At 35.8% G+C, this 72,089-nt stretch overlaps 2 protein-coding genes across 2 annotated transcripts; both read left to right on the top strand.

The window, feature by feature from the left end:
• The first annotated feature begins 25,996 nt into the window (after positions 1-25,996).
• On the top strand, positions 25,997-34,682 carry LOC115954508 (COP1-interacting protein 7). Its single transcript, XM_031072375.1, has 9 exons — positions 25,997-26,366; positions 26,485-26,661; positions 27,085-27,197; positions 28,042-28,094; positions 28,189-28,241; positions 28,346-28,498; positions 29,527-29,795; positions 30,882-32,662; positions 33,182-34,682. The coding sequence occupies exons 1-9, from the start codon at positions 26,308-26,310 to the stop codon at positions 34,232-34,234; spliced, it is 3,711 nt and encodes a 1,236-aa protein (XP_030928235.1). The 5' UTR covers positions 25,997-26,307; the 3' UTR covers positions 34,235-34,682.
• Positions 34,683-50,542: 15,860 nt separating this feature from the next.
• On the top strand, positions 50,543-53,027 carry LOC115957728. Its single transcript, XM_031076042.1, has 3 exons — positions 50,543-50,908; positions 52,101-52,306; positions 52,522-53,027. The coding sequence occupies exons 1-3, from the start codon at positions 50,819-50,821 to the stop codon at positions 52,778-52,780; spliced, it is 555 nt and encodes a 184-aa protein (XP_030931902.1). The 5' UTR covers positions 50,543-50,818; the 3' UTR covers positions 52,781-53,027.
• Positions 53,028-72,089: the final 19,062 nt, after the last annotated feature.

The raw sequence follows: 72,089 nt of genomic DNA on the forward strand, positions 1-72,089 counted from the left end.
AAACGCAAACACAGACGTGGTTGGATTTCAGCTGTATCCAAACTCACGCTTAATCTTACACCTAATATTACAACTTGCTGATTTATGCAACTATGAGTAGTAAACAATTTGCACTATTGAATATATGGACTCATCACTTTTTGTAAATCACTCACAATCACACAATTTAACAAATTATAAAATTAAGTGTGAAAATAGGTGTGTCCACATAAGTTGACTGCCAATAGGTCACGTTAGCAATTATTTAAAAAAAAAAATAGTTAAGTTTTAATTTCTTATGTCCCTAAACTTAATTATTGTTCAATTTAGGAATGAGGTATATTTTGGTCATCATCCTTTTAAGATCAATTTCATTTTGGTCATATCAACTTTTTTGAGGATTAAATTGATGAAATTAATTAATTAAATTAAAAAATTAGTAATTAAATTAATTCAATTGGTCTTAATTAATTTAACTTGTTAAGAGTCTTATCACTCAATTAGTTGGCACATTTTGATATTTTTAACGAAAATGCTTATGATTCAAATCTCTTTACCCAACTATCAAATAAATAAATAAAGAGAAAGCATATATATAAATATATATATATATATATATATATATATATATTAGGTACACAATCTGTCACTGTAGACTGTAGTTATATATCTGCTCGTGGTTCGTACGCGCTTCAAAATGGTTGTGGCCTTGTGGGTCTTGCACCGTTTTGACTTGCATGCATGAGGGGAAGTAAATTACCTACATGGGACATTATGTGAACGCATAAATATTGACGAGGCCCAAATTTATGGGCTTATGACTCAGTCTACTTTGTTTCGTTTCCCATTCGGCCTTTCCCATCCTACTCAAATACCCAAAGTTATGGGCTTATGACTCAGTCTACTTTGTTTCGTTTCGGTTTCCCATTCGGCCTTTCCCATCCTACTCAAATACCCAAAAATGAAACAGAATTTTAAATTATTTTTTAAATTAATAATAAAAATAATTTAAAAGGCCTTCATGCATCCCAAGCCTCTCATTAATTAGCCTTGCCTTTATGTTAATTTGTCCATCAACAATTGAAGAATGCGAAGAGTTTTAGGACATGGGACATGTTGAGAAAGCCACCACTTTCTTTTATTTTTTATTTTTATAAATTTGATTGCTATAATGGAGAGGATTTAATTCTGAATATTTCAATTAGAAACATCAAGACAAAAGTAACTAAATTTATGAACAGGTGAATCTATAGGACCAAAGGAGAGTCTACGTAAAAAAGCAACAAACTTTTGTTCTCTATAATACTCTCTTTTGAACAAAGTTTCTCTCCAAATTAATTTAGAGAGAAACTTTAAAATTCATTTGAGTGTGAATTTTGAAAATCTAACTGTTGAATTTTATGTTCTTATTATATTCTTCATACTTGCAAATTTTCAAGAAGATCAAAAATCAATTGTTATGTCATCAAACAAATGTTAAAAATTCAAGTTTTTGTGATCTAAAATAATGTATAAAAAAATAATTTTATTGATCAAATAGTAAATAACATCCGGTTTGAACGAAATTTGATATGCCTATTAAGACACATAAGGAACATGAAATTCAATGGTTAAATTTTCAAAATTCATACCAAAAAGAAGATATATATGAAAAGTTTGAAGAATTTCTCTCCAAACTAATTTGTAAAAAAACTTTATTCCTCTCCCTAATCATGTAGTTCCCATTTGTCTTTCGGTTGTTCAGAGATGATTGGGAACAACTAATGCAATTTTCAGAGGTGGCTTACTGACACTATGGTTCAACCTTAGAAAAACCCAGCTACTAAAGCCATAGTTTTAAAAAATCGGATCGGATTGGTTGGTCAAACTGGTTCAACCGGGAACAATGTACCAATTTGGTTTGGTAAAAACTCCTAAACTACCCAAATTGATCAAAAACCAATAAAAACTGAGAACTGGATGCAAAAATGATTCATTGACTATACCAATTTTTAAAACCATGACTAAAGCACCAAAGATTTTATCTCATCCCAGTACATGCTCTAATTTGTTTTGCAAATTTGCCAGAAAAAGACGACTATAATTAATGAGCAGTATTAATAGCCCACCCAACCCATTACCGTGTTAACACTCAGCACTCAGCAGCTAGCCCAACAAAACATGGGTACCTTGGGCTTAACTTTTCATATTGGACTTACAGCATCTCAACTATCCCCTCAATTTTATCTTAGGAAAGCCACTAAGGATAACCAAACGGGTTCAAGCCCACTGAACCCAGCAGGGACAAGTCCTTGCTGTGTCTTTGTAAGAAAGTTGAAATTCTATAATAAGCTTGTTTGGTAGGGTTTTTTTTGTTTTTTTTTTTTGAGGGAGTTTGGTAGGTTTTTTAAGTTGTGTTCTCCACACCTAAGAAACCAAAATCTTGTGGGACCCATTAAAAAAATGCAGTGTTTTTGAAATCTTATCTTAAAAATCATGTCCCTTCTTCCAAAAAAAAAAAAATCATGTCCCAAAACCAATGCGCATATTTTGGTGTTTTCAACATCAATTTTCTATGCTATGGTTTTCCAAAATAAATCAATTTTCTATTCCTTTTTTTTTTTTTTGAAGCCAAATTTTTTTTTTTTTTCTATTCTTTGAATTAGACAAGAAAAAATTTGTAATAAAAGACAGGCGTCTATAACTTTTTTTCCTGTATCAATTTAAGAGGCCCTATTATGATTTATAAGCTCAGAAATTATACTAGCTCAGGATGTCATCTACACATCTTTGGAAGGGTAAAGCAGGAAAAAAAAATCACTAAAATGAAATAAATACTAAGATTTAAAATTAAATTAATAAATAAAAAGATAAAACTAACATCTATTCTTTATTAACAAATATGTCCAATATTCTTCTAACTAAATATCTAAATAGTGTTACAAACTAAAATATTATTGAAGAGACTAGGCAGTTAATGTTATCAATGTTTTGTTGTAGTTTCCATCATGTTAAAAGGAAGGTTAATAAGGTTTTTTTTTAATTTTTTTTTTTTTATATATATAATGTTGGGAGGGGAGGGTAATAAGTTAGCTTATGCCCTTATTAGACGAGCAATTCTATCTACAGATACTGATGTGTGCTTGGAATATATACCTCTAGATTTGGAAGATGTATTCCAAAAATGATTTATTTTAATAAAATTTCTTACCTTCTTCTCAAAAAAACTAAAATATATAGTTGACATAAAACCCATTTTTGTCCCAATATTTTCACGCGATTCTCACTTTGGTCCTTAACTTTTTTTTTCATCGCTTTTAGTCTCTAAAATCAAAAATGTGATCTCATTTTTGTCCCTACCGTCCGTGTCCTAACGGCAAAGTCCTAGGTGGCAGACGGAACACCCTATTAGTTGACGTGGCGCTAATATGACAATTAAAATATTATTTGTCTTTTTTTTTATGCCACGTCAACATTTTAATTTTTTTTTAAAAGCCATGTCAGAAAATTTTAAAAATTAAATTAAATTAAAAAAAAACCTTAAATTTAATTTAATTAAAAATTTTAATTAAAAAAAAATTTCTTAATGTTCTTAGTGTTCTTCAACTTGTTCTTCATTTTACAACTTGTTCTTCATATTCTTCCCAAATCAAATCCAGCAACCAAAAACTCAAATCTATCACAAGATCACAAACCCAGCAGCCTAAGAACTCAAACCCAAATCACTAGGACATAAATGAAAACAAGAAGAAAAAATTAAATTAAATGCTAACAGGAAGAATGAAGAAACCAAGAACTCAAATCTCTAGTAAATCAAGAACTCAAACCCAGCAAATCAAGAACTCCCAAATCAAACCCAGCAACCCAAGAACTCAAACCCAAATCTTCAGCAAATCAAACCCACAAACCCAGTAAACAAACCAATCTCTAACAAACCCATAAACCTATCATCAAACCCAGATCCCAAAACCACCACCACCACTACCACAATCAAACCCAAATCCCAAAACCACCACCAACACCACCGACCAACAGATCCCAAAACCACCACCACCCTGCCGATCAAACCCATTTCCCAAAACAACAAACGCCATGACTCCGCCGAGAGAGAAAGAATCGGAAATGGAAGAAGAATGAGGGATTTTTTGAGACCCAACAGTTCGAGGTAGCGGCAGAGAATGGGTTTGAGTTGGAGGAGCAGTAGCAGCGGAGGAGTTGGCCACGGAGGAGTCGCCAATGTCGATGTCGGTGTCGATGTCGATTTTAATGCCGCCGTGCCACCGCCAATGATGCAAATTGTTATGGACAGAGAGAGAGATAAATAGATCACACTACTTGTGAGTTTGACCTAAGAGGGAGAGAGAGATAAGAAAATGAAATTTTGGTTTTATATATTTTATTTAGGTTTTAATGTTTGTTTTTAATTTATTTTATTTCTGGGTTTGTATTAGATCTGTCTGGGTTTGTGTTTTTAATTTAAGTTTTGTTTTTTAATTTATTTTCTTTTTTGGTTTAAATTTGCTGACATGGCTTTTTATAAATAATTAAAATGCTAACATAGCATTAAAAAAAGCCAAATAATATTTTTTAATAATATTTTAATTGCCACATCAGCGCCACGTCAACTAATAAGGTGTACCGTCTGCCACCTAGGACTTTGCCATTAGGGCATTGACGATAGGGACAAAAACGAGATCGCATTTTTTATTTTAGAGACTAAAAGCGGTGAAAAAAAAAGTTAGGGACCAAAGTGGAAATCGCGTGAAAATGTAGGGACGAAAATGGGTTTTACGCCTATATAATTTCTAAAAAGAAAAGTAAAATATATATACTCTAAAAATAGATATATATATATATATATATATATATATATATATATATATAAAAGAAATACACACATACACGGTTATATTAGCACTTTGTTGAAAGACTAAAGCTACTTAGGCTCAGCATTAAATTTTTAATTAACTAAAATATTGAGAGAGAGAGAGAGAGAGAGAGAGAGAGAGATTTTTTTAATACATCAATAAAATTGGAAAAATTATTAAGTACTCCCGGAATACCATAAATGTGTACTCCCTCCTCTCACATGAATGGTAGGTCCCACCATGAATTTAATTAGTGGGATCCACCATTCATGTGAGACGAGGGAGTATACATTTATGGTACTCCGGGAGTACACAATAATTTTCCCAATATTTGGGTGTAGAGATATTTGAACCATAAATGTCTTTATCAAAAACGCCAATAGATATCAATTACGCTATAAAAATATGTTGTTCCAAGAATCTTAGTTATATTAGCTTCCAAACTTTGGATCCCAAACAGTCACAAACATCATTAGTCAATTATAAATTAATGAGAGAGAAATAGAGACTAAGAGAATTCATGAAAGCGGAGTTGCATGTGACCCATAAAAAAGGGCTGAAGGGCGGTTGGGAGTCCTTATAAGGGTCTGTTGTGGATGAGATAGCTAGAGATGGTAATTATAACACTATGATTCGATGCTATGCGATTACAACGCCCATGTGAGATATATATATATATATATATATATATATATATATATATATATATCTCACATAGGTGTGGTAATTGCATAGTGCAATAACCTAACAATTGTGCGGGATCTCAATCAACATTACTTGAGCTTTTTAGGGATTTGTTAAAATTATAAAATAAAAAAATTATTGAGGGTTTGTCTTTTAACTCTTTTCCAATTATTAGTTTTAGACTTTTAGGTAGGAACTAACTGGGCCATTTTATATTTTTGATCTGTTCTTGTTAACTTTCAAATTTCAATTCTCGGGAGTCAAATATATTTTGATTGATCCAAACTTTAAACTCTTTGACATATAATTTAAAATGTTCTCAAATGTGGGGGATCCTTGGCCCGTGGTCTAAATGTGTTACAAATTATAGGCAGAATTCATATTCTTTTTTTCTTTTTCATTTTTTTTCCTTTTGAAAGAGCAGAACTATTATTTATTCATTATTTATCATCATGACACCATAAATGCTGAGTGTCGTAAGAAGTCACAAGTTTTTTTTTTTTTTTTTAAGGTAAGATTTTATTTTATTTTATTAGATCATGTTTGTTAAATCTTTTTTAACATTAAAATCTAAGTGCAAACAAATATTAAGGAACAGATGAACAACCATCTTCTATGTATTTGCGTATGTAGTAATGAGTCATTGATAAATATGTGTGTGTGATGATGCCGAAAAATCAATAATAAATCACACGGTCCTCATGTGCTCGAAACCATACCTGCATAAGACAAAAAGAGAAGACCTAACAAAGAGCACCGGTGTGGTGCTGGCCAAATACCCTCCGAAAGTCAAGTTAGAACTTCTCACAACTCTAGAGTGCCAGAGTTTGGGATGAATTATGCGTACCTTGGTTAGTGAGGGTTTTGAGGCTTTTATAGTAGTAGAGGGTTGACATCTCTTCCTTAATTTAGAAGTCTTTTCCTTATAAGAGTTCTCATGAGCGTATTTTGCGAAATCCTTTCCTTGTAGGAGTCTTTTTGATTAACATTGAGCGTGGGGCACAAGATATTTCCTTATACACGCATGCGTGGAGGCCAAGTTAAGGTCATGTCAGAACCATCAATCTTGTGCATCCCCTTCAACTTAGTGGCATCAGCTTTCCATCTTCGCCCCAAGCTGACCCCGTCAGCTTAGAGCTGTAAACTCCCTATTGTTGTCACTTGTCAATGGACACAAGTAAGACCGACGGGTTTGTTTGGAACGTCACTCTATGCCTTTCCATCAGTGAGTGTTCATATTTACAATTTTATCCTTATCAGCTGCCCCTTACTCCATAGCTTCGTCAGCCTAAGTTGACGAGTTATGGAGTTGAACTTTATTATTAATTTTCTTTTGCTCAGGAGAGAGGGAAAATCATTTATGGATGATTCCTCAAGCATCCTTTATTTAATGCTTGGACACATGGCACAACTCAATTGGCTCCGCTTCTAGACGAGGGCGTTGCTTCGTCTTCTGTGCATATCCTCCCTTATATATACCTTGCCTCCCTCCTCATTTTCCTCTATTTTACTACTGTTGATTATCAGAGCAAACCCATCACTTCGAGAAATTTTCCCACGTCATCTTGCTTTAGCTAAGACTATTATCTTTCAAGAGTCCATCAGTTTTACTTGGTAAGTCACCCTTGCTCTTATTACCTCCTGTTTTTTAATTTTATCCTTTTCTTTTGATTGTGAAAATATATATTTTTTAGAAAGGTCGTCAACTCAGGTTGTTAGAATACCTCCATCACTTGTACGTAGTCAGATGTCTAAAGAAGCGACGAGGGAACAGTCGTCAGTCCGCAAGAGAACGAGCTACAACGAGGTCTTCCCATTAGGTCATGAGCCCGAGAAGGGCTACTCCTAGTCGTCAGAGAGGGAAACATTAGCCTAATCTTCTGATGAGGAAGTGGAAAGTTGTGGAGGAGAAGATGAGGTAATAAATGAGGGTGAAGATGAGGATGATGATGGAGAAGGGGCGAGAGAGAGTGACGAGGATGAAAATATTAGTGAGGAGGAGGTCTTAGAGAGTACTTCAAGTAGTCCAGGAGACGACCGTCCTTTCATCCTTCCTAAAAAAAAGGACAGTTAATGACTTTCTACCAATGATGTCGGACAAGGTTTTCAAGACTTTACGTGGTTGTTACCAAATTCCGGACAAAATCCCAATTCATCTCCCTGGGAAGTTTGAGAGATGCTACTCAAGGAAGACCACGGACGTCGGCATGTATGATGCCATGTTCATGGCAGGATTGAGACTGCCTCTAACGGCCTTTCACCATCAGTTGGCCAATGTTCTGAGGTTGTCCGTCAGCCAAATTGCCCCCAACGCTTGGAGGATATTCATTGGGGTCGAGATTCTGTGGGGCCGTCTAAGTGGAGGGAACCGTCAACTAACTATTGACGAGTTCTTTTGGTGCTACCGCCGCAAGGAAGAATAGGCTGAGGCTGGTATCTGATATGCCTGATTCTAATAGGAATTGGAAAGGCAGGTATTTCTTCGTCAAAGGGAAGAATTGGGTGTGTCATGAGGAAGAGTGGGAGACAATGCCTTATGGCTTTAACAACACTTGGGCTTATGTCAAGGATTCAGGTTGATCCTGTCTGCTTCTTCAGTTTATTTGTTTCGAATTTCTAACGTCGTTTACTCTTTTTTTTTTTTTTTTTTCCTTTTTTTTTTCAGCTAGCGTTTGTCCAAGTATCACAGGCGAGCAAGAAGACTTTATTCGCCGAGTAACAAAAATCTCATTGGATGAGCAGAAGTGTCGGGATTTTATTACACTCGACAATTTACACACGTATTGTGGGGGCCCTGAGCTAACACCAAAGGCCTGCAGTCTTAACGCTTATTCCCGTCATCGTAAGTTTATACGCTTTAGCCATTCTTTTTTCTTTCTCGTCGGTTTGTTCAAGGTCGTCACTTATTCTAATATTCATCATTTATCTTTGCAGAAATGAAGGCAGCTAGGCAGAGGGTGAGGGAAGCTGCCACCTATAAGAAAGAGGAAGAGATGAAAGCTAAGGAGGGGGAGTCCTCGTCAGCCCCTAAGGCCGTCAAAAAGGGGGTGAATAAGAGGAAGGGTGACGGGAAGGACAACCGTCTGTCCAAAAAGGCATCTGTCACTCCTGGAGAGAAGCTTCCTAAGAAGCCATCACCTCCAAAGTATGGGGACGGCAAGGGGCTGATGGTGACACCCGACCTCGTCACTTAAGATTCTGAGCATCGTCTCCTTATTCACAAGGATTATGCTGTCGAGATGATTGAGTCCATCATCGAAGATAAGGACGTGAATCCTTGTGTTGGCCAGGCGATGAGGGAGCTGGGGGATTCAAGCCTTTTTGACCTTGCTCGAGTATGTTTCTTCCGTTCTTTCTTTTATTCATTCATTTTCATGTTAACCAGCTGACGGTTGTTCTGTCTTGTAGGCACTGGTTCGTATGAAAGCTTTGTAGGTTAAGGGTGTTGCCAATGAAGGGGTGATTACCCATTTGCAAAAACGTGTTAAGAACCTAACTGACGAGCAAGAACAGTATAAGAGGGCCCTCCGTACCCTCAACCAGGAGGTGAAGAGTTGAAAGAAAAGCTGGAGGAGGAGGGTCGTCAATGAAAAAAAGATTAAAAGCCAAGGAGACAGCAGAGAAGGAGTTGACAACTTTGTTAGGTCAGGTGGGGACGCCCATGGTCAACGCTGTAAAAAGGTTTAAGGAGTCACAGGCATACATTGATTCTTGCGCCGAATATTATGGTGTGGGGTTTGAGGATTGCCTTAAACAAGTCAAATCCAATTACCCTCACCTAGATTTGGCGAAGGTCTCAATGGATAACCCCTTGCCAACAACACCTGCAGGCGACGCTATTCCTGAAGAGACTGACGACTCCACCGAGTCAGAGCAGGATACTCAAGATGACAACGTCGTCCTTGTTCAACCTGCCATGAATCCTCCCGTCATTCCTCTGACTCCGTTAGCCAATCCTCCAGTTGTTGATGACCCTTCAACTCAAGATGCCCCAGACCAGACCAAGGGTGACGGGGCCCTACAAGACCTCTCGACTTCATGAACTTAGCATCTTTCTTTCTTTTTTTAATTGTAAATGTAATCTAATTTCAGGTTAATGCCCTTTTTGTTTTTTCTTGGGCTCTTGTTTGTAAAAATTTCATCTTATTTATGGTATTCCATATCCGTCGCTTTCAACATGTTTATTTTATCCTAGGCCCTTATGGATCCGTCTGCTTTATGACTTAATAATTTTGATTCGTTTTTCTTGAACTAATTTATTTGATGGCTAATAAACCTCGTAATGGACTCGTCCACTTTGTGGGCTTAACCAGATCCGTCTACTTTATTGAACTTGTCAACTTAATAGGATGAACTGGTCAACTTTATGGGATGAATTGGTCAAGTTTGACTAAGTTACGAATCCTTCTTCTTATGGACCTGTTCTCCTTAATTATGGATTGTATCAAGTCATCCTTGTGGAATGAATTGGTCCTCTCTTTAGATTTTATAAGTCCGTTTACATTAATTATGGATCCATTCACTTGTGGTCCAACTTATGAAGTCGTCTGCTTCAATAACCTCATCCACTTTATTAAGTAATGAACTTGTCCACTTTATGGACTTGTTATTAAACTTTTCCACTTTGTGGACCAATGAACTCGTCCATTTTATGGACTTATTATTGAACTCGTCCACTTTATGGACTAATGAACTCGTCCATTTTATGGACGTATTATTAAACCCGTCCACTTTTTGGACTTATTATATTGAACTCATCCACTTTATGGACTAATGAACTCGTTCATTTTATGGACGTATTATTAAACCCGTCCACTTTATGGACGTTAATATTTTGTAGAAAAAACACACTAGTCATATATGAATAAATTTCTCTTATTATGATAAACCATGCGTTCATAGAAAAAATTGCTTAAAGAAAAAGACTTGCCCTTTGGGCTTTGGAAAGAATTGTAGCAAAAATTAACAAAGTTAAACTAAAAAACTGAGGAGTGTTGCAAAAGTTAAAAGTAAACTAGAGAATGAATAATGTTGCTTTCCACGCTATTAGCTTTACTAGTAGTACTTCCGTAGGTGCTCGGCGTTCCATGGATGGTGCAACTTCCGTTCGTCTAGTGACTCTAGGTGGTAGGTGCCTTTCCTCTGCCATGACGTAATCTTGTAAGGTTCCTCCCAGTTGGGGCTAAGCTTCCCTTAGGTAGGGTCTTTAGCGGCACCCCTTACTTTCCTTAAAACGAGATCTCTAGCTTGGAAGTCTCTATGTTTGACCTGAGAGTTATAGTGCTTAGCCATGAGGTCCTGGTACCGAGCGAGTCTTTGTTCGGATGTCACCCTGATTTCGTCCAGTAGATCGAGCTGTAGACGTATAGTCTCGTCGTTTTTACTTTTATCGTGGTTGTCCACCTTGTAGCTCGTGAGTCCGACCTTAGCTGGAATGACCGCCTCGTTCTCGTATGCCAGCTCGTATGAGAAACTTCCACTGTTGCACTGCTATCGGGAATGGTCCCATGATGTCTAATCCCCACTGAGCAAAGGGTCATAGAGCTGTCATCGGGGTCAATTCTTCAGACGACTGTCTAAAAACATTGCTGATCCTTTGACATTTGTCACAGGTTTTAACATAAGTCTAGGCATCTTTCTACATGGTAGGCTAGTAGTACCCGACTCGGATCAGCTTGTGTACTAACGATCGTAACCCTGAATGGTTCCCGCAAATTCCTTCGTGGACTTCTCTCATGACGTAGTCCGCTTCCTTAGTGCCTAAACACCTTAGGTATGGGCGGGAGAAACCTCTTTTATACAAGACGTCCTTTATTAGAACGAACCACGCTGCTTGAACCTTCAGCTTTCTTGCGGCTTCCTTCCCATTTGGTAGTACGCCATTTTTCAAGTAGGAGACTAATGGAGTGGTCTAGTTATTTTCAGAATCTATCTCCTGCGTATCGACAAAATCGATTAGTGGAGAAAGCTGAACAAAGAAGAGTACGTTGCCAGGGACAGTCATATGTTCTACTGAAGCGACTTTGGCGAGGCGGTCGACTTGCTCGTTTTCTCCTCTAGAGATTTAAACCACCTTGGCCTATAGGTCGTCCACCCTTCTCTTTACTTGCTCTAGGTATCTTTTCATCCTTTCACCCTTACATTCGTAATCTCTGTTTACCTCGTTGGTGACAACTTGGGAGTCGCAATGAATGACTACACTGGCGGCCCCTGTTGCTTTGGCGAGGTCAAGTCCTGCCACCAGAGCTTTGTACTCCGCTTCATTGTTGGTGGTAGGGAAGTCGAGGTGAACCATACATTCCATTTTGTCTCCTTCTAGAGAAAGAAGCGCAACACCTGCTCCTTCAGCCTATCTATTAGAAAATCTGTCTGTATATATGCTCCACTGAGGACACTCATCTGCCCCCTTTCCTTCGTCGTTGGTGAATTCTTCTATGAAATCAACGACGACCTGTCCCTTGATGGTGATACGTGGGTGGTACTGAATGTTAAACTCACTTAATTCTATTACCCATAATGCCAATCACCTAACCGCTTCAGGGTTGCTCATTGCCCGCCGTAACGATTTATCAATTAGGACGATCACCGTATGGGCTTGGAAGTATGGCTTGAGCTTGCAGGCTGCCATTACTAAAGAGAAGGCGAGCTTTTCCATTGGTGGGTACCTTTCTTCTGCACCACAAAGTGCCCTGCTGGTGTATTACACAAGCTTCTGGACCTTGTCTTCTTCCCTGACTAAGGCTGCGCTGACGACTGCAAGGGAGACAGCCAAATAGAGGAAGAGTTCTTCCCCCGGTTGCGAAGGACTTAGTAGTTATAGGGAAGAGAGGTAGACATTTAGATCCTTGAATACCTGCTGACACTTGGCCGTCCACTAAAAAGACTTTTTTAGCGTGCGGAAAAAGGGTAGAAACTTATCCGTTACCCTTGACACGAACTTGTTCAGGGCAACGATCTTGCCGTTTAAACTTTGTACTTCTTTTACGTTCTTCGGGGGGGCCATCTCTATTATGGCCCTAATCTTTTCTGGGTTGGTCTCAATACCTCTCTGAGACATCATAAACCCTAAGAACTTTCCTGTCGTCACTCCGAAGGCACACTTGCCTGGATTGAGCTTTATGTTGTAGGAGCAAAAGGTGTTAAACGTTTCTTTGAGATCCCCTAAGTGGTCTTCCTCCCTTTGACTTTTCATCAACATGTCGTCAACATAGACTTGTACATTTCTCTCAATCTATTGCGCGAACATCTTGTTCATGAACCTTTGATACGTTGCGCCCGCGTTCTTGAGACCAAATGGCATTACTTTATAGCAGAAAAGGCCCTAGCTAGTGAGGAACGAAGTCTTCACCTGATCTGCCTTGTCCATTTTGATTTGGTTATAACCCGAAAAGGCATCCATGAAACTTAGTAACTGATGCTGGGCACTAGAGTCAATTAGGACGTCGACCCGCCGGGGGGGGGGGGGGGTAGCTATCTTTAGGGCATGCCTTGTTTAGGTCAATGAAGTCTATGCACGTCCTCCATTTCTCGCTAGCTTTCTTGACCATTACCACGTTTGCCAACTAATCAGGGTAATAAACTTCTCTGATGAAGTTCGCCTCTTGTAACTTGTGGACTTCTTCGGCTATAGCCTGGTCCTGTTCGGGGGCAAATACTTGCTTCTTATGACGGATGGGTGGAAAGGAGGGTGATATGTTCAATCTATGTACCATGACCACGGGGTTGATTCCTGGCATGTCTTCATGGCTCCAAGCGAATACATCCCGATTATCTTTGAGAAAAGCTGTGATTGCTTGGCGGATTGCTGGACTGGCTAGAGTACCAATTCCGATCGTTCGATCGGGCTTGGAGTCGTCGAGGAGTATTTTTTCAAGCTTTTCGACGGGCTCATTCACTATTCGGTGTTCCTCTATGTTCATGGTCTAGAGGTGGTCATCCATCTCCATCATAGCTACGTAGCATTCGCGGGTGGCTACCTGATTTCCGCGCAGCTCCCCTACTCCATAATTGTTGGGGAATTTGATCATCAAGTGGAAGGTTGAAGTTACGGCCTTCCATGAGTTGAGGGTAAGCCATCCCAGGATGACATTGTAGGCGGAAGAGCAGTCAACCACAAGGAATGTTACGTCCTTAGTGATTTACTAGGGGTAGTTGCCCACTGTTACGGATAATATGACTACGCCAAGGGGTTGTACCCTTGTTCCTCTGAAACAACCATGCGGTGCGTTCGTCGGAACTAGTCGCTCTCTGTCAATCATCATCTGTTAAAATACTGGGTAGTAAAGGATGTTAGCTAAACTACCATTGTCAACCAGAACCCGATGTGTATTATAATCCCCCACTCGTATGCTGACAACCAGTGCATCGTTGTGCAGGTGATGAAGGCATCAGGCATCTTCTTCTGAGAATTCGATGACAGGGTTGTCGATCCGCGACATCTTTGGCATGAAACCTGTCAGCTGGACATTGTGGACCATCCTCAGGTATGTCTTACGGGTCTTTTTAGGCGACCCGACAGTTGATATGCCCCTTACAATCATTCTTATGTCACCTAAAGGTGGTCTAGGACTTTCGTTTTCCCGCCGGGGAGCCTGCTCTTATGGTGGGTCTGCTCTCTCCTTGCTGACGAACCTTTGTAGTTTCCCTTGCCTGATGAGGGCTTCGATTTGCTGCTTCAAGTCATAGCAATCAGTTGTATCATGGCTGTGATCGCGGTGGAAGCGGTAGTACCTGTCCCTAAACCTCTTGTTAGATCTCCCTTCAGCTTGCCGGGAAAAGTCAAGGCTCCTTCATCCTTAATTTGCATCAGAACTTGGTCGATTGGGGCAGTTAACAGGGTGAAGCTTGTGAACTTCCCTGCAGGGGGTTTGGAGCGTCTGTCCTCTCGCTGATCTCTGGTTCTAGCCATCTTTCGCCCCCTGTCCTGTCACGGGTCTTTCTGCCTTTCCCTCTTCTTAAGCTTCTCTTCTCGAGCCAGCAACGCATCTTCCACGTTCATGTACTTGGTTGCCCTGTATAGCACATCCGACATAGTTTTTAGGTCGTTCTTGTATAAGGAAAACAAGAACTTACCCTTCCGTAGTCCGTTTGTGAAGGCAGTCACGAGTATCTTGTTGTCTGCTTTATCGATTGAAAGGGTCTCTTTGTTAAAGCGGGTGATGTAGGACCTTAGCGTCTCATCCTCTCGCTGCTTAATGTTCATTAAGCATGCAATGGACTTCTTGTTCCACCTGCAACATGCGAAACTTCGACGGAAAAGGGAATGAAGTGACGGACGCTGTGAATGGCGAATCAATTCGATGGACCAAATCATCGAGGTCAGTAGACACCCATCCTCTAAAGGCATTCATCACAAAGTCCATCCATTCCTTCATCATCTGCATCTCGGCTACTATATGAGGTTGAACTGTATCAGTGTTGGATGGGCAACTAGTGTCCTGTCGTTCTGGCCTGCTCGGGGCATTGCTACCTTATGACTCTCTTGGTTTCTTCTCTTAGCGCTAGTGCCTTCTTGGTTTTCCTCTTGGGTATCCATCACCACGTTCTTCTGGAGCAGTTGTTCCTCCAAATCGTGATTCTGCTTGGTAAGGCATTCTACTGCTACTGTAAGGGTTTAGACTTGCCTCTCCAAGGCAGTAGGTCACGGTTTTGCACCTTGAACGAGTAAGTACCGTGCAACTTTTTTTCCGGGAAGTAGTGACTATGGCTTATCTCATGATCGCGTTTCCCACAGGCGATGCCACAAAATCTCGGACCCAATGAATATCCTCCAACCATTGGGGGCAATTTGGCACTAGTTTGTATGAAAGCTTAGGCACGTGAGGATGGTCAGTAAGACACACAGATGATGACAAGTTCCGTAAGACCTACCTAAGGATGGTCCACAACGCCTAGCTGATAGGTTCCGTGCCAAAGATGCCGCGGATCAACAACCCCATCATCGAATTCTCGGAAGAAGATGTCGGACGTCTCCACCACTCGCATGACGATGCACTGGTCGTCAGCATATATGTGGGGGATTATAATACACACCAGGTTCTGGTTTACAATGGTAGTTCAGCTGACATCCTTTACTACCCAGCATTTCAATAGATGATGATTGACAGAGAGCGACTAGTTCCAACGAACACACTGCTCGTTGGTTTTAAAGGAACAAGGGTACACCCCCTTGGCATAGTCATATTATCCGTAACGGTGGGTGACTACCCCCAGCAAATCACTAAGGATGTAACATTCCTTGTGGTCGACTGCTCTTCCGCCTACAGTGCCATCCTAAGACGGCCTACCCTCAACTCATGGAAGGCTGTAACTTTAACCTACCACTTGATGATCAAATTCCCCACCAATTATGGAGTAGAGGAGCTGTGCGAAAATCAGGTAGCCGCTCGTAAATGCTACATAGCTATAATGGAGATGAATGACCATCTCTAGGCCATAAACATAGAGGAACACCGAACAATGACAGAGCCCGTCAAAAAGCTTGAAGAAATACTCCTCGACGACTCCAAGCCTGATCGAATGACCAGAACTGGTACTCTAGCCAGTCCAGTGATTCGCCAAGCACTCACAGCTTTTCTCAAAGATAACTGAGATGTATTCGCTTGGAGCCATGAAGACATGCCAATAATTTACCCCACGGTCATGGTACACAGACTGAGCATATCACCCTTCTTTCCACCCATCCATCAGAACAAGCGAGTATTTGCCCCCAAACAGGACCAGGCTATAGTAGAAAAAGTCCACAAGCTACAAGAGGCGAACTTCATCAGAGAAGTTTATTATCCCGATTGGTTGGTAAACGTGGTAATGGTTAAGAAAGCTAGCGGGAAATGGAGGATGTGCGTAGACTTCACCGACCTAAACAAGGCATGCCCAAAAGATAGCTACCCCCTCCCACAGGTCGATGTCCTAGGTGACTCTACAGCCATCATCAGTTACTAAGCTTCATGGACGCCTTTTCGGGCTTCAACCAAATCAGAATGGATGAGGCAGATCAGGAGAAGACTTCGTTTATCACCAACCAAGGCCTCTTCTACTATAAAGTAATGCCATTTGGCCTCAAGAATGCGGGCACGACGTATCAGAGGCTCATGAACAAGATGTTCACGCAACAGATCAGGAGAAATGTATAGGTCTATGTTAACGACATGTTGTTGAAAAGCAAAAGGGAGGAAGACCACTTAGGGAATCTCAAAGAAACGTTTAACACCCTTCGCTCTTACAACATGAAACTCAATCCAGACAAGTGTGCTTTCGAAGTGACTGCGGGAAAGTTCTTAGGGTTTATGGTGTCTTAGAGAGGTATTGAGGCCAACCCAAATAAGATTAGGGCCATAATAGAGATGGCCCCCCCGAAGAACGTAAAAAGAAGTAAAAAGTTTAAATGGCAAGATCGTTGCCCTGAACAGGTTCCTGTCAAGGGCAATGGATAAGTGTCTACCCTTCTTCAGCAAACTGAAAAAGTCTTTTGAGTGGACGGACGAGTGTCAACAGGAATTCGAGGATCTAAAGGTCTACCTCTCTTCCCCACCGTTACTAAGTCCTTCGCAACCGAGGGAAGAGCTCTTCCTCTATTTGGTCGTCTCCCCTACAGCCATCAGCGCAGCCTTAGTCAAGAAGACGACAAGGTCCAGAAGCCCGTGTACTACTCTAGCAGGGTACTTCGTGGTACAGAAGAAAGGTACCCGCCAATGGAGAAGCTTGCCTTCGCTTTAGTAACGGCAGCTCGCAAGCTCAAGCCATACTTCCAAGCCCATACGGTGATCGTCCTAACTGACAAACTGTTACAGCAGGTGATAAGCAACCCTGAAGCGGCCAAGTGATTAACACTATGGGCAATAGAATTAAGTGAGTTTAACATTCAGTACCGCCCGCGTTCCGCCATCAAGGGACAGGTCGTCGCTGATTTCATAGCAGAATTCACCAACGGCGAAGGCAAGGGGGCAAATGAATGTCCTCGGTGGAGCATATATACAAACAGATCGTCTAACAAACAAGTTGGAGAAGCAGGTGTCGTGCTTCTTTCTCCAAAAGGAGACAAAATTGAATGTGTGGTTCGCCTTGACTTCCCTACCACCAATAATGAAGCAGAGTACAAAGCTCTGGTGGCAGGGCTTGACCTCACTAAAGCAGCAAGGGTCGCCAGTGTAGTCATTCATTGCGACTCCCAGGTCGTCACTAACCAAGTAAACAGAGATTACAAATGTAAGGGTGAAAGGATGAAAAGATACCTAGAGCAAGTAAAGAGATGAGTGGACGACCTACAGGCCAAGGTGGTTCAAATCCCCAGAGGAGAAAACGAGTAAGCCGACCGCCTCGCCAAAGCCATTTCAACAGAACATATGACCGTCCCTGGCAACGTACTCTCCTTTGTTCAGCTTTCTCCACTAATCGATTTCGTTGATTCGTAGGAGATAGATTCTGAAAATAACTGGACCACACCATTAGTCTCCTACTTGAAAAATGGCGTACTACCAAATGGGAAGGAAGCCGCAAGAAAGCTGAAGGTTCACACAGCACGGTTCGTTCTAATAAAGGACGTCTTGTATAAAAGAGGTTTCTCCCACCCATACCTAAGGTGTTTAGGTACTGAGGAAGCGGATTACGTCATGAGAGAAGTCCACGAAGAAATTTGCAGGAACCACTCAAGGTCACGATCGTTAGTACACAAGCTGATCCAAGCTGGGTACTACTACTCCACCATGCAAAATGATGCCTAGACTTAGGTCAAAACCCGTGACAATTGTCAAAGGATCAGCAATGTTATCAGACAGCCTTCCAAAGAATTGACCCCGATGACAGCTCCATGGCCCTTTGCTCAATGGGGATTAGACATCATAGGACCATTCCCGGTAGCGGCACGACAGCTGAAGTTTCTCATAGTAGACATAGACTACTTCACAAGGTGGATGGAAGCTAAAGTCTTGGCAACCATTACAGAGAAGAACGTGTGGAGCTTCATTTGGAGATACATCATCTGCAGGTATGAGATCCGTAGGGTACTGATCTCAGACAACAGGAAACAATTGGACAACAACTCCTTCCGTGATTTTTGCTCACAATTAGGGTTTAAAAACCACTACTCCTCTCTCGCCCACCCTCAATCTAACGAACAATTTGAAGTCGCGAACCGATCTTTACTTAAAATCATCAAGACTCGGCTCGAGGGGGCAAAGGGTATATGGCCCGAAAAGCTGCCAAGCATACTATGGGCGTACAAGACAACAGCGAGGACACCTATCGGAGAGACGCCATTTCGACTAGCATGCGGGAATGAGGCGGTCATTCCAATCGAGGTCGAACTCTCAAGCTACAGGGTGGACAACCACGATGAAAGCAAAAACGATGAGGCTATACGTCTATAGCTCGATCTACTGGACGAAGTCAGGGCGATAGCTGAACAAAGACTCGCGCGATACCAAGACCTCATGGCCAAGCACTACAACTCTCGGATCAAACACAGAGACTTTCAGGCTGGAGATCTCGTTTTAAGGAAGGTAATGGGCGCCGCGAAAGACCCTATCCAAGGGAAGCTTGGCCCCAACTGGGAGGGACCTTACAGGATTACGTCGTGGCAGAGGAAAGGCACCTACCACCTAGAAACACTAGACGGACGGAAGTTGCATCATCCACGGAACATCGAGCACCTACGGAAGTACTACCAGTAAAACTAATGATGTCGAAAAATCAACAGGAAGTCACACGGTCCTTACGTGCTCGAAACAATACCTGCATAATACAAAAAAAGAAGACCTAACAAAAAGCATCGGTGTGGTGCCAACCAAATACCCTCCAAAAGTCAAGTTAGAATTTCTCACAACTCTAGAGTGTCAGAGCTGGGGGTGAATTATGCGTACCTTGGTTAGTGAGGGTTTTGGGGTTTTTATAGTAGTAGAGGGTTGACAGCTCTTTCTTGGTTTAGAAGTCTTTTCCTTATAGGAGTCCTCATAAGCGTATTTTGCGAAATCCTTTCCTTGTAGGAGTCTTTTTTATTAACACTAAGTATGGGGCACAAGATATTTCCTTATACACGCATGCGTGGAGGCCAAGTTATGGTCATGTCAGAACCATCAGTCTCATGCATCTCCTTCAGCTTAGTGGCGTCAGCTTTCCATCTTCGCCCTAAGCTAATTCTGTCAACTTAGAGCTGTAGACTCCCTACTGTTGTCACTTGTCAATGGACACAAGTAAGATCGATGGGTTTGTTTGAAACGTCGCTCTATACCTTTCCATCAGTGAGTGTTCATATTTACAATTTTATCCTTATCAGTGTGTGTATATATATATTAAAAAAAAAGGCATTAATTATAGCTTAGAAATTACTATATTTTGTTATTTAAAAAAAATACTATATTTTAATAATCTTAGTTTCTTACAATAGTTTTATCCAAAAAAAAAATTGTATATTCTTACACAATTATCAGAAATTATGGAGGCATAGCATTGTTGAAGCATAAATCTACATATAATAATAGAATGCCAATTTTTTTAATGCACTTTCCTTTGCCCATCCAAAGCAAATCCTATGATGTGAACACATCACAACTTATATTTCTCCTTTATATCTTTTTGAACAATTGGTTTAATTTATTCCATGGTAAGGTACTTCCAAATCCTAGATATGTACACCATGCTAAACAATGACATGATGAATTGAATTGAAACTAACAGATGAAATGCTGTTTAAAACATAAAGGTAACTCTTTAAAAAATTGCAGATTAATTAATTAAAGTTGGTTGAAGCACATGCCACATTGTAATACATACTCCTTCGGCATATTTATAAGTCAACCAGAGTTAGATGATTGCAATTATTTGGATTTTTTTTTTTTTTTATATATTCTTGCACACATGAACAGCTAGGTCAACCTTTACAACAAAGGTGGCTTTTTTTTTTTTTTTTTTTTTTTTAAGTTGCCTCGGATAAAACAAGGCCACTTACCTTGATTGTGATTGTCGAATTTTGTATATATACTAGTGACCAAGACCTATCAAAGGAAAGAAAATTCAATAATTGGAAGAGAGAGATCTAAATAACCTTGTACATTTACATTGTAAATATCACAAAGATAAAAAAGTGTCAATTAAACTACAAAACACTTGATAAAACAAGAAATTGTTAAAGAATATATGCTGAATAAAGAAAATGACTTACTAACCAATTTTGTTGACAATACCTATTAGGTGAAAACAAAGACAATCTTTTTTCTTCAATGTTTAACTCCTGAAATTGAATGATTGGATATAAGGTGCAGCGGCATAGTCCATGTCCATGAAGGCCAAAACACTTCAGTTAAGGGTCCTCCAACATTATTATGATGCTCGAATTATAAAGATTATCTGCCTCTATATGGACCCAGTCTTAATGTCTTAATTTGTAGGGAGGCTTAATTTGTATGTCCTGTGGGTAGTAATGGTGGTGGTTACAATTTCCTATCAATGTTGAACTGTGATATACCAAATAAGATAGTCATAAATATGGACCCAGTAATGTCTCTGGTGAGATGGGTGTTTGGTCATTTTCCTCAAAGACAAAATGTCATAATATATCCAGCTAAGGAGGTGAGGTAGCTTGTTTTTTTCATAGTAAGATCTGCGACTTTATCCACCCACATCCACGAGTATGATTGACGGTAATGTTCATAACCTGACCCATATTTTCTCCCTGAAATACATGCTTTTGTGGCCTGCATGCTTATCCTTGATGTGCCTCTTCTAGATCTAGTGCCCACTTAATACAACCATGAATGAGCAGCTTTGAAATCCTAGCTAGCTAGGGTGTTTCATTAAATGTGACTCTTTCTTCTACCCAATTATACATTTAATCTATGAGGAGCTTTGAAACCCTATATATTGTGTGTAATTATGATGCTTAAAAAGTACTCTTCCAACTACGTCACAAGCAATCGACCCAGAATAGTACTAACTATATATATGAAACTTTGAGCCCTCTTAATAGAATAATAACGTTCACGGTTGAAATATGCACAAAAAGGCTACCTCAATTTTTGTTATCACTTTCTTAATATATTATAGGATTTGAACTCGTTAATATATATCATGTGTCATCAATCCAAATGGGTGAGCTATAAAAAAAACCAATAGTCCTTGTAATCAAATTGGCTTCCTGAACTATTGCCGTAATAAGAGCTGCAGGTACATTTATTTGTCAGAGCAATTGGAAACTACACATGAGGAACACCATTGGAAACTATAGACCTATAGCTTAAAAAAGAATAAAAAGATACCATAACTTTAGTTTAATTGCTAGCCGTATTATACCATTCCTGACGTTATATAGTATGTATACTCTGTCATAATCAACATTAATTCCAGACTTGCATGGGACCTTTATTTATTTAAAAAAGAAATTGATTAATTGATCCCAAGGATATGCTGTTAGCTTTGCAGAAGGTGGCTATGGGATTGTCATTAATCATTTGTTGGATAGCGTTTGAGAAGATACGTAATTAATTGCACTTGGTAGAGATCCATAATAATTGATTCCTAATTGCTTAGGAAAGAAAGAAAATAAAATCAACTTCTTCCTATTCCCATTCCTAATGATTGTCTCATCTAAGTGTGTGAAATATATCGGATTTGATTTTTAAGTACACATTTGGAGAGAGTCTTGTATGGTTCCAAATTAAGAACAATCATCAAGGGCCCTCCTCTTAAAAAGGTGTGGAGTCCTCTGATAATGATTTAGTTTTTGTTTTCATAGATGCTAACTAAATAGGAACCGACATTTTGGTGTAATATCATAGCTTTATCAGCTGGCACAAGCTTGTTACATTTTATGAGAGCACTACTCCGTTGTAAAATTTAATGCAACTAGTATTAGACAATTATAGCCATCGACTCTTTATCTTTTGGGTAACGAGAATTATTAGGACTATTATGAATTTTAATATTGCAATTATACAAATTGATATAATAGTCTAAAATTATAATCATTATAAAAATAAATGGATGTTAGGATCTTAGAGTGTGGCATATTCCATGCCAAAGTTTTATTGTAATTAATTAAGCATAAATTACCTTGTAATTTTTATTTTGTGGGTCTATGTGTATTTGGGTTGATGTACAAGTGTTAAAAATGGAATTGTACAACAAAATCCAAATCTTCTATCCCACTTTTTTTGCTCCACTCTATACTCCACCAACTAAAACTTGCCTCATGTTTACCTAAATAATTAATTACTACCATTAATTAATAATGGTAGTATTAATAAGTCAATAATGGTAATATTTAATTAATTAGGTGAACATGTGGGCAAGTTTTTATTGGTGGAGTATAGAATGGAGTAAGAAAAGTGGGACAAAAGATTTTGATTCCATACGACATGGGATTTCAGTTGAGCAAAATTGAAGATGTATCTAGCGAAATAGTAATTGAGATAGCCACTTCACGGGAGCAAAAACATGAAACTATAGAGAATTTAGTTATGAGTTCCTCTGTTATTCTAGTCTTTTCCCATCTTATATATAACTCATTTTCCCAAATAATTAAACCTTAAATCTTATCTGAGGTGTGAAAGAAACCTAGGAAAATAGCCATATTTCATGAAATGAGATTAAGACCATCACTATCTTTAAGCTATGAGTGTTGATTAGAGCTTTGGGAAGCATTGGAACCACCATAAAGCAGCTAAGCAGACTTGGAGATTGCAATTGGAGCTTAATTGCAGATCCAAGAGCTAAAGTAGTGAAAGGATTTGCAGAGTCAATTGTGAGCAAGAGTTTGGAAAGCTTAAGTACATAATTACTTCTTGACTCAGAGGGTTTTGTGAATAATATGTACTGCAACTATCTATTCTAGTGAATCATTTTCGGCAGTAAGACTGGGAAGAGGTTTCTTGCCTAGTACTCAAGTTTTCCTCTTTGATAACGCATACATTTGTTATGGTTGTGTTTTAATTGTGTGTGTGTGTGGAGATTTAAAATTCTATTTTTACTTGCTATTATTCGTGCTTATGTTAATTGATTAATCACTTGCGTAATTGGACTAAATTTTTTTTATAAACTAATTGGACTTAATTGTTAAATTAGCCTAAAATTATCTAAGTCATAATCTGGCAATACTTGACACATGCAGTATGTAGTTACATGGACTAATCTCTTAGTGTAATCACAAAATACTAGTTAAAGATTTCAAATATATACGAACTCTTGAATGTCACGAGAATGAGATTTGAACAAAAGGGACTTAGGTTGGATAGTTGTCTTGATATGGTTTTAGGGGCTATCTTTAAATATTTGGTTAGGTATTAATAGACTCATAGAATATAGATTAACTAATTAAGGTAATGGGGACTTTTTGTGTGTGTTTGTGTAGGGGGCAGTTGGAATTTAGAAGCCATTTTTCATTGTTTGGTTTTCTACAAGGAGAATATGGCACCATATTTTAAAGCTTTGGGTTTAAACTAGAAAACTATACTAAATTTTAATCTTGATCCTGAGACTATGATTGAAAACTAATTCGTTATGGAAACAAACATGTTCATATCACAATGTTGAGCATTTTAATATTTTTTTAAAAATCATTTAAGTGAATTAAGTCATTAACTTAAATAATAAGTTGGCATATTATTTTTTTGCTAATAAGTTGGCATATTAATAAATGAAAAGAAGTGCAAGTTTCATGTCCTTAATGAGTTTAAGTGAGCAGAGTCACCCAAGGCTTAGGCCTAAGGCCCCACTACAAAAAGTTTCTACCCCTTTGTAAAAAATGTCTCACCCCCATTATAAAAAGGTTCAAAATTTTATGATGATAATTTTTTTTTGTTCTTCTAAATGGTTGTACAAATTTTTTTTTCATGAGTAATGCTAGAAATGCTACAAATTTTATTACATAAGACTTACAAACTTATGTGTCACTAATTACCAAAAAGTAATTTAAACATTCACTAATTATGTTGTTAAAGTTCACTGATCATTTACCTCAAAAAAAGAAAAGTTCACCAATCACATTCAAGGCTTCTAAAATACTAGACCAATAAAAATCTAATCCAATTAAAACCCTAAACTGCTTGAAAAAACAAATGTTGTAAATGTACTAGATCATCAATGATGATTAATATCCTCTAATAGCTTGAAATTTTAATTTTTGTAAACCAATATCCTACATGGTAAATTGCCAACATTACCAATGTATCTTCCACATAGTATCACCTTATATCTAAGATAAAGTAAACATCTTTTTTTTAAAATAATAAATTTTCATTTCTTTTTTATTAAATCTTATGCATGAGCTATGATATCTAATTCTCTATAGGAAATTAATTTTGGTTTAATTAGTATTAATTCATCAAATAATTCAAATGTACTTAGATTTATCGACTTTTGCCTCAAATTATATTTAGCCTGACTTGTAAGAAAGGAATTAGTGTTTCAGCAAAAACAAATTGAATCCCACTTAAATTTACAACTATCCAACCTGAGTTATTAATCACTTTGTTTGGATTAAATGGATTTGATTAGATTAATCAAGAGTGATAAGTAGATAAATCTAAAATATCAAATTGGCTCCAAGCAGAGTGATTCATAACTCATAATTATTATAAAAAAATTTTGGCATATTTAAACCAAATAATTAATAGCTCAATGGAGTTGCTATTAGACCTTTAAATGTCTTTTCATTTTTCTTTTTTATTTCTAATTTTTTTAATAGAAGAATAGACCTTTAAATCTGAGGTCCCAAATTTGAGATTCCTAACTTGGAAACTAAAACTTTTAAAGATAATTGGTTCGATCATCTTTATACATATTTTTTATATTTATAATTGTTTTAGTGTTTGTAGCCTATTCTATAATATCTCCTTAATATTGCATCACATAGCATATGAAGCTAGAGTTTTGTATGGAAGTGGAAAGCCCTCATTTGGACTTTGACATGTCTAGCTACCACTTCCGTTTGGATTTTCTTTTATGCTTGGCTGAATCGAAAGATAGCCTTTTGTGGTTGGCTGATAGGCATGGTGTTATTATTCTTTGCCACTCCTCCACTCTTCCATTCCACGTTGACAATGACAAGGAAGCTAAGAACAAAAGCAACTGAGAGAGAGAGAGAGAGAGAGAGAGAGAGAGAGATCCCTTTCTGCTCTCTTGGATAACAAGCTTACATAATATGGTAAAAGTGAACAGAAAAAAGAAATAAAACGACCTCTCAACCACATACACCCAGACTAAGTCCTGCACCACTCATCATCATCTAAAAAGAAAAAAAAAAAACTAAATTAACTTAAAATAACATGATCAAACTAAGTACTACAAAAATTAAAAATTTAACAATGACCCCCAAATGATATTTTTATCTTGAATTTACCAAGGAAAAGGGATAATAATCTTTTATTGTTTTGGTAATACAATCATACAGTGAGATCAATTCAATTGGTGAGTTGAGCATGGAAATGACTGCACCTACTTTTATTTTATTTTTTTGCTTTTTATGTATGTTTCTGTCTGTCATGTAAGAGAAAGAGAGATGTAAGTGTCGGCATGTTAGAATGGAACCCACATCCTCAAAAGAGAACATAAAAAAATCGCCTTCTTCGTTCCTCGTTCCTCACTAACACTTGCACTCACTCTCATCTCAGCATCCCATGTGCTCAGCTTCTTCACCTTCTGACTGCTACTCTCTGTCTCTCTCTCCAACATCCATGTGCAACATGGAAAGAAACATAGTACTAAACCTGCAAAAATTTAATGCTACAAACCAATGTGCTATGAACTAAGATTATGACCTTCTGAACTTCATTCTCTCTATAGTCTCTGTCTCTATCTTTCACTCTTCTCAATGGACTCCAGAACTGTTCTTGACCATGTTCTTTTCCAACTAACTCCAACCAGAACCAGGTACTCTTTTTCTCTTCTATTTTCCCTTCTACGTTGATTGATGTGTGTTTACTTTATGATTGAGAAATGAATTCTTGTCTTATCGTGCTCTCTCTATGGTTTCCATAATTTGTTGAAGATGTGATTTGGTGATTTTCTCTGGACCTTTGAACGAGAAGTTGGCATCAGGGCTTCTTGAACCCTTCATTTTGCACCTTAAAAGCGCCAAAGATCAGATTTCTAAAGGTGGATATTCCATCACTCTGCGCCCAGCTGGCTCTCATGCCTCTTGGTTCACCAAAGCCACTCTGCAAAGGTAAATTAATTCAGTTATACTCTATATGTATGTGCTTGTTTTAATGGTTCTTAGCTCAACCAAAGTCACTGCTGAATTGGGTATGTAAATTTGGTGGGAATTTGGCCTGTTATGCAAAAAGATTTGTCATGGGATTCAAGTTTTAATTAAGAATAATTAAGCATTTTGGGTACATTTTTTAGTATTCCAGCTGAAATCATGGGCAGTTTGAATTTAAATGGAAGTTTTGGAATTTGAAGTATTTTTTTATTTGAACAGTTTTTATGAGTAAATCCCATAAAGTTGTTCTTGTTAACTAGTTGGCTGTTCAAGAATTTTTGGTTTGTGAATAAAAAGTCAAATAGTTGCAAATCATTGGGAATTTGTGTAACACTTGTCTTTTATTTGATTGATTATTTTAGTTTGTTTCTTTGTATGAAACAGGTTTGTGAGATTTGTTAGCTCACCAGAAGTTCTTGAGAGATTTGTGACTATAGAGAGAGAGCTTGTGCAGATTGAGAATTCGATTCAATCAAGTGAATCGATAGAGGCAGATGGTATGCTTAGAGATCGATCTCTTGTAATTATTCTTTGGATTTCTTCATGACCAGTGAATCAAGTGAATTCCTATTATCGTACTTTTTATTTAAATGTCAAAGTTAATTAGTCAGACCTTGAACTTCATTGAAGTCTGGTTTTGGTTGATGTCTTTGCTATTCTGTATTTTCACCAAATATGAGGAAGCATATTTGATGCTTGGGATATTTTCTAACCAGATCTATTGACGTAGACATCCTATACAAATATTGGAGGAATTTCTTGTTAGTTTTGTAATTTTCTGAATTTACCAGAAATGATTTTTTTTTTCCCCTTGTTTTTGTGTATTTTCAGGAATATTTTAGTTAAAATCGAATGGTAAAATATTGCTTTGGATCTATCTAAAAATATTTTTTCTTGGAAAATAAGTGTTTTGGAGCCTTTAATTTGGCCCCTAACTTGTAAAAAGAATTTGATAAGTTCACTATCAATAAAATTTTCAGTCTTTTGTTCTGTATTTTTCTGGTAAATATAGGGATTAGTAATGTACTGAACCTTTTCTGGCTATCATCTGAGTCATCTATAGATAGTTTTTTTATTAAACTAGGTTATCTTGCAACATTGATATTTTCAAAATTTGGAAAACTTACTGATAGCTATTATGGATGTCACAACTTATTGGATATTAAAATATGGTATTGTTTTTAGATTACAAAATGTAAAATTTGCATTGGAATTCATTGCAGAATGTTGGAGGGAAGCACTTTAATCTGACATCAAAATATGAAACCTGGATTATATTTCTTTAACCTGTAGATTGACTCACTGTATGAATGATTGTATCTACAACCTTGTAATTGACAGGAAATGTGTCAGCTGCTGATGGGCATTCCAAAAGATCAAATGCCTACTCCAATGTATGTCATCATTTTTATATTATTGTAAAATGCATTGTTTATCCTTCGTAGTTCTTACAAAGCATTAACCTTTAATTGTGATGGTGCATCTTAGTCGAAAGGTGAATCCAATGGAACAGGCGATGCTGTACCAGAAGAGAATTCCAAGTAATATATCTGGTTTCTATTGGTCGCATATAGTTATTCTATGTACTTAATTTCAACACATTATATTCTCATGCATTCATTGTTCAGCTGCTGGTAATGAACAGGATTCGTCTTCTACGTGTTCTGGAAACTCGGAAGGCAGCGCTCCACAGAGAGCAAGCAATGGCTTATGCCCGTGCCTTAGTTGCTGGATATGAGATGGACTACATAGATGATCTTATTTCTTTTTCTGATGCTTTTGGAGCTTCACGTTTAAGGTATGACGAATGCCAACAGGTGACTGAATCAAATAAATATCTAGAGAAAACTGAAGAAAAACTGCTTTGTCACAACATATAAAAGAGGGAGCATTAGCTATTTACCACCTTTCATTGGAAAATCTTTCAATTCAATGCCTTCTTCTATTTTGATAATGATTTTTACATTAGATATTGACTTCACTTTTAATTGCATGGTTGTATTATTGTTGATTGTATTGTTAGTGAACCACTAATGCCTTGCAAATGGACCTTTTCATTCAAGGTCTGAAATCTTGGTAGCAAAGCTGACATTGGCTGTCCCCTGTGTCGACTTTCCACTATTACAGGATGTTGTTTCTTTTGATCAAGCATCCTGTCTTTTCAATTATTAGAAAAACATTTGTTAAAGAGCAACCAAATCTTGTGCCCCCATTATTGACGTGATTTTCAGTACACCATGTAGGAGGGTCAATTTCCCAAAGCGGAGTTATACAAAATTAGTCTAGCCTACTGCGGAATTTGACATGGAGAGCCTCACTGGCTTACAGTTGACTCAGAAATAGTTTTCTTTTTATTGTTCATATTATTCAGGCTTCTTTGCCTTATGAAGGTGTAGGAGATTGGAGAACCTGGACCATTTTTTCCCCTGTAGAATGTAGTTATCGTTTAGTACTATTTTGGATCTCGCACAATATGAATTACAATGTTTCATTATCAGTTTTCATTTGCTCAATATTATTTGTATCTATCTTATTTTCTACTGTCATACTTCGGTTTTCTAATACAATTGGTTTTGTTGATTGTTCTGAATGATGCACTAAGGAGGTTTCTAGATATTTGTCAACCTTCTAATGATTATTTTCTCCTTAAAGGACAGTTTTATCTTCTTAAGATATTTTTCCTCGTTGCAGAATTCCTGTATTTTCTATTTTGAATTGTGAACATTTTTTTAAAGTTTCCTTTCTTTTTTATTTTTTATACTTTTTGGGGGGTATAGCATTTAAAATATTGGTTAAAGAGTGTAATCTGTGTCTGGTTTCATTTAGGGAAGCGTGCATAAATTTCATCAATCTATGCAAGAAAAAGAATGAAGATAGGCTTTGGGTAGATGAAATTGCAGCAATGCAGGCATGCTCTCAGCAAGAATTTCCATACTTGGGAACATCTGGGATCATACTTGCTGGTGAAGATCTTGAAACTAGTCAGAATCTTATGATAAATGTTCCCCCAAATGGTCTCTCTAATGGAAAACAGAATGGCTCCATGGATGCATCTGATTCAACTGCAAGTCATGGAAGTTTGGACAATAGCCAAGGTATGGTTGAATATCCAATCCCTCATTATTCTTGGAAAAAAACTTTCAACTTGTGAAAGAATGCCGTAAAAAAATTCTTAACAAGTGAATATTTCATAACATTAAAAAGAAATAAAGAAAAAGTTAAAATTCCAATAACACGTGAAACATGGGTTAATTAAGGCAGTCAGATTTTTGCAGTGACCCTCCTAAAATTGATTTGTCATAGGTTCAGACAGAGTGCGGAGATTAAAAGTATGAAAATTCAGTTGTGTCATGCCCACAATGGCTATCGTCATAGTCTAGAATGTAAGAACACTTTAATCCTGTTTGGACAAGCCACAATCATTTGGTTATATAGCTATGGTACAATTGCAATCTATCCCTAAATTTCAAAACTGAGCAGTGGGAACCCTTTACTATTGGTATAAGCAGTGTGCCCCCTGCCATTAGGATTTTAGTCAAATTTGATGGAAAATTCAAATTTCTAGGGCATTGTTACTGCATCATAGTTTAAGAGGGGAAAGTGAAATCAGCCCTTAAAAAAGAATGAAATTCCACTCCACCCCCCTTCTCTCTCTCTTGGATAAGAAACTAAGAACATTAATTAATAAAAGAGCATGAGGAATATTTATGCCACTGTTCAAGTGTCAACCCTGTTTTCTGTAATTTAGATCTACCATAGACTTAATAGATTATGAATTACACTTATTGATATGAAGTTTGTAAGATAGGAATTTATTCCATCCTAATGCTGAAATATATTTATACCACTGCTCAAGCCTTGTCTCTATTTTTCTATAATTTAGAACTACATAGACTTAATTGATTATGAATTACACTTACTGACATGAAGTTTTATTGAAAAGAATATATTCCACCCTAATGCTTATCAAAACTTTATCATTTCCAGGTCCAAGCAATTTTACTTTTAGCATTATATTTATGAATTTGCATTCTCTTATCAATTAGTTTTACCTTTGCCATACTTTGTACAGAAAATGTTTTTGACCATAGCTTATGTTTGAATTGCTAATTACAAAGATACTAGTAAAGATTGTTCTCCTTTGTTGGTAACTGGTACATCTTTGAATCTGAAATATGCAGAAAGTAGCTTGCCAACATCATCTCAAACACAATCAACAAATGGGAGAATTCAAGCACCGATGACATGGCCAAACCATGTTCCTCAGTACATGCACAACTTTCAAGGTCCTGTATTTCCACAAATGCCCCCATATCCAAGCTACCTTTTTCCTGGTATGCAACAACATGCCTCTTCATATTATCCAGGCAATATGCAATGGCCTTCAAATGTCGAAGATTCTGGTCATGTTCTTGATCAAGAACTAGATGGACATCGGAATCACAAATCATCTAGGAATAAAAAGAAACATTCACACGGAAAAGTACTGGAAACTTCAGAGCAAGATCGCTCCACTGAGCCCAGTGACTCCAGTTCTGAGAGTGAATCAGATGAGGATTTGGAGCATCACAAAAATTCTTCTTCAAAAGACAAGCCACACAAAAAGAAGCATGGGAAGAAGTCCTCAAGAAAGGTTGTTATCCGCAATATCAATTACATAACCTCTAAGAGGGATGGAGAGGATACTGGCTCAGAGGGGAATTCATCTGATGAGGATGAATTCATCAATGGGGATTCAATCAAGCAGCAAGTAGAGGAAGCAGTTGAATCATTGGAGAGAAGGCATAAATCAACCTCACGTCGTCATAAGAAACATGGAGGGGTCAAGCTTCCTGGCATTGCAGATGGTCCAAATGATGCTGCTGATCAGGAAATTAAGAATGGTGCTGCAATTAACTCTGAGGGAGGAAAAAGAAATGACCCCTGGGGTGCTTTCCAGAATCTTCTTATGCAAGAAAAAGATTCAAATTATTCTGGTATAGAGCCAAACTCTGTTGATGCTCAGGAGGAATATTTTACAAATAAGAACTCTGAAGAGAGAAGTTCATTTGCCTTCAACCTGGAACAAGAGAAAGTTACCAAGCAACAAACTATATCGAGTGATTCCTTTGTTGTAACAGAGAGGAATACTGGAGTGGAGGGGAAAACTCACATTGGGAATTTTGAAGTTGACGAGAATGCAACTATTAGGAAAGCAGATAGCACATATGAGGAGGAGTTATTTTCACACAGAATTGAAGAATCAGGGAATCGTCCCCATGCTGTTATATCTGATAGTGCTGCTGAATTTTCCATAACCAAATGTCAAGAAGAAGGAGATTGGTTCCTCAACAGCCAACCAGATAAATCAGCACATCAGGATGCAAGCAAAGATCTCAAGATGTTTGATGGTGTTTACGCTTCATCAGTAGCTGTTGATGTTCATGCTGGAAAAAATAAAAGCGATGTTTTAGCTGATGACTCTTTCATGGTTCAAGCTCGATCATTTGATAATCAACTTGATTCTCAGTTAAGGACTGACATAAGCATGGTTCCAGAGATTGTTGGAGATACTCAATATGAATATGGACCACCAGAAATTTCACACAATAAGCCAGAAGTCATTGCTACCCATGAGCCAGATGACCTTTACATGATGCTTGATCGTGATTCAGCAACTGACCATGCTGGGGCATCATGGACTCCAGAAATGGATTATGAAAATAGCTTATTATCAAATGAAGTCAATAACAGGCATTCTGACAGTGAAACAGCTGGTGTTGTTGATGATAAGGTGCCTCCTAATAGTAAGAATGCAAAAGCCAAAAATAGTGGAACTCCTGCAGGAAAAGTTTCAGGTAAAGAAGCAAGGTCTAAACTTTTAAACGGATCCCTTGGAAAAAGCAAATCTGACATCTTATCAAGGAGCAAGAAACCAACTACTGTAAGCAGAACAACAGTTCCAAAGAGCAAATCTGAGAAGGTATTTCACAAACATTCAAGGTCCAATTGGTTCCCAGACTGAATGAGAGAAAGAAAGGAAAATATGACAGTTTCCTTTGTTTACTGTAACTTTTATGCTTTTCCTTTCTTTTGTTTCATTTATTTCTGGGAACCAATGTGTACAGGAGCTATAAATGTCCAATAGAATTTGAAATTGCTGATAACGTTTGACATGGAATTAGCCCAAGTCCATTATGCATCTCTTATCATTTGGAATTAATTTCTTTGGGAAGATTTTCCTAGAGCATGGAGATAATCTTTGAGGAATCTCATGAAATATTGTTTTTCATTACTAGACTCCAGTCATTTTGGATATGGCTTGGATATTTGTATAGCCTCATGTGTCTGTGGATATGTTCTTTTAAATTCCACAGAATGTTCCATTTTCTTGAGATTTTTTAAGACCTTTAGTTACTTTTTGATTATTATCATTTAACTTGTTCTTTCCCTTTTCTTTTATAGTGATTTATTCACTCTCTTTTTGCCCCATTTCCAATAGGAAGAAGAGAACAGGAGGAGAATGGAGGAGTTAATGATTCAACGCCAGAAGAGAATTGCTGAAAGAAGTTCTTCAAGAGGATCTAGTACAGAAACAACCAAAAGGACAGCTACAGTGAATAAAACTGCAGTGACTTCTGTGAAGAATGAGAAACCTAATATTCAGACCCCAATCCAAGAGACTAAGAAACCACATAAGCCAGTCCTAAGGAGTTCCACCATAGATCGCCTTGCAACAACACGAACAACTCAGAAGGTCTCATTGACTCAATCAAAATCGGACCAGCCCAAAAAATCAACATTGAAGGCAAATGGTGTAGCTGCAACTAACTTACCAAAGAAGACTGCTGGTGCTGAGAATAAGAAACCAATTCCAAGCACACTCAAACCTTCAGATGAGAAAAAGGACCCCAAGAATTTAAATCAGACGCTTTCTTCTGACACTGATGTCCAAGCAAAGGATGGCATGGATTCTGTACCTGAATTTCCAGTGAAGTCATCAGCTGCCCAGGTAAATCAAACTGATGATGCCCTTGTTCTGAAAGACATTAAGGAGCTGCACGCTACTGCTTCTATTGAGAAGAATGAGGAAACTGTGAATTCACATAGTGATATCTTGGATGATGGGAACTGCAATGGAAATTCACTCAACATGGCCTCATCTGTGCCTACTGAAGATCATATTCTAACAGTGGCTCAGCAAGAAGGTAATGTTGACAGATCATCTCATGCATATTCTGTTCAAACTGAAGGAAAAACACTTTCTGAAGGTCCCCATGAAATAACTATACATCCTATGCCACCATCACCTGAAAAAGTTTTGATTGCTTCTGCTGAGAATCTAGATGCAAATGGTGCAATAAATGAAAACTTTCAAGTTACACCTGAAATTTCAGAGATAGAGATCTCAACTCCACCACCAGGTAATGGAGCAGTTTCAGAGTCAAACAATTCCAGGAAGAAGTGGGACAGTGATGAGAATTCTACTAAAGCCACCAAGGGATTTAGAAGGCTTCTTATGTTTGGAAGGAAAAAGGCTGAAACTCACTCATGAACTGAACATATGTTTTAGTAGGATTTGAACTCTTTGCTTGCAGCTTTCGTGTTCATATTATTCCCCAATGCCTCTGGTTTAGATTATTGGTTATTCAAGAGCGAGAGGTAACTTACAAATAGAATTTTGTTTGATCATGCACAGCTGATGTGTGCCATGCAGCTGTTGAGCAGAAGAATGTTGATGGCATAATAATAAGGCTTCGGGTTTTGCTGCCATTGGAGGATTTGAAATGTTATTTATCCAAATTTGTGTAACATAAGGAGGGAATAAACTGGTAACCTCTTAATTTGGTATACCTTTTGATTTTGCTTTGATACACGCTTGGGAGTCTTTTTTGTATTTGTTTTGATTTTATTCAAAATCCTGTTGTATGTATTACAAAGCCTTGTAATGAATCATCCTTGGCATTCTTTATTCCTTTATTAATTACTATTTGTTGGAAGAATTTATTTTGTCATTCTGCAATGCACTAATCAAAATGATTTTGTCCATCTGAATGTGTTGGGTTAAAATGGGTTCATTTTTTTTTTTCCATATATAAATCTCAAGGTAAAGGATATATTTTGTCATTCTGCAATGTGTACATATCAAAATGATTTTGGCCCGACGTAGAACACATTACTACTACTCATGCTCATCATGACATTCTTCTTGAACCACCCTCTTCTCTTCAGAGTATAATCCAAACAGTTCACCTTAAAATTCTCAAACTTTGTAAACAATGAACACTTGTAAATTTAAACTCTAAACATTCCCGTTGAAAATACTAAAAGATGCTAGTTGAGCTAAAAAGACTCTTGGTTTGTAAGTCTAAAGAAAAATTCATTAAATTCATCAATGTAACATATTAAGAAATGAAAAAATAATGAATAATTTTATATTAACCAAAAAATGCTAATAAAAAATTTTCAACATCTCCATCTATTCTGTTACCAGTCTTCATTTTAGGCTCTTCATACAAAATGCTAATAAATTAAAAAATTGTTCTATGGTGTAAACGTAGCATTGCATAGTGCACTTAACTTTGCTCAAAATCCCAAAACTTCAAATCAAGTGTGTGTTCTTTAGCTATTTCACTTATCAGTTGGAGCATCTCATCATAAGATATTACAAGTTTGCATAGGTTCTGCTTTATCTGAGGAGTCACAATATTTTCATGTCGTAATTCAACATTGGTGGTCTCAAATTCACAACCATAACGAGCTCTAAAAAAATGCCGCAACAAATTTAGCTCTGGCAACTCACCACATCTTGAGGCAGCAAATATCAAATTCGCCAAAGCTTGGCGAACATCAATTGGCAAAGATTGTACGTCCCTGCATTAATAAATCAAAGCCTTAGTCACAAAAATTTTAGGTTCGATTTTCAACAAATTAATCCAAGGTATATAATTGAAGAACCTGTAGATTGAGAGAAATCCAATGTACCTCTACAGTTTAATAAAGTGAAGTCATAGTCATAGATAGGTACCTTTGTTCGCAAAGGTGGGGGAAATTGGTGATGATGCATTCACAGAAATCATTAATTTGATCATATGCGGCTAATAGATTCTGATCCTTGAACAGTCTCTCAACCTAAATATAAATTCATAAATTTAAAAAAAAAAAAAAAAAAAAAAAAAAAAAACATTTCTGAGTTCAGACCAAAAAAAATAAGTGTAAAAAAATTTAAGATAATGAATTATAAACATAAAGAAGTCCAGAATAGGACTTTCCTCGGGGAATTTTTTTTTTTTTTTTTTTTAGTATATGATTGCACATAAACAAATAAATTAAAAAAGCAATCCAAAATTAATAAAGTATAATTTTTTTTTTAAATTGCAACAATATAATTCGAATATAAAGAATAAACAAAAAATAAAAACTTAACGTCACTATACATAAACAAAACAAAACAAAAAAAAGTGTACCCTGGCAAAGGCTTGATCTAGCTGGCCAATCTTTAGAAGTTGAGCAATATCAGCACGTGATTGTCTTATAATTGAATCATTCCTTTTCTTTTGGATTGTTAGACGAAGTTGAGCCTTCTCTATCATATGCTTGCTTCAACAAAAGTATAAATGTTTGTGTTTTTTAAAGACAAGTAAAAGAATGAATCGAATGGAAAAAAGTTCAAACTGCAGTGCTATTAAAACAAATACTGATCCAATCAAAAAAAAAAAAAAATACTGAAAGAGGTTTAAATACCTTTATTTGTCAAAAATAATAATAATAATAATTAGTAGGCCTAAATTACATAGTGTCATATAAAGTTGAGGCTTATTATTTTTATTATTATATATCTGATAGAATTGTGATTTGACAAATGTCAAGACCTCGCCCATGATTTGGGGGTGGGTGACATAGGGGTGGATTTTACAAGTGTTGAATTAATCTTTATGTCAGTAGAATATTGTATTTTCCGATGATATAAAATACCCACACCACCTAATGATCCTATTAAAAAAAATAGTGTTTGCATATACAAGTAAGAAAGAGAAAGAAACTGAGAGTTTGGGACAACAAATGTGAGAGAGAAAGTGGCGATGATGTCTGGTAGGCACTAGATAATCAACGGATGGCTGGGTGCAAAGCGATTTGTGGCTTAAGTGATGGTGATGTACCAAATCAAGAGCGAGAGAAAATAGAGAAGGGAAGAGAAGTGAGCACAAGTGAGGGATTTGTGAAATTTAAGGCAGAGTTTGGATTCAACTTATTCTGCGTTTGCGTTTTTGTGTCTCTTTTTTTTTTTTTTTTTTTCCTGCCGTTGTTTTTGACTTTTCAACCTGTTCACTGTACACTTTTCATCAACTTATATACTGTTCACAACAAAATAAGCTGTGGAATGCACACCAGTGGGTCTTATTTACTGTTTACGGATCCACAAACTTCACTTTTCAGTAACTTTTTCATTAAAAATGGATCCTACGATACTATTTATATATTTAAAAATTATTTTGCTATAGTATTTTCAGTTTTTAATTTTCAATTTTAGCAAAATAAGTTCTATCCAAACATATCCTTAAGATTAATTTTGAAGATGATTTTGATTTTCACTACATAGTCGAGTGTACCCCCCATTTGACCTGTTTGTGTGTCCGAACTGTGTCCATACTATATCCAAAAAAAAAAAAAAAAACTGATTTTTGGCTATTGCATGCTACTTGACACGATTGTGTCCGTGTTGGCACTATATTCGTGTCAAACACAGTACGTTCGCAAGATTGTCGTGTCTGTGTTTCTCAGGATACATCCAATAAATTTAAACCAGATTCATTATTTATAGAAAAAGAATTCTCATTTGAACTAGAATTCGTTGACCATTCCCAAAACCATTTTTATGCAAATATGTTGTAAAAACTAAAAAGTAGTGGTAGTACCAAAACTATTTTCAAAAAGTCAAAAGATGCCAAAATTTTTTGTTTCACAATTATGAGGTGGTATGATGTGATTGAAAAAAAAAAAAGCACCAATCCATGTAAACGTGATTTTGCTCATCATAACCCACCTTGTCAAAAGTTGTGCAAAAGAGTGAATTTTTTTCCCCATAACATTACTACCACTCGAGATGTAGTTCACATTACCTACATGGCATATTTTCTTCTATTTCAAATATTAATACCCGGAAAATGCTTAAAACATACTACAAGTTTAAGTACATTACATTAAATTTTCCAATTAAATTAAAAAAATTTAGACCAATAAATCAGAAATAATGTTATTTTTTAAATGACAATAAAATATTTGAATTCAATTAAAGAATCTAATGTACTCTACATGAGATACTTCGACCTAAATTTTACCATTTTTCTAAATATAAGGTTGACAAACTGAAGTGACAAAAAATGTGATTATGAATTTTAATAACATAAAAACTGAATATTTGAATAATTTATTTGTATTTAACAAAAATTGTAATATATCTAACATTATTCTTAAAACCCACCGACTAATGGGTTGTACATTTGGTAAAATAGGTTTGTGTAATTAATTGATCTAGAGTATGGGTCTGTTTGGATAGACCTTATTTTGCTGAAATTAAAAACTGAAAACTGAAAACACTGTAGCAAAATAATTTTTAAATGTGTGAATAGTACCGTGGGACCCATTTTTAATGAAAAAGTTACTGAAAAGTGTAATTTGTGGGTCCGTGAACAGTATACGTATACACTGTTCACTGTGGAAAGTCAACATTTGCAGTTATTGTTCAATGAACAGTAACCGCATTACTCCAAAACGCATGAAAACAAAAAAAACAAAAAAAAGAACGAAAACGCAGCTTCACAAACGCAGACGCAGCTTCAGTGGAATCCATATAATATATAATGGTTTTAAGCTCTCCTCTTGTATACAACAGGAAAGACTATCCTAAATTCCTAAGTCAGTAATTACAACAGTCAACAGGAAACATGATTTCATATTGTCCTGTATATAAACCATGCACATGGGTTGGGCGTAGAAGACCAGCAAAAAAAAAACATGGGTTTAGGTTAGGTTTGGGCATAAGTCATGACATTTAATTCCTAAATCTACCAACTTTAGACATGTGAATATATATAGTGAGTAACGACCAAAGAAATCAATGTGGTTTGGTTAGGATTACTCCAATATATGTAGTTTGGTAAGAATTAGGAACAGCTTTAAGGGAGTGGGGTAAGGCCATAGGCTCAAACTAGCTAGGCTTGAGGAAACTTTATGAACTCATCTACATCCTACTGCAGAGTGCACATTAAATTTATCTTAGGAGTTCGCTAGGCTTACTCACAGTAGAAAGAGTCTATGGAGTACGGATTATTGATGAAACATTGAGACCCTCGTGAGATTGAGATAGCCACAGTTCACTAAACCTTATTGGTAAGATGCTATTATGATCACGTCTAGATAGAAAAGTCACATTCAATCCTTCTCTCTTATTTTTTTTTTAATCGTGTAAAAATAAAAAATTAAAATTAAAATTCTTATGCATTCACTCTATGAAATAAGTACTCTCTTGCCCTAAAGAAAGAAAACCATATCAGAGTAGCATATTTAAGTTTAGAATCATGTGAAGTCTCGTGAATAAAAATTAAAATAACAAATAGAAGGATCAAGTAGAATTATTTTACCACTTGGAGGCTTTTTTCCACCTTGACGCTTTGGTCCATAGAAACGCTGCACAAAGCACACGAGACCACATTGATTTCTTTGTTTCTATTCGCTTAACTCAACTAAATTAAGGAATAAAAAAGAACATTGGTCCCTCTTCGTTTCAGCAAAAGAAGGAGATTCTTGGTTTTTCTTCGCTGTACACAATCAAAGGACTTATTAAGAAGAAGAAGCCGAATATGTTTTTTTTTTTTTTTTTTGAGAAAAACTTTGAGATTTTGTTCTATATTTTGTTTTTTATTTGGAGAATTATTATAAATATTATCTTATTATGTCATTAGAATTTTAATTCGATTATGAATCTAAGGAAATTGCGGTGATGTGGCAATTTATTTTCGTTGTACCATTACCAAAAAATTCCATTTGATCAATTGTTTCCATGTTAGATTTTGGTTCTTACGTTTGAGCACTTATTGATCATGCAAATAAGGTAAGAGAAAATTTGCAATATTTACAGGAACATTCTCCTTGATCTGCTTAATTAAGGTCAAAGAAAGTCCTATATTGTGTGAAACTTTGGCATCAAATCACCATATTATTTTGAGTTTGATTAGGATTCTAATAGCGTATTAAGATCAGATTTCGTTTATTCTTTTCCTTTTGTCTGAGCCAATATAAACAGAATTCAAGGTTAGGTAGGGTTTTGACTTTTGAGTCCTTTTATTCTTTGGCAGGGAAAATCAAACAAACAAAACAAGATCAAAAAAAAAAAAACTCAAACGATCTTTTGCACGGTATGAGTGCGAAACTTTTCTTGTTGAAAAATCTCTTTGTTTGGTTTTTTAATAATTTGATTAGTTTAATAATTACGATTAATTTTTTAGAACTTAAAAAATTTTCTTGTTCCCTTGTTTGAATATGAATTTTATAAATGAGCGTGTTGAGTCTAGCTTAGATTAAATAGGTTGGGTTAATAATGGGTTTAAATTTTCTTTTTTTTAAATGAGTAAATAAGTAATAGGGTTTTACAAATGTATGTCCTTAAAGCATACTGAAAGTTCAAAAACGTGTATAAACACCCTTGAACGTTTAGACCCCCAAATATAAAATAACCAATTCAAGCTTTATGACAAACAACTAGTGTGCGGAAAATGAACATAAGCTATAAACAGAATTGGAAATCAATCTAAGCCAATTATAAATCACATCCACAGCAGAAAATAAAAGGCAAAGATAAAGGGAAGAGAGATGCAAACACAAGGACAACACGCGATGTGTTATCGAAGAGGAAACCGAAGCCCTCGGCGTAAAACCTCTCCGCCGCCCTCCAAGCGGTCAATAATCCACTAGAAAATGTAGTTGGGATACAAGGACAGCAATAGACCCTCCAAGCCTAATCTACCCAGTGCACCTAAGCCCTCCAAGCTTCTTGCTCCAACGAGGTTGCTCCGAACCTTTTTCTTTTCTAGCTTACCGGATTCCGCTACTAGACCGTAGCATCCGCCATCCTTGGCATCTTCCAATACTTCCCAAAACTCCAAAAACACTCAACACTCTAAATTGGTGTGGGTAGTGTTTGGATAGAAATCTCCTCTCAATAGGTATGACAATAAGAGAGGGAATGAGAAGAGACTACAAAGGTTTCTCTCTAAGAATGAGTAGCTCTCTCTAATTGGATGGGTGTTTTGAAGAAACCTCTCTTAGGGTTTTTCTTTCTGAATAGCCACACATATCTTGTGGGAATGAGGGGTATTTATACTGGTGTGAGAAAAGAATGCAAAGAGTCAGTTTTTCCAAAAACAGGGTTGGCTGGCAACTTGACCTCGCGACTTAACTGAGTCGCGAGTTCAAGTCGCGAGCTAGCTAAATGGCCAGTCTGGATTTTTGTCCTGTAGTGCTCCAGCTGGCATGACTGTTCAGCTCCCCTGCATGCTCTGCATGCGTGCAACTTTTGGCGGCTTGCAAGCCGCGAGGCCAAGCCGCGAGTCTCTGCTTCACTGCACTGTTTTGAGCATTTCTTCACACTCTCTCACACACTACACTTACATGATTCCCACCTAAATACAAGGTTTCTAAGTGCTGTATTACAAGCAAATTTGTCATGGAATAAAGCCAACACATGGTTGATTAAATTCAACCTTACAATCTCCCCCTTTGACTATTCCATGACAAAACACCCTAAAACAGACTTTAGACTTAAACGTGAGTTTGGGAACAATGGCAAAACTCACTCACACCTAACTCTAGAAGCTGTGAAGCACTTGAATCATATGAACATAATACTCCCGAAACACAACAATACACCATGATCATTGTATGCAGAAAATCATAAAATGCATATGAAACAGGCAATATGAGATCAAGCAAAGATGGAGTTAAGAAACAAACTATGGCTTGATCAACCAAGTGAACACCACAAGGTAGTGATCACAGTGCTCATTCACACTTGGAATGAACACAAGGACATACAAGTTAACAAGCACAAGGCAAGACACTTGTATGTTCAACACTCAACCAATGCATAACACACAAGGTATATGCATCTAGGAACAATCCTACAAGGGCACAAGAGTGACAGTACATAAACCAAAATGCAGAACATTTAGATTAAAGTACTGATTTCAACATAGCATAAAGGCTGCATTAAGCAAGGTACATACCATAAAGCCTACAAACAAATTATATCAAACCCTAAAAGCTTACAAAAGCAACATGGGTACAAACACATTATATTGAATAAAAACTTAAACAATATAAACTAAAAGTGCATAAAGTTTCTCCCCTTCAAAGTGATGAGAAGTTGTGATGCACTTGGAACATATATACTTGTAACCTGAAACACTTGCACAAAACACATTAGACCCTCAAGGTAAAGCAAGTAATAAAAGGACAAGTATAATGTAACAAGCAAATTGCGATCAAGTAAACATGATGTAAAACATATGAGCAACTTGATTAAACACCAAAACAGTCATATAGAAATGACTACAATGATCACATAGCAAATCAATTGATCATCTGAACATGCATTCAATGAAGCACAATAGCATAAGGAAGTATGCATGTCCAAAACAAAAACATGATGCGAAGAGAACCATAAAACATAACTCAAAGCACCATAAAGCCAACAAGAAAACAAACAGAACAAAGTTTACAAGATAACACAATGTCTTCTCCCCCTTGGTATATGCATCTCCATTAGGGAAAATCTCTCCCCCTACAAATGTGCACGAGAAATAGAGTTTCTCCCCCTAAGGATGTGCACAAGAGTCATAACAAGAGTCATATAGAAATGACAAAACACTCCGGTATACTCTCTAGAGTATACTCTCCCCCTTTTTGTCAGGAATAGACAAAGGGTCAAGGAGAAAAGAGGGCAAGAGATGAATGAACAAATAATGATAATGATGCATGAGGGGTGCAAGATGAATGAGAAAATGAAACTCAAACCTAAGACAAAGTAACATGCTACAAAGCATAAGGTAACCATGACATGCTAGGATGAAGAAATAAAGTAAAGACCAATGCATGACAAGGGTAGCAAAGGTATGTGCAAGAGATGGCTAAGTGCAATGCATGACCAATGCATGAAAAATGCACATGTGGGGCAAAGTGTGCAAAATACACAACTAAAGAACCAAACATGTTCCTAATGAGGAAACATGAGAAACCCCAAAGTTTGGTACTCATCGGAGTCCAAACAAGCGAGAAAATGTCTAAGAGGCATTTTATCAAACACCTAGCATGCACACTATGAACAATAATGTGAAACAATGCATGAACATCATGAAATCCACCCTTAATACATGTTCTTTCTGCCACAAGGGGCCAACATCCAATGCATATCAACAAAAGAAACCAATCCCATAAAGAAATTTGACAAAAAATTAAGTTTTCCCAACCCCAATGATAAAAATCCCAACCAAGAGCACAAAACTCTCCAAAACATAATCCAAGGATAAAAAATAATGAAAAGAATTTATAATTACCTTAGAAATGTTAATGGAATGAAAAACCATTCAAATTGGTTGGGTTTTGATGTAAAAATATTGAAAGAGGGGTTTTAGAGAGGATGGGAGAGGTTTAAAACAAGTTTCCCACAAAAAGCCCATTAAAAAGCTGTTTCTAGGCGATTCGCGACTGGGCGAGTCGCGAGGTTCAATCGCGAGCAAGCCGCGAGCCGCGAGTTTCAGTTGCGAAAATTTTCGCTAGTCGTGAGTGAGCCGCGAGTGAGCCGCCAAAAGCTTCTGGATGAACTCGCGACTGGGGTTTCGCGACTGGCGAGTCGCCAGTTGAGCCGCGAAAAACTCTAACACCTGTTTTTCAATTCAGAACATGTTTAAACATTGAAAAACAAAGTAAGCACTAAACATAAACACAAAAAGTGATAAAAATCACTTCCAAAAACATATAAAATGATCAAAAATCTTTTTGGATTAATCCATATAAGATTGAGCACACACACATCACATTTAGACAAGTACAATCTAACAAATGAATAAGACATTCATTGAACATTAGGCATGTGTGTTGTGTGTGTATATCAAATGTGGAATAGTCCTTAGTCTAGAGTGAAGCTTCAATGATCAATTCAATCAAGTCATACACAACTAGTACTAAGTCAAGTGGTCTATCGCAATTATAGAAATGAACATATATGACCTCCCACAAGAAAATGATTACATAAGATTGAAGCTTTTCATTTGGCTTCTTTACAATTCATAACATTTGATCATTTTGAATCAAAACATCTTATTTTGAGATTGATGCCTGAAATTTGTGATATTTCAATTTGATGAATAAGCCTTTGGCTTTTTAGGCATCATACATTTTCATATAAGTCGCTTTCCCTTTTTCCTAGTTGAATACTAGTATATGCGACGGCTTTTGCAACTCATTATCTCTTTTCATTTTGAGATTTACATTTATAGAGCTCTTTAAGCAATAAAAATAAAAGAGTGGGAAGAGATATAAGCACAAGTTTACGCATGTATCAAAACCAACATGACTATTGACTAATCATTCATGACAAGCTTGAAGATCGATTTACAACAATCACACAAAGATGTCAAGATTTTTCCCACAAAGATATAAGTGCAAAAATAACAAGCTAAGCTCGGAAATGCACAAAGCCATTTGTACAAAGGTACAAGGCCAAACTCACATGTGATATGTGCTTAAACATATACGATCAATCTTTTTGAATTTTTCACTTTTTATGTGGTTTTGGATTTTTTACTCACACAAAACAGAAACATAAAAGTAAGATCAAGAACAAAACAATGCATACAAATAAATGTAAGATGCACAAAATGCATGATGATATGATATTTAATGCATGAAGGGTCCTACAAAGATCGAAAGAATTAGATCAAGGACCAAAAGAGCAAAGGCTCAACCATAGGAACCCTTCCTCATCCAAACGGAACGATTGTTTGGAATGAGTGTCTCAAGAGAAGTGAGACGAGGGTTAGAAGAATGAGAACCGGAGATGCACATAGTCAAGGAGTTAAGAGCATGAAACATTTTCTTTAACAACATGCTATTTTCACTCAAAACCGGTTTACTCTTTTTAGCACAACTTCCAAAAAGCTCAAGTTTTTCTTTTCTTTTGATTCTTTTAAAAGTATGAAACTTAGAGCATTGAGATCTTAGATGACCAAAGGCACCACAATGGTGACAAACAATGTGTTTAGGCCCACTAGGTTTTTTGGGAAGGGATCTAGCAACATGATTTTGTTCCCTTTTCAACTTATGACATTGAAGTCTTATATGACCAATCACACCGCAATGGTGGCAAGTTGGAACAAACTTAGATCCATTCAAAACCTTAGATTGAGACCTAAACGAAGGCTTTGACTTAACAGCATTTCTCTCCACCTTATGATTTCTTTTATGTGGAGGAATGTACACCGATTTTTCCTTTAAGGTAAAACATACACTAGGCACAAAATCGGGTACCACAACATGATTGCAACAAATATTTTCATCCTTTTTAACAATAGGTTCAGCAATCAAACACTTGGCATGCATCTTAAGAGATTCATTTTCACATTTAAGATCATCAACAAGTTTGTTAGACAAAACAAGTTTAGCATCCAAGTCCATATTCAAACATTCAAACTCTTTTAGCTTTTCAAGAGAAATTTCAGCAAGTTTTTTATATTTCTCAACCAATTTGTTGGATTCATTGAGCTTAGCAATCAAATCATCATTTTCACAAAATAACTTGCTCAAATTCTTTTGAAACTTCTTAGCATTTTTCTTCAAGAGTTTGTCAACAACACCCATAGATTCAAATAACATGTCACCACACTTATGAGGATTAACACTCATAGAGGCATTTTCACAAACACGTGGCATGTTACATTCATCACCAACCAAATCATGCAAAGAGGCATACAAATCACAATCCATGACAAATAAACACAAGGGGTCAAGGATCACACTTAGGGATTTAAACCACAACAAGTGTACCCGCTCTGATACCAATTGAAAGTTCAAAAACGTGTATAAACACCCTTAAACGTTTAGACCCCCAAATATAAAATAATCAATTCAAGCTTTATGACAAACAACTAGTGTGCAGAAAATGAACATAAACTATAAACAGAATTGGAAATCAATCTAAACCAATTATAAATCACATCCACAGCAGAAAATAAAAGGCAAAGATAAAGGGAAGAGAGATGCAAACACAAGGACAACACGCGATGTGTTATCGAAGAGAAAACCGAAGCCCTCGGCGTAAAACCTCTCCGCCGCCCTCCAAGCGGTCAATAATCCACTAGAAAATGTAATTGGGATACAAGGACAGCAATAGACCCTCCAAGCCTAATCTACCTAGTGCACCTAAGCCCTCCAAGTTTCTTGCTCCAACGAGGTTGCACCGAACCTTTTTCTTTTCTAGCTTACTGGATTCCGCTACTAGATCGTAGCATCCGCCATCCTTGGCATCTTCCAATGCTTCGCAAAACTCCAAAAACACTCAACACTCTAAATTGGTGTGGGTAGTGTTTGGATAGAAATCTCCTCTCAATAGGTATGACAATAAGAGAGGGAATGAGAAGAGACTACAAAAGTTTCTCTCTAAGAATGAGTAGCTCTCTCTAATTGGGTGGGTGTTTTGAAGAAACCTCTCTTAGGGTTTTTCTTTCTGAATAGCCACACATATCTTGTGGGAATGAGGGGTATTTATACTGGTGTGAGAAAAGAATGCAAAGAGTCAGTTTTTCCAAAAATAGGGTTGGCTGGCAACTTGACCTCGCGACTTAATTGAGTCGCGAGTTCAAGTCGCGAGCTAGCTAAATGGCCAGTCTGGATTTTTGTCCTGTAGTGCTCCAGCTGGCATGCCTGTTCAGCTCCCCTGCATGCTCTGCACGCGTGCAACTTTTGGCGGCTTGCAAGCCGCGAGCCACCCGCGAGGCCAAGCCGCGAGTCTCTGCTTCACTGCACTGTTTTGAGCATTTCTTCACACTCTCTCACACACTACCCTTACATGATTCCCACCTAAATACAAGGTTTCTAAGTGTTGTATTACAAGCAAATTTGTCATGGAATAAAGCCAACACATGGTTGATTAAATTCAACCTTACACATACATTAGTAAAACTATGAGTATGTCCTTAGAGCATGCATTATACATTAGGAAAATAAAAAACTAATTGATTTTCAGGATAACCTTTTCAATTTTCTATAAAAAGTTACCAAAAAATGGATGATTAATGTATATATGCCCTAAGTAATAATATACCTAATTCATTTATGACTCGACTCAAAATTTATCTAACCTCGATGCAGTTCATTTTTCTATGAGTATTGTTAGGATCACTGAATTTGATATAATTTTGTACCACAACTCGAGACATAACAAATTATAATTGATAAATGTATGAATGTGTGATAGTAGATCATGTAAAGACACACTGTTACCAATCACATGCCAAGTAGAAAATTATGCCGAATTTGGTGGTATAAGAGCATTTGCAGTAGTGGAGCTAAAAAACTATAATGCTACTTTAGCTCCACCAATATACCAAAAAATGCTTGCAGCAGTGAAGGCAAAACTAAAATTTTTAGCTGATTTGCTATAGTGCACATCTATAGATAGATGTGCACTGTAGCACACATCTAAAAAAAAAAAAAAATAATCCAACTCCTATTAAAATAATAAAACTAATTCTATTTTTCTTCATTCTTTTATTCAATCTCCATGCCATTTCTCTCAGAGCTCTCATCTCTCTCACTCATTCTCAGTTCTCTCAAGCTCTCATCTCTCTCACTCATCAAGCTCTCCACGCCATCGCCGTCCCGTCGTCGTCCCAACCTAGCCCACGTCGTCGCCGTCCATGCCGTCTGTCAAGCTCTCATCTCTCTCATCTCCTAGCCCACATCGTCGCCGTCCCGTCCCAGCCGTTCCAGCCCACGCCGTCGCCAAACTCATCCTTAACCCTAAAAATATCTGCGACGAGGCTTGTTCGATACGACGCTCGGTGTTTAGGTACCATTCGTTGCCGCCGTCGATGATGGAGTCGCCTGGCTCCATGAAAGAGGAGAGGGCGGCGATGGTTTGATCGACTGGGGAGCCGGCCTTGATGAGGATGATGATGGATATGGGCGCTGGATTGAGAGGACGACGTCGCGAGGAGTGTACTGTTGGTGGATTGAGGATTTGGGTTTTTTTTTTTTTTTTTTTTTTTTCTGTTGTGTGGTGGTGGTGGTGGTGGAGGATGTTTGTGCTGTGTGGTTGGGTTTTTTTTTTCTTCTCTGTTATGTACTGGTGGTGGTGGAGGTGGAGGATGTTTGTGCTGTGTGGTGGTGGTGGTGGTGGTGGTGGTGGTGGTGATATATTATTTTATTATAGTAAAAATATTATTATTTTATTGTAGTAGAAATATTATTTTATTGTGATAGATATATTATTTTATTGTGTTGAAAGCTAAAATAGATCTACTGCTGTAGGATGTGTGTAGGTAAAATAAATAAAGTAACTTTTGGTGGAGCTAAATTGCTAAAAATTTAGCTCCACTGCTGTGAATGCTCTAAGTGCTGGTTTGGATACACGTTTGCGTTTTTAAACGCGCATTTTTTTTTTTTAAGCCACAGTTATTGACCTTCAGAGACAAAATTCACTGTGTATGAACCGTGCATGCACTGTTCACGCACCATGCATACACTGTTCACGCATTTAAAAATATTAAAAATAAGTCTCACGGTACTATTTACACACTTAAAAATTATTTTACTATACTATTTTCAGTTTTTAATTTTCAATTTCAGTAAAAATAAGTTGTATCTAATTGGACAGAAGGCATTGCTCTTTTTCTATGATATGTTCGGTCATTTGCAGATCTTTGTTGTAACTTGTAAATGTCCAAAATAGGTCCCCATCACTTCCCAAGTCTTACATGGCATCATATGATTGGAGGAAATTGGGACCAATGAAGTGTAGACAGACTGGTATTGCATGCATGCCAACGATACCCAAAGTTTAATTAATGACAGGGAAAGCCAACAAGAAGCAGCTGTGAAAGTCACTGAAAGCAAGGTTCCTTCTTCTCCTTCCAAGCCCTTTCCCTCCATCACACGCATCCATCCATTAAACCCTCTCACTCAGCCCCGCCGTTGGATCTGTAATCATAAAATTAATAAATAAAGAAAGCTGACTACCTTTATGAGCTTTTCCTTAAAATAAAATGAAGCATCAGATCCCAACTCTCTTCTGCACTACTCTTATGTCTATTTTTGCTCCACCGACACTCAATAAAAAGTCACATCTTTTTTTTTCCTTTTTTTTTTTTGGTGAGTGGACAACCAGTCACATCTTTACCAATCCAGCAATTGATGTTACTTTCTGGTGAATTATTAATTCGTTCATGTCAAATTTGCTAAATTGCCCTTCCATCTTACCGCTGCCTCTTCAAATATCTATAATACCCTTGCAACTAAACACCCTGCATTCTTGTCATTTTATTCTTGTACTCCTTTTTTTTTAATAAAAAAATATTTTTGATGGAAATCAAATCTTGTTTGATTTTATTGTCATGGATCTTTTGGATGCAATGAAACACACTTGAAGTACAAATGATGTAAGATGATTTTGTCATTTTTGATCAGCCTCCTACTGTAGAATTTCTTCCTATTTTGTATGCAGATATGTATGGTGTGTCATGTTGTAGGCTGACAAGCCCATCTTTTGTGGCTGTAAACATTTAGTTGTTTATAATATAACTCTTTTAACCAAAAAAAAAAAAAAAAGAAGTACAAATGATGTCACTTTCCACTAACTATTATTTATCTTTATTAGTGACATGTATGAAGGATTTAAATTTCACACTTCTAGTTAGAATTTTTGGTTGAATTGTATATAATAATTTTATAACCATATTTTCAGGAAACAAAATTGAGATGAGCCAAGTTTTTAGGGAAAGTTTGTCATTTATTTATTTATTTTAAGTGTGCTTTCATTTCATCCAAAAGATTCATATTTATATATTACTGTCAGTTTTTTTAAAACAATTTTTTTTTATGTGTGTTAAAATTGTCACTTTTTCTTTTACTATATTTGAACCTTAAATCTTTTTGTTAAACTATAAAAATCTTGCATAAAAACAAGAAATTAATTGTTTTAAAATCAAATTTGAGTAGCTAGGTAAAGTACAAAAATGTATCAATAATTTTTAAAAAGGAACATTAACAAAGATTTTTTTTTTTTAAAGCAACACTATTTTGAATTGACATAAAAAAATAAAAAAAATAAAAACAACAACAACAACAACTTAAACCTAATATGAAACATAGAATAGATGAGCAATGCTAGTATCACAATATTTTATATAATTTTTACTATAACTTACCACAATGAATTTTGAGTGGTAGGTGATATTTAAATTTAGCATTTATGAGTTGCGTTTGCATTTTTTTTTTTTTTTGGAGTCGTGATTGTTGACTTTTTTGAGTGAATAGTGCACACCAGTGGGTCCATGTACTGTTCATGAAACTCATAAGCTTCACTTTTCAGTAAATTTTTCATTAAAAATATATTTTATAGTACTATTTATATATTTAAAAATTATTTTACTATAATATTTTTAGTTTTCAGTTTTTCAATGTATTCAAATGATTATGCAGAAAAAAATAATGAGTTTATCTAAATTTATATCCTGCTATTCACAACATGTGACCTAGTAAATTGCGTCAAAGATGTTATAAAAAGATGCTACTTGCCGTGTGCGGTAAATTGATTGTACCTACTTTTGTCTTTGATGGGCATTTTGGGATTTTCAGTTTTGCAGGTTAAATGTCTACTTTCAGGCATTTGGTGTGAAGTTATTTTCTGTTAAAATAGAAAAACACATTGGCTTCTTCTTGAACACTTTTCCCGTGAATATTTGTATATTAGAGATAGAAGCAGAGAAGGAGAGAGTAAGAACCAGTAGAAAAAGAAAAAGAGCAAAGAGCAGAGAGAGAGGTAGATCTGGTTCTAGTTGAGTTTTGGATTTGTTGAAGTTGCATATCCATGGCTTCCAAGTTGGTGTTGATTTCAGTCTTCATCTTGGACATCATTGCTTTTGGTTTGGCCATTGGTGCTGAGCAGAGGAGAAGCACTGTGAGTATTTCTATTTTTTTTTTTTTTTCATTCATTTCACTGTCTTTGTCTGTCTTAACTCAACTATTTTTTTGGTTACTTTTCTTGCTAAGCCACTGCAGTCTTTTTTATGGTGCCAAATTGGGTTGTGGCTGCTTCATTGGTTTCTGGGTTTGTTGAATTTTGGTGATTTTCTTCATGGGTTCTGTTTGATTGCTAAGAAAATTACAAGATAATAAAGTTTTGAGTTTATACCCAAAAGAAAAAGAAAAAATGGCATTGCAATCTTTTTTGGTGCCTAATTGAGTGAATGCTTCATTGGTATCTGGGTTTGTTGAATTTATGTAAGTGATTTTCTCAATGGGTTCTGTTTGGTTGCTAAGTAAACGTAGGAAAATGAAAGGAAACGAGAATTAAAAAAAAATTGGTTAATTGAAGATTATTAGATTAAACCTGGCCTGCTATAATTCTTTTACTTGTTACATTTTGTTGATTCCTTATGGTAGAAAATTCTAATGAGAATTGAATTGTCTGAGTTATTTTGGACTTTAAGATATTTAATACTGTTTTCCCAAAGTTCTATTTTCCTTTCCACAGTTTCTCAATAACAAACAGCAGGTTGTGATTTTCTTGGCTGTTTTCTTAAAAAAAATTACAAGATCTGTTAATCCAAATGATGTTCTCAGTCTGAACATTTTATAGAAAATACTAAATCTCTCCTTTCACTCTCACACACAGACTCAGAACAATGAGACGAGAATTTTCCATTTTAGTAATAAAACAAACATGTTTTTTAGCCTAGAACTCTACCTCAAATTGCTTCTCATAAATAAATAAAACGAAGAAGAAGAACATGTTTTGGGGATTCTCTTAGCAAAAACTGAATTATGGTTTGGGAATATTAACTTGTTTGTGGTGGGTGAATAGTCTTTTTCAGAGTAGTTGGGACTAGATGTTTAACAACCATTTTAGTTAGTATTTAATGTTCTTATGGTTCTTTCACATGATGCTTATGTAAGTCATCTACCTGTCAAACAGATTTAATTCAAAGGTATATATAAAATAAAAAGATACTGAAACTACCTCCCCCAAATCAGAATTATAGGATCATAAGTTTTTCTATTGCACTTGAAAATTGGTTTGGGTAAATGATATTGTTAAATCTCAGCAGCTGAGTTGTTGGTTCCTAATAATAATAAAAATTCCTTGGCAGGCCACAATTGTCAAAGATAATCAACAAGACTATGATTACTGTGTTTATGACTCGGACATTTCAACGGGCTTGGGTGTGGGTGCGCTTTTGTTCCTCTTGGCAAGTCAAGCCCTTATAATGGTGTCAAGCCAATGCTTCTGCTGTGGAAAGCCTTTGAGTCCTGGAGGTTCAAGAGCCTGGGCAGTTATTCTCTTCATTATCTGCTGGTATGTGCCCATACCAAATCAAACATTTAATATAGGATCTCAAATAGACTTGACAATGTTCATAGGCACTATTAGCTGAAATGAGGATCATAATTACAGCAAAACTTAAATTAAAAACCCATATAAGTGTTATATCAAGCAACTAGCAAATTAAACTTCTGCTTCTTGCACTGTATTACATTGATGAGTTTATCTTATGAACTTTTTCCTCTCAGGTTGTTTTTCTTGATTGCCGAGATTTGCTTGCTAGCTGGCTCAGTTAGAAATGCCTACCACACAAAGTACAGAGGAATCATAGGTGGAGATTCTTTCTCCTGCTCAACCTTGAGAAAGGGAGTTTTTGGGGCAGGGGCAGCATTCATTTTCTTCACTGCCATAGTGTCTGAGTTTTACTATGTTTTCTATTCGAAGGCCAGGGAAAGCTTCCAGCAATATGGTAGAGAGCCTGCTGTGGGTATGGGAACCTACAAATGAGCTTTGTTAAGGTCATCAGTTCATGATCGTTACTTTGCAAATAGATGTGACCGTGTGGACTCTTTGATTTGCACAGTCCATTGCCTGTGTTTGAGTTTCATCTCATGTAGTAGGTGTTCAATTTAGTTGGATATAGCTTGTATTCTAAGTTGATTTTCACGATATTTTTTCCCCTTGCATGCTGTGTATTTTTTGGACCGTAATATGCATATATCAATAATAGAAAGCAATTGTGTTCACATGTCAATGAGATTTTTAATGAACCATCAAACGGTTTAAATGCTGCATTGTAATTAAACAGTGTGAGATTATAATGATCATCAGAAGAAGAAATAGATTGTTTCTTTCACTATTCAATAATACTCTTGTAGTGATCACAGATAAAAGCTGCTTAGAGCATAAGTTAAGTTAAATGAAGTAGGCAAATGATGAAACTAAAGAATGCCTTATATTTTGGTTAAAGACAAGGCCAAGATATCTGTACTTGAATGGAAAGGCAACATTCGAAGCTAGCTTAGGAAAAGTACAAAACATATCAGTTAGCCTTTCAACAGGCTTCAAAGCTGCTTTGAGCCTTTGAGGCCTCAAGGGTTATACCCACGTCAAATTCAAACCTCTGCTCAGTTCACCTATTGAAGTGCAGAGTCTAACTCTTAAATGATTTCTTTCATCTTTCCCTTCATGGGTCTTATTAACCTAAACGAGTTTCCCCACCATTTTAGAACAAAGAGTCATCCATTCTTTCATTGAATTTCGCAGTTCCACCAGTTGCAGAGTCTATACAAAATATTACATAATTAGGTTGTTAACAAAAGAGGGATATTCTCTACTGATGCCCCAACCCATCATATCTAGCAACGCAGCTTGTTGTACAAAAGAGAGACAATGGGTCCGTTTGGATTGAGCTTATTTTTGCTGAAACTGAAAACACTGTAGCAAAATAATTTTTAAATGTGTGAATAGTATTGTGGGACCCATTTTTAATAAAAAAATTGTTGAAAAGTGGAATATGTGGGTCCATGAACAGTGCATCTGTGTACTGTTCACAGTTGAATTGGTCATAATATGCGGTTGCAAAAAAAAAAAAAAAAAAAAATCAGAAAACGCAGACGCTGGATTCATTTGAATCCAAACGGGCACAATGAGTAGACTCTCTTATTCTATCTACTTGAACTTTACCCCTTTTATAGCGGTATACATGTCGCTGCTGAACCATCCATTGCCTCTCTAGTTGGCTCCTGCAATCTAAAACAAGATAAGACATACCAACCAAAGCAAAAGAGTGAGAGGTTTGGAGATATGTTTCTAGATTAATAGATCTAATAAATCCAAGATCCATGCCATTTGGAGCCATATCTAAAAGCCCAAAATGTTGCAATATTGTTTGAGGTTTAGCCAAATTAAGCCATCCTGATTTGGCAATACACCCCTAGCCCATACTTTACCAGGATTGTCTTGGGAGCTTCCATATGTGATTAAGAGTAATGAAAGGGAATCGAGGGGGATATGGTAGAGTATTGCTGTATTGGTTGAATGCAATCTTAGTTGATTGTGTTTTGGTAGCCCAATTTAGGATGAAATTGATCTATAATAATAAAAGTCATTTCAATATACAAAACTAGGTAACTAAGCAGAGTTCTTTTAATAACTGTAGAGGGTTCTTTTTACGTTTTTTTTTTATAAGAAGGAAGTCAGGCCTGGCGCTCTGTAGAATGGGCTTCAAAGTACCATTTTGCTACTGTCAGTTAATGCGCAACGTTGAGTCCAAGTCTAAGGGAAGATGCTACAAAGTGGGCTTATCCTCTGTTTCTGCCGCAAAAGGAACTTTTCTCCAATTTCTACCGCAGAAGGAACTTTTCTGCTATGCGGTAAAACTTCTTGCTGTGCAATAAAACCATCTGCTGTGCATTAAAGCCTTCTGCTGTGCAGTAAAGCTGTCTGCTGTGCAGTAAAGCTGTCTGTTGTGCATTAAAACCTTTTGCCATGCAGTAAAGTCTTTTGCAATGTGAATGACTATTCTTTATTTTTTACTGCAGAAATACTTTTCTTCTTCCTACACATAAACAAATTTAAAACCCAAAGAAAATACCAATCAAGCAAATATTAGTTTACACGGGTTAGCATATTCTCAAATATATACATACACATATTGGTAAATATACTTATACGTATTCACATATACATCTATAAAATATATTTTGCAGAAAATGAGAAACAAGATATATGTATATATGTATATATATATATATATATATACACACACACTTATGACAGGATAATGATTAGTTTGTATCAAAAGTAAATCACATAATAACAAATAAAGAAGAAAGTTTTGGCAAAAAAGGTTTAACTAGTATAATAACTAACATGGTAAATATAATGAAAAGGTGTTACAGCAGAATAACTAGTACAACAAGTAAAGATATCACAACAGGACAACTGATGCAGCAAATGTGATAAAAACGTGCTACGGCAGAATAACTAAATACAGTAGATATAGTTTATAATAAGAGAAATCAAATATATTTGCAATCGAAATCAAGTATTGAATCTTCCCATAGGATAAGTAAACCAAGAAAAAACTTAAACCCCAACTTGAACAATCTTGTCATAGGATTTTGCCATCAAAGTTGTGCATTTTGGAGAATAGGCCTAAATGACTACTAGCTATTACTTTTGGGGACATCACAGATTGAGTTTGCTAAGAGAGAGGGAAAAGATGGTCTATTGATGCATGCCCCTATTCCTGCCGTATTTTCTCTCTTCTTTTTACCACTTTCTTTCTTTCACTCCATTCCTTTTTTACTTTTAGTTTCTTACTACTCTCTTGCCGTGGGTTGTTCCTCATTTGGCCTTTTCTTTTCTTGGGTCCTTCTCTCTGGGTGACTCTCTCTTTCTAAGTGCCTCCCTTAGGTGCCTCCCCCCCATCCAGTCATCCTTCTTTTTTTTTTTTCTTTTTTCTGCCATGGTTACCTCTTCCTTTTATAGCAAACTGATTTAATGAGATTTCTCCCTTTTACCCCTAGGGCTTCACCAACTGTTTTTGGTTTGTTGTAGGCATCCCTTCAAGACTACCCACCAATCCATTGGTTGCCCCGACCACTGCCATTACTCATAATACGTCAGCTACACCATTACTCATTTCACGACAAAATTATACCTCTACCTCTAGGTGACTAATTAATAAGGATTGGGCTACCTCACTACCTAGCTCCATGGTATGCATCAGATGGTCCCAATCATCTATTATTTCTTTTGAGTAAGATACCATCCCAACAAGGTATATTCCCAGAAGAACTCATGGCAGGAAACCAAATATAGACCCCTTTTTCCCTCCACCACCAAACCACACCCTCTAAATCCCCTTGACCGTGGGCCCACCTCCCTTATATTGGTTGGGTATAGGTTGGTGGTGCTCTAGCCTTTCTGTGCTTGTTCTACTGTCTTCTATTTTTATCTTCTTTCACTCCCACGTGTTTTCTGCTGTGTTTGTCATTTCCTTCGATTTGGCTTTTCTTTCCTTCACGTGATTCCTGCTGCTGACACTTCCTGTTGTTCCTTGTTTCTTTTCATCGTGCTTTTTCATATAGTTTTCACACCTATCCTTTTATACAAAAGGATTTGGGCTTTTGTGGGTCAAATAATGTTAACTGGATCAAAAGGGTCTTAGGCACAATTTGTCTTGATCTGCCGAAGCCATTCTGCTGAAGAACTGTATTCTGCGGCAGATCTGTATTCTACTACAGATTTGTAATTTTGCTGTAGATCGCTTTCCCTTGCACTTCATTCTCTAGACCTTTCTTGCTCTTTGGTCTTCTTGGTGGGTCTTTGGGCCTTGATTTTTATTGGGCTTTCTTCCTCATGGGCTTTTAGATATGGATTCGCAAAAATGGGCATCAACAATAATATAATTTAGTTTCCTTAAATATATTTAGATTTAAACTGAAATTGTCACTTGAAGTAACGATTTCAATTAAAAACCAGTGGTGTGTGTATAAGAATAATTTTCCATAAATTTAACCATATAGTTGCGTTGACTAATAAGTCACATGGTTGAATCTAATTGTGTTTAAGGAATGATAACATTGTTTATATTATATTGCTCAATGTAACCAAATGGTTGAATTTAATTGGAAAACCTAAGATATAATACCTAAGAAACAATATATAATATTTTCCCTTATTTCACATTTACCAACTTTTTTTTTTTTTTTGGAATCGTGCAAGGATTGAAAATTTCAGTCACACCATACCTTAGCTTTTCACTAAACTTATGCTACACGTCCAATCCACACATATGATTGAGCTACAAGGTTATTTAAGAGAATAGCTAAGGTGTTTGAGCGAAACCTTCATCTCTCTCTCTCTCTCTCTCTCTCTCTCTTTTTTTCTTTTTCCTTTTTTTTTTTTTTTGGTTTTTTGAAAAAAAAATTCCCACAGATAGAGATTTTAGTTTTATCCCATCTGCCCATCAGTTATGCTGCCTGATCAATGCATATATCTTTCTTTTTTTTTTTTTTCTTTTTTTTTTCTTTTCTTTTTTTTTGAGAAAAAGGTGAGTGCATAGTGCATACAACTAGCAAAGGTAACCATTAATACTAGCATGTATGTATGTTATTTCTTTTTTAATTTCCGTGCAAAACATGTGCATTGTATTATTTTTGTTGAAAACGATATATTTTAACTTGACGACTGGCCCAATTTTAAAATTGGGAATTTTTAATTGCATTATGGATAATATTCTGTTGTACTCTACCTAATAAATAATAATTATAATGGAATTTCATCAGCGCATGCAAAGGGAAAGCCTTGCAAATTGCAATATAAATAAATACAATAAGCCTTTATATATTGTACCTATCAAGTGTCAAGTGTGGAAACTGGAAAAAGACCAAGGGGTTGTAATGATGCCATCGTTTGCATTTAATTATATCTTTATCATTTTTTTAAAGTCGCTTCAATGACTTTGATTTCTTGAAAAAAAAGAAAAATAGGGCAAGTTTGTACCTATCAAGTGTTAAGCATGGAAACTCAGTTGACTAAATGATTCATAAGGTCTCATAATATTCATGAAAATTCGAAATCTCTTACCAACATCTTGGGGTCACCTTTGAATACATTCGTTTCTTAATAAATAAAAAGTGTCCAGATTGAAAATTTTTCTTCAAATATTAATTTGACTTGAAAGGTCAAACCAATAAAAGGGACAAATAAGCTTTAATTAGATTTCCATAGATTTGATTCTCAATAATAAAAATTTGGCTAAAATACAAAACTGACCCTCTAAGTTTCACCTTTTGTCATTTCAGTCTTCTAAATTTCAGTTTTGTTATTTCAGTCCTCTAAGTTTCAAATTTTGTCAATTCCGTCCTCCGTTACCTTTCTGTTAAGTACTACCGTTTATTAACCAAAATGACACAGTTTTGGAGGATTTTTTTTAAAAAAAATTAATTTAATTTTACTAAAAAACGTTAATTGCCAAAAAAAAAAAAAAAAAAAAAAAAAAAAAACAACAACAACAACAACAACAAGGGAAGTAGGAAACGACGTCGTGAAGGAGAATGCCCCTGGGACATCATCGGCACAATCCTAGCCACAACCCGACCCGACTCCAAATCCCCTTCCTCCGTCGCCTTTGCCCCTAATGGTTGGAGCCTGAGTCCATTTCACCAACCAGGAACACGTGATCGAAAGGGTATGACGGTTCTTCAAGCCTGTGAAATCTCCGGTGACGATATCCCAAAGGGCATGACGGTTCTTCAAGCCTGCGAAATCGCCGGCGACGATATCCCTCGATTCTGTTACCACAGTCGTCTCTCCATCGCCAGAAACTACCGCATGTGCTTCGTCGTTCAAGCTTGGGAATGTGCCGATGATGTACTCAGGGAATTTTCCTTCACACGTTATTCCTCAGTTTTTTTTTTTTTTTTTTGGTAATTAACGTTTTTCAATAAAATTAAATTAAAATTAAAAAAAAAAAAATCCTCCAAAAAAACGTTGTTTTGGTTAATAAACGGTAGCACCTAACAAAAAAGTGACGGAGGACGGAATTGACAAAATTTGAAACTTAGAGGACTGAAATGACAAAACTGAAACTTAGAGGACTGAAATGACAAGAGGTGAAACTTAGAGGGTCAGTTTTGCATTTTAGCCTAAAAATTTTTAAAAATAAAAATAAAAAGATTTCCATAGATTTTTTGAATATCTGCTATGAGTAAGGCCATGCCCATCACTTCAGCCCCGTAACCCATCGTTTGCAAGCTCAGCTCACTATTTTTTTTCCTTTACAATTATTTTTTGTTCGGTTTTGCCTACTACTGATGGAAAAACCTAGTATTTAAGAGGCCCATATTCCTCAGCCTTTCGGTCTCTGAAAGGGCCCAAATTACAAATAACTTTGATTGAAGACAAACTTATCAACATTTTATAGGTGATTGATTATTAATAAATAAATAAATAATGTTATTGATGGATCCAGATGAGAACCAATAAGAAAATTGACCATAATAACAGTTTGTAAAAATACTGAACAATAGTTTGTAAAAATATTATAAAATAGTTTATAACTTGTAGCATTACTTGCCACTACATGGGCCCAAAAAACACCCATTTAGTAAAGAAAAATGTTAGAGATACAAATTCTTTTACAAAAATTATTACAAACTGTTGAGAACCAATAAGAAATTGGCAACAACAACAATTTGCAAAAATGTTATAAAATAATTTGTAACTGTAAGTAGCAAAATATCTTAATTTAATATTGAATTAAAAAAAAATTAGATTTTATTTCGAAGAGGGTAAAAGGATAGAGAGAGTATCACCTCCTATTTATGTGCCCTAAAAGTATAATGGACTTCCAATCTTAAGAAAAAAAAAATTAATTGAGAGTTTGTTGAATTCTTTTTCCAAAAAATATTTTATGGCACCTGGAATGCAAAAGGGCTTGAGCAAACTAAAATTTTAACATTACAAACTTGTTTATAACTCCGCAATTAAAAATATCAACAGTGAAATACATATATACCTAATAAGCAATAGTCTGTATACATTCATAATATAACTATAAATTATAATTTAAGTCTTTTTTATACTTTTCTAAATTTAGATGCATAAATTCACATGTGAACACATCAAACACAAAATTATTAGAATATAAATAGGACACTTAGCATAAAATTGGAGGTATAATTAGAATCTAAATTAGATTCTTGATCGAACTTTCTCTTTAATATATTATTAGTAGTTCATCATTGTTATGTACACTAAAATTTTTATATTAACGATATATATTCTAAAGAATTAAAAAAATATGCAATGTAATTAAAATAGAATTTTTATTTTAAGAAAAAGATCAAATGTAATTTAGTCAAAATTTTAAGTATCCTAATCCAGCACCAAGACAGTGGAATTTGGCCCTGGTGCACTCTCTGTTCTTACCTCAAGAAGCCTCAGCAATTAAGAATATACCCCTTAAAACCAAAATAGAACAAGCCAAACCATGTCGCACACCCATCAAAAGCAATCTTAAATGTCCAAGAACCAAGTCCCACACGTTGAATATTTTTTTATCACTAGGAAACGATTATCTATATTTTTTATAGATTTGAATTGCTAGTTTGTTCCTTTAGAACTTACCATTTGTTTTGCTGCTATTGGAACTATAATTTTGATCCATGTTTTGGTACTGTGCCTTTTTTACTTTGTACTCTTTTTTTGGGTAAACAAGATCTGGGGGGTATGATAGATGCTGAGAGAAATGTTTTGATTCCAACATATCAAATCGAGCAAAAGATAGTATATGTGCTTGACTGTGTAGATAATTATGAAAAGCTGGAACTAGAATTAGTCCTCGCAATGACAATGATACAAACCTTGATATACATAGTCAGATAAATGATGCAAACCTAGGTAACTAGGCGAGTTGTTTGGACACTGTGCTTTAGGTTTCTCAAATAAATTTAACCATGTAGTTGTATTGACTAATGAGTCACATGGTTGAATTTAATTGTGTTTAAGGAATTGTTGGGTTATAGATTTATCTGGTTAATTAATTCAATTATCCAAGTTGATTAATTAGATCAAATTATATGCAAATTGTGGAGGCACCAACAAATTGCCAAATTAACTAAGTGTAGCGGAAAATAAATAACACGGTGATTTGTTGACTAAGAGCATCCACATCAGTATGTACAAATTTTTTTCCATTTTGCACATCTAAAACCTACTTTTTCTATTTTACACACCTTTTTTTACAAAACACCCACATCAGTTTGTCTATTATACACATTTATTCAAATAAAATATTCATTTTTTAACACTGTGAATAGTAACCATAAGAGGAGAGAGAAAGGAAAAGAGAGTGAGGTGAAGAGAGGAGAGAGAAAAAAAGAATAAAAAAATCATTTACACGATGAACAGTAACTGTGTATATATACATGATTACTATTCATTTGCAAGACCATTGTGCATATTTAAACATTTTTACAAAGACTAATGTGGGGTTTTTGGGTTAAAATGTGTAAAATTGAGCACTTTTTTGTATTTTACAAGACTATCCATGAGCTGGTGTGGTTACTCTTAATGGGGAAAACCTTTCATAAGGCAAAAACCCCATTGGGTAAATTTCAAGTCACCACTCCCAAGAATCCATTAATCAAGAACAAGTGATTACAAGTATAAGGAATCTTACCACTATCTTGGACTATCCCAAAATACCAACTTATAATTGAACCTTTGCTCCAATACCCAATTGGACTTGATCTTGTAGAAAGCTTATTCGCATGCACAAATCCCAATACATGACTAACACCCAGCAACTAATTAATTGTTGTTGGCTGCAAAGTTCTTCACTTCAAAGCACGTTGAAGATCAGGAAGCACTTAGTTACAAAATCCTAAGGCGCACAAAACACAGTAACTTCTCATAGAGTGTATATGAGTTCTCTAATTGAGTTTCTGTGCCTTTGATGACTTTTAAAATAAATCTTTTATATAATCTAGGGTTGTAGAGAGAGAAACCCTAATCATCCAAGTCATCATGAGCCAAATTTCAAATCTGAGGATTCTAAAATCGTAAATCTCTATAGATTAAGCTTGTTTCGAGCTTCTTCATTAAATCTTGATAGATACTAGTGTAAAGACTAGTGTCGAGCTTTAGTGAAACAATTTTTCTTCACTTGTTTCTTCGATCAATTTTCATGTCTTTAATGATACCACTTGATATGTTTAAGCAACATTTTTTTAGTTATATTAAACCCAACTTAGATTTACTCAATTACAAATAAGTGTATTTTGTCAAAGGATAAACCAATACATAGAAAATATGACCCTAACAGGAATGATAACATCGTTTATATTATATTGGTCAACGTAGCCAAATGGTTGAATTTAATTAAAAAACCTAAGATATAATAACTAAGGAACTATATTAGATATAGTCTATATCTAATATTTTCCCCTATTTCACTGTTATAGGCTCTTTTTGAATTATGCAAGGATTGACAATTTCAGTCACACTATTAATACTAGCATGTATGTATGGGGCATGTTAGTTTCTTTTTTATTTCCGTGCAAAACATGTGTTCTGTATTATTTTTGTTGAAAACGATAAATTTGAAATTGATGATGTCTGATAAATGATAATTGTCACTCGGGCCCCAATTTTAAAACTGGGTAATTTTAATTGCATTATAGATATAATATTCTGTTTTACCTAATAAATAATAATAATTATGGAATTTGATCAGGACATGCAAAGGGAAGCCTCGCAAATTGCAATATAAATATTATACAGGATCGTAGTTGAAATGATGCCAGTGCCACCGTTTGCATTTAATTACTATATCTTTATCATTTCTTTAAAGTCGCTTCAATGACTTTCATTTCTTGTTAGTGATCATCTCAGCTTGAAAATAAAGAAAAATGGGGCAAGTTTGTCCCTACAGTCAAGTGTCAAACGTGGAAAATTTGCTTCAAATATTAATCTGACCTTAGAAGGTCAGACCAATAAAAGGGACAAACAAATAAAGCTTTATTTAGATTTCGATAGATTTGATTTTCAAAAATAAATAAATAAATAAATGATTTCCATAGATTTCTTGAATATCTGCTAAGACTATGCCCAATGGTTTGCAAGCTCTGCCCATGGATTTGGCCCTAGTGCACTCTCTGTTCTCACCTTAGGAATCCTCAGCAGTTATGAATATACCCCTTAAAACCAAAATGGACAAAGACAACCATGTCACACACCCATCGCAAGCAATCTTTAAATTGTCCAAGAACATTGGTGATCCTCTCCAAGACCTGATATAAGTTGGCACCCTTCAATACCTCACATCCACAAGACCTGATATTAGCTTTTCAGTCAATAAATAAGTTTGTCAATACATGCAACATCCAACGGCAATCAAATGAATCCTTTGATATTTAAAGTTCACTATTGATCAATGATCATGGACTCCCGATTAAGCCTTCTACCAACATCCAACTCTATGCATTCACAGATGTAGATTGGGCTGGTTGTCCTGATGATCGCGGCTCTCAAAATGGCCACTTTATCCACCTTGGTCCCCAACTTATTTCTTGAAGCTCCAAAAAGTAAGCCACCGTTTCTCTTGGCAAGCCACCAATCTTATGGTGTGACAATCTTGGTGCTGCTCATCTCACTGCCAACCCAATATTGAAATTGATTTTCAACTTTGTCAATGAAAAAGTAGCCAATAAGGACATTGATATTCCCCTCATCTCATCTTGGGATCAAACTGCTGACAACAGCACTAACCCACTTGGCATAGCACGACACACAGTTTTGCGCTACAAGTTCACCACCGTTGGGCTTAAGGGGGCCTATCATAGCTCACAAGTCCAAATCACATACTTGAGCTGTAATAGTAACCATTCCTCAAATCTCTCCTCCGTTCAAATCTGAATTTGAATATGCAATTACTCCTATAATCTCTCTCCCTAAAATCTCTCTATTCTGTAATTAAACACTCCTATAATTCCTCTTCTTATGTAGCTATAAATTGATGTATAAGTTCTCTTATAAAGTAGAAGAAGGATAATACTAGAATTCAATTTTTACAATTTTTCTCCGAAGTTAATGTAATGCAATGATATTCTTAATATCTGCAATTTGTTTGACTGACGTCCAATGAACATCAGTTGGATGCTACATGTATTGACAAAACTTTATTGACTGAAAAAACTAATATCAGGTCTTGTAAATGTGAGGTATTGAGAGGCACCAACTAAGCTTTGATATAAGGTGACATCTTGGAGGGGATCACCAAAGTTCTTGGACAAATAAGGGCCTATTTGGTATATCAACTTAAATACATGTTTTCAGTTTTTAAAAAATATTATATGTATTTCCACATACTTTTTCACCCATAAGTATTTCTAAAAAAACTGAAAATTGTTGTTTAAACACACGTACCAAACAGGCCCTTAAAATTGCTTGCCATGGGTGTGCGACATGGTTTGGCTTGGTCCTTTGTTTTGAGGGGTATATTCTTAATTGTTAAGGCTTTCTGAGCTGAGAACAAAGAGTGCACCAAGGTAAAATCCCACTGTCTTGGATCTGGATTAAAACACATAAAATTTTGATTAAATTACATTTTATCTTTTTCTTAAAATAAAAATTCTATTTTAATTACATTGCATATTTTATATTTTTTTAATATATATAATTAATATAAAAATTTTAGAGTACATAACAATGATCAGCTGCTAATAATATATTAAAGTAAAAGTTCAATCATGAAACACTTGTATATTGACCATATACTGCAGTTTTAGTTAATGAGATACGCTGGCCATAATTTTTTTTTTTTTTTTTTAAGATGAAAAGATATTCTGAAGTCATAAACTTATATATGGGCCAATGAAAGAAAATAAGGTGAAAACATCCATTCATATTATTCTTGACAATGCATCATGTCTTTAATTTACGAGGTATCTCGCTGGAGGTAGGCAATTGTAGCCAAATTGTGTAGGGAATTAATCCGAAATTCTCAAACCTTTGAGAAACAAAAAATGGAGAAAATACAGGCCAAAGAAAAACAATTACACACACAAGACAATATTTACGTGGTTCGGCAATTTGCCTATGTCCACAGAATTGCAGGGATTTTACTATTATCAGGGAAAAATACAAAGTGCGGCAGTACAATTTTTTCTCTCTCTCAAAAAACTACAACAACATAACCCTAATAATCAAAACACATTTTCTACATCCTGCGCACAGGATTCACAATGGGCTATAAACGGGCCAAAATTTTTTTTCCCAGGGGCAATGCTCTAGCTTCGGCCTATCGGTCCAAGCCTCCACTCTATGGACTAAGTCTCAAAAAATCTTCCATTAAAAACCATGCAACATTGTTCGGGTCAGGTTGAGTTTTCAATCGGATCAAACATAACTAGGCTCCAAAAATCCCAACAATTTGAGTATTGTTAAGGGCAATTTTTACGCGTAGCCACGTGTCTTCTACTAGAAGTGTGACTTTGCTAAGCCTAGATTTGTTTCGGGGAGTTCAACCCAGAACTTGACATTGGGCTGCATAAACCAATGGCTTTCGGCGTATTTTTAAACCTACAAAATAGATAAAACCCAAAGTCTTAGAATCATGATAATGGTTGAAATAAATAAATAATATACTTAGCATGATAGCTTTGATTAAATGGTGAGTTGATACGTTATTATTATGTATATTAAGTGATGTCCAATATTAGAAAATAATTAATTGGGTGTCAAATGTCCAACAATGGGATGGGTCCAATAGTCCATGTCTAGTTGCGATTCATGGTTCATGTTCAACATAATAAGATATGTCTGATAATGGTTCATGTCCAAGTAATATATATCCAATGGTAGTTCATTTCCGAAAAATATGTGTCCAATGGTGGTTCATGTCCAAATAATATATGTGCGATGGTGGTAGATCGATTTATTAATATGTATGTTCATTAATGAAGTATTAGTGAGATCATGTTCATTAAATAGTGAGATGATATTAAAATAACTTGCATCCAATGGTAAAATAATAATGAATTAACATATACTTAATGATGTAATTTCAAAGATGGAGAAAGATTGACTTATCTTCACAGTTTGTAGCTCCAACCGTAGAGTAGTAGTGGACTTAACATTTTAGCAACATTAGAAAATGAGTCCAGCGCTTCATATTTCGTAACTCCAGCCATATCACATCAGTGGACTTAACATTTCAACAGCATGATGAAGTGAATCCTTTCATGGTGACTTCATATTTGAAAGGGAAACATGGGTGCAACTGGAGGGAGAGAGAATATGTCCAGCTGTGTGCATAGGTTGGTTAAGTTCATCCTCTTTATCATGCACTTAAATCATTTTCCCCATATAATGCTCTTTTAGTTTTTTAGTCAAGTATGAGTGACATTGCCTTTCATAAGAAGGGCTTTTAGCATTATAAATATATGTCTTCCATAAGAAAAGACTTTTGTAATGTGTTTTTGGAAGAGCGTTTGATATGTTTTAAGATGTGTGGAGATGGTAAGAAGCATATATATATATATATATATTGTGAGATATGGTGTTTGTAATATGTATAGGAATTATATGTGGATACTTTGTTGGACATGGATTTTGTGTATGTATACTATGCGAGACATGGAGTTTAAAGATATATGAGAAGTATGTATAGGTATTTTGTGAGGAATGTGTTTGTAAAATATATGGAAGTGTGAGATAGATGATATGGAGGTTAAATATAGTAAATACATAAGATTATAACTGCTGCTGGAGTGGTTTTTTGTGTTATATCATGGGTTATGTTGCTTTCTAAGAAGAGAGATTTTGAATGAAAAATAAAGAATGAGATGGAGATGTGTTTTTGGGCAGCAAAATGATGAAGTTTCAGAATATTAAAGTGTGAGAGAGATGGAAAGTGTGTAATGGTGTGCTCTAAGAAGAGATATTTTTGTAAGAGAGATGGAGAAGTATGGAAGAGTTTAAAGATATATGCAGCAAAGTGAAGTTTCAGAATATTAGGGATGAGAGAGGGATCCCCCCTGGTGTGTGGCTTGATCCTCTTTATATAGAGCCAAGCATGTAACTAGATTAGAACTAGTTGAAGGGAAATTTAGCAAATAAGGAAAAATCTTTGACAAAATAAGTGGTTTCATTAACGGGTTTTTGTTTTTTAGCCAAAAGAAGAAAGTTAGAGACTTAATGGTGCTATCACAGTTGTTACAACTGTTAGCTGTCAAATGATGCCATCTGAAATGAGATCTTTTGCTTTGAGGGAAAATATTTGGCATTAAGTTCATGGTTTGGCTAAAAATGGTAAGATAATCTTTATGAGATACTTCTATTTTTGGTACCACAGTTGGAGCCACTGTAGAATGTGCTGGAGCTGTTGCAGCTTCTGCATAAGCTGTTTCTGCAGAAGCTATTTCTATAGAAGTTGTTTCTGCTTCTACTAGAGCTGTTTGCAACTTCTGCTAGAGCTGTCGTTGGTATTTTTGGCTAAGTTTATTCTTTTAGAGAATTATATGCTTAGTCCATATATAATTTTGGTAAGTAATAGACTAGTTGGTTGATATTTGATGAAGTTTTAGAGATGTAATTATGGTCTTTTTGTATTTTAACCAAATCTTGGAGAGTAAGGAGAGCATTTTAATGCTAGATATGAGATATTAATATATATTTAGCCATGTGCTTGGAATTGATTTAGATGATAACAATATAATTTACATGTAATACTATAATTACATTTTTAAACTTTTATTATATGATGAACATTAATTTTTATGTAAAGAGCATGGGGGAGTTTTATCATTTTAAGTGTTATGTGATATGAGAGGCTTACCAAATGTTACCTATTGCACACTGACACGTCAGAGTTCAGGGAATTGGGGAAGACATGCCAAGCAACATGCTTTCCTTTATCAACTTTGAACCACTGGAGTTTTACTGAACATACTTCTTAGCCCTCCAAACCACGACTCCCAAAATTCCTCTGATGAGACTCATGAGCGTGGATCATGAGCCAAAAATGAGACGATGTGCTATGAGCTTGAACCATGGGCTTTAACGCCTTTTGTGTAAATATGGGCTCTTTTGGGCTTTAAGAGAGGTTTTTCCCAAAATCAATGATAATGTTGATGTGGTACGGGTCGTCAATGAAATGAACCCATGTGGTGTGAAAAAATTGTCCTTAACAAGTACAAAAGTAGACAATAAGGAAAACTACAACATTGCATTGATCTTTCTCTGTTTCAATCATTATCCATTGGTTTATCAAATTAAATTTCTATTGTATTATTGAATAAATAGGGCGACCCTGTAACCTAACATAAGACTTATTTGAAGGACTTGGAGTTCTTCTCTCTAGTCTGTTGCCCCTGTTCCTGCTCCATTTGGTTTGCTAACTAACAAGGCAAATGCGGGAAGAAAAACTCTAATTTATACAGCAAACCAGTCATGCTTTTTTGAACACTTGTACTTAATTTTGGTATGTTCCCTTTTGGAATCACAATCCTCATGATATAGACTTTATTTCTGGGCTTCCTCTCCTCTAAATTAATCGTCATTATTGTTACCATATTCTAGTGAGAGCACAGATTGTAGTTTGCTTCTCCATTACTTGAGAAGCTGATCTTCAAGTAATGCCATGGTATATGGTGGTGAGGTGAAAAAGAAATCGTCTGCAACTAGTGGAACCGTGAAATTCAATGAAACAGTAGCTGACTATTTGGTCTAAAATAGTGGGGGAAACTGTTTAGGTTAATAAGACCCATGAAGTGGAAGAGGAGAGAAATCATTTAAGACTATGCGCTAGAAATAAATAATAGGACTTGTAGTTGCTTCAATAGGTGAACTGAGCAAAGGTTTGAATTTGACATGGCTATAACTGTCACACCCCGAACCCAACCATAAAGATAGGCACGTGACAATTACTGCACGCTTATAAAGTAAGCACCCTACAAGTGTGCAAGGCCTTCTTAGCAACTAAAATTTATCCTCAAAAATAAAAATCAAATAAATCCAAAATACCTCAACAATTTCTTTATGAATGAATCTTCAATAATTTAGTAGAAACAAAATCCAAACCTTATGTACATAATGCCATTTGGCCAATAAATATAAAACCATTAGAAGACCATCCAATCCCAAAATCACTAAACTTCTTTTCCTCCTCACAACACAACATCAAACTCACTTGGTATTCTTCACAATCTGAAACTAGAGGGGAAAAAGGGGTGCACTGACAACTCAATAAATAACCAAAATCCTAATAAGTTCTATCAAGCAATAGATTTGTAAAGTAATAAGATGTAATATGAGTTTTCAAAAGTTATAATATACTATGGGTTTTAAAAAATAACTAAAGAAGTTTTATAGTCTTAAAATAATAAGTTGCAAATAGATCACATACTTTAACCTTACAAATATGTATCATAGATGGTTTAGAAAGTAGTCAATTTTCCATATATCAAAAGCCATAACTTACAATAGGTTCCAAAATACATAAGCAGTTTAAGTGACTCAAAATAGTTCAAATACTCAAACATTTCCAAAATCACATATGTAGTTTTAAGGACTCAAAATGGTTCAAATACTCAAACGTTTCCAAAATCACATATGTAGTTTAAAGGACTCAAAATAGTTCAAATATTCAACCGTAATTCATATTCTTAACAATCTTATGACTATGGTCACGCTATATCCCCATAATTGGGCATCAAAGTACCAATGAATAACTCTCATTGGCTGGATATCAGAGTACCAACGAATAACCCCCATTGGTTTAGGTATCAGAGTACCAATGAATAACCCCCATTGGTTTGGGAATCAGAGTACCAATGAATAACCCCCATTGGCTGGGTATCAAAATCAATTCATAGTCAGATTGTTCATAATCATATATATGAAATCATATTTTCTGACAAAAATATATCTTATTCAAGCATATATATAAAAATCATATACTCAGTATTAAAATATATTTGTAATAATCCTTTACTTGAAATTAGTAGTACTGAAAAAAAAAATTCTAACAATTATGAACAATTTTCAGTAGTTAAAAATACATTAATATAAGCAAAATAAAACCCAAATAGGATAAGGTTACTTACCTCCAAAAGCTATTCCAAAAAGAACTTTTCCCTAACACTTCCTCTAAAAATCCTTAGATTTCACCTTGTGTTCCATTGAATTGATAGTGGTCATGATGTTGATCTGTGAATCATTGTGCTCTACTTGATTTCTGAGATTCCAGATTACTTCAAGTTTGAAAGCAATTTGAGCAGTACATTGTTCTTGTAAAGAATTTGTAGGAGAATCTAAATTTGGAAAGACTATGGGGGTCCAGTAATTGCTTCACAATATCTTTATTATTCGAAATAGGGAGAATCTCAGATCTCAAAGCCCCATAAGCTTCCAAACCAAATATCCCAGAAATTGCAATCTTAGAGCTATGTTCTGTTTTGGGGGTAGGATGCCTGTTGGGATTTCCTTAGACTTTTCCAATTAACCCGTGCTTACATTTATGATTTACCCTTTGGTCTTGACTTGTCACATTTGCTGATATAAAACAAAACTTTCCTTTGGGTCTCTAATTGATATCAGTCAATCTTGTCTTCGTGAGGAAGAGATGACAATCTTCTTGTTAATAGCTTCCACAGATTTAGCATCAAATAGCTCCAGCAATCTCTCAATGTTTACAATCTTGAAAAAAAAGAGACTTGATACCATCATGGGATTGCATATTATGGAGGTATGTTTAAACTTTGTTTTGTATCCATTAGGCCATGGGACCCAAGGATCCTTCTCCACTTCAGTCATTTGAGTAGTCTCCTCTCTCAAAATATCTCTTCATATACATTAACTTAATAAGCTTATATATATAACTAGGGTTTCAACCTTATTTTCTAAAAACTCCCTTATAATTATAAATTATAAAATTTACCCCACAAGAGATTTACTTAAATACCCTTCCTTTTAATTTTTATTTTTTTTTTCAGGTATTACAATAACCCTCGGCCTCAAAGGCTCAAAGCAGCTTTGAAGCCTCTTGAAAGGCTAATTGATATGTTTCATACTTTTCCCAAAGCTAACTTCGAATGTTGCTCTCCATTCAAGTACATATATCTTGCCCAAGTGTTTAACCAAAATTTTAGGAATTTTTTAGTTTCATAATCTACCTGATTCATTTAACTTATGCCCCAAGCAGCTTTTATCTGTGATCACTACAAGAGTACTATTGAGTATTGAATAGTGAATGGGACAACCTATTTCTTCTTCTAATCTAGATCATATGAATTAGTATACTAATTAATTAGTGTTATTTTATCTAATTTTGGAATTAAATCAACAACAATAATGCACTCGCAGCTCTTAAATTCTTGTGGGATCTTGTGCAATCATGGTTTCTGATGAGGTCTACATAAGTAATAGCTTTTAACTACACGGAAGAGATTCAACAAAACTTTTTTATGGTGTTTAGTTTCTTGCTATAGGCATTAATTGATTAGTTGTTAATGCAATGATATTCTCAAAAGTTAATGTAATAATATTCTTAATATTTACAATTTGTTGTTTCACAGTGCACGAGGCTATATATAACTTCATGAGCAACACTTAAGTACAGTGCTTAGGTGTTAATCCTTAGGTTTTCATTTTAAGATTGTCATGTGGATTTTTTCTCATGAAATGGAAGTGTATTTTTTAATTAAGTAATCACATGACTGAATCTTAAGAAGTGAATTTAAGAAATAGCACCTAAAGTATTGTACCTAAGTTTTTTCATAACTTCACATAAATTGTCTTGCCCAAAACACAATCACAGGAGTAAAAAATGAATCCCCTAGTCAGAAGTCACAATGTTATTTGCAAATTCAACATTCACTAGGAAGCCATCCCACTTTGTTATATTTTCCTTGCCAAAGGCAATTGAAGTTCGATTTTCTTGGTTATGGGATAGACATCTTCACCAAGGTTTTCAGACCCAAACCGTTCATTGAACTGTAAAAGGAAGAGGTTCAAGGTTTTTGAGGTCAAACCGAGGTTGGACCAAGGTTGAACTGTGATGACGTCATAATTAATTTAATAATTATTTTAAATATAAATAAAAACATTAAATTAATAAAAATAGAAAAATTAACTAAAATAGTATAATTTAATATAGAGATATATCTTTCAAATATTTTTTATATCATAACTTTTACAAGACAAATAAGAAATGTCAAATCCTAAGCAAATATAAATAAAGTATATCTTTATTTATTTACATGTTAATTAGTAAAACTTGTGATAATAGTAATAATAA

Source organism: Quercus lobata, chromosome 8, assembly GCF_001633185.2.
Source record: "Quercus lobata isolate SW786 chromosome 8, ValleyOak3.0 Primary Assembly, whole genome shotgun sequence".
NCBI classification, from domain to species: domain Eukaryota; kingdom Viridiplantae; phylum Streptophyta; class Magnoliopsida; order Fagales; family Fagaceae; genus Quercus; species Quercus lobata.

Coding starts and splice junctions, on each gene's coding strand:
- LOC115957728 (XM_031076042.1), top strand. CDS start 50,819: ATGGCTTCCAAGTTGGTGTTGATTTCAGTCTTCATCTTGGACATCATT. Junction 50,909..52,100: donor CTGAGCAGAGGAGAAGCACT/GTGAGTATTTCT, acceptor ATTCCTTGGCAG/GCCACAATTGTCAAAGATAA. Junction 52,307..52,521: donor ATTCTCTTCATTATCTGCTG/GTATGTGCCCAT, acceptor TTTTCCTCTCAG/GTTGTTTTTCTTGATTGCCG.
- LOC115954508 (XM_031072375.1), top strand. CDS start 26,308: ATGGACTCCAGAACTGTTCTTGACCATGTTCTTTTCCAACTAACTCCA. Junction 26,367..26,484: donor CTAACTCCAACCAGAACCAG/GTACTCTTTTTC, acceptor AATTTGTTGAAG/ATGTGATTTGGTGATTTTCT. Junction 28,095..28,188: donor GATCAAATGCCTACTCCAAT/GTATGTCATCAT, acceptor GGTGCATCTTAG/TCGAAAGGTGAATCCAATGG.